Source organism: Mobula hypostoma, chromosome 5 (assembly GCF_963921235.1).
Source record: "Mobula hypostoma chromosome 5, sMobHyp1.1, whole genome shotgun sequence".
Lineage (NCBI taxonomy): Eukaryota > Metazoa > Chordata > Chondrichthyes > Myliobatiformes > Myliobatidae > Mobula > Mobula hypostoma.
This window is the reverse complement of record NC_086101.1, coordinates 130,583,455-130,655,543: the sequence shown is the minus strand read 5'-3', so window position 1 is coordinate 130,655,543 and position 72,089 is coordinate 130,583,455. Positions and strand designations below refer to the sequence as shown.

Sequence of the window (72,089 nt, the reverse complement as noted above, 5' to 3'; positions counted from 1 at the left end):
ACCCCAGACTACACTAAAGTGTACTCCTGCCTAATAGGGGTCAAAATAATGACAGTGTTGCTCGCTGCACTGTTTGCAACAGTGACTTTTCTATTGCCCATGGTGGATTAGGACAGTAAAAGACATGTTGAGGTGAGTTTAACAGGTGTCATTCGTTCATTAGCATAGCTAACATTATTTAAACTAGCTGGCTAGCTGCTAAGGAGCTACTTTGTTCTTGACATCCCACCTCTCCCGCAAGTTCCAGGAGTCTCCAGCATATTGATAGTGCTACCTCCCTGAAATGAGTTTTTGCAGGGTGGGATGTCTGGTGTAGCCTTGTGCTGTCTCACATAGTGTAGTTTTGTGTTGTTTCATGTTGTACCAGGGTCCTGGAGGAATGTTGTTTCATTTTTACTGTGTACTGCACCAGCAGCTTATGGTCGAAATGACAATAAACTTGACTTGACTTGACTTGACTTGATCTTGTGGTGCTGGTCTTACCAGTAATCCTTTTGTGCCCTAGTGTCAAGAGGCACATCTCTTCAGATGGTGCAGCTGGAGGAAACAGCATTGGGAATAGAATGCTGCCATGGCGAGCAGGCTGGGAGATGTCCTGGAGGAGGGAGGGAGGTGGAAGTAGTTGTGGAGGGATGGGATGGAAGAATTTAGTCACTGACCAGCAAGACTATTTCCTGCAGGAAATAAAGTGTTATAAAGGATGGCATATTCAGGAAATCTTAAAGGAAAACAGAGACTGCTAGAAAAGCAACACACATCAAAGTTGCTGGTGAACGCAACAGGCCAGGCAGCATCTCTAGGAAGAGGTACAATCGACGTTTCAGGCTGAGACCCTTCGTCAGGACTAACTGAAGGAAGAGTTAGTAAGAGAATTGTAAGTGGGAGGGGGAGGGGGGATCCAAAACGATAGGAGAAGACAGGAGGGGGAGGGATGGAGCCAAGAGCTGGACAGTTGATTGGCAAAGGGGATATGAGAGGATCATGGGACAGGAAGCCCAGGGAGAAAGACAAGGTGAGCGGGGGGGACCCAGAGGATGGGCAAGGGGTATAGTCAGAGGGACAGAGGGAGAAAAAGGAGACTGAGAGAAAGAATGTGTGTATAAAAATAAATAACGGATGGGGTACAAGGAGGAGGTGGGGCATTATCGGAAGTTAGAGAAGTCAATGTTCATGCCATCAGATTGGACGTTACCCAGACGGAATATAAGGTGTTGTTCCTCCAACCTGAGTGTGGCTTCATCTTTACAGTAGAGGAGGCCATGGATGGACATGTCAGAATGGGAATGGGATGTGGAATTAAACTGTGTGGCCACTGGGAGATCCTGCTTTCTCTGGCAGACAGAGCATAGGTGTTCAGCAGAGCGGTCTCCCAGTCTGCGTCGGGTCTCGCCAATATACAGAAGGCCACATCGGGAGCACCGGACGCAGTATATCACCCCAGCCGACTCACAGGTGAAGTGTCGCCTCACCTGGAAAGACCGTCTGGGGCCCTGAATGGTGGTAAGGGAGGAAGTGTAAGGGCATGTGTAGCATTTGTTCCACTTACAAGGATAAGTGCCAGGAGGGCGATCAGTGGGGAGGGATCGGGGTGACAAATGGACAAGGAAGTCGCGTAGGGAGCGATCCCTGCGGAAAGCAGAGAGAGTGGGGGAGGGAAAGATGTGCTTAGTGGTGGGATTATCCTTGTAAGCCGAACAAGTGCTACATATGCCCTTACACTTCCTCCCTTACCACCATTCAGGGCCTCAGACAGTCCTTCCAGGTGAGGCAACACTTCACCTGTGAGTCGTACGGCCCTGGCCTCATCCGATTCTTGTTCTCTCCCTCTCCTTGCCGCTTCCCGACGATGTTTGGCGTCATCTCGTGACCATAATGTCCCCCTTCCCTTTCCACATGGCATAATTAGGCTGACCATTTTTTTTATCCTAATGTTGGATAGAAGATACGAAGCAGTAACACCAAAGGATGCTGATTATTCTTGATGATGTGGTTGGCGCTCTCCTAAATGGACGTGATACAGTCACCGCTGTCCTTTGACTGCAGCAAAGGGTTTTATGGGTGTCTTGAAGTACGTCTTTACAATAAGATTTAATTATCTCTTATTGATTGCTGACCGTTAGATCTGTCCCAATCCTGCACATGCTGATGGTGATTAGCAGAATGTGACCCCTTGAAATAGAGCTGCCCTGCCCTTTTGCTCTGGTAGGTGTCGCTGCTGAGGCTGGCCGTGCGCATGTGTCGGGCTGTCACATCCCGATTTCCATTATGGCCGGTCGGCTCTCAGGTGAAAGCCAGCCTGTTGATTTTGGCGATATATATAACCCTGAATTTTGCCTGCATTCTGTAAGGTAGCGCATTTTAATTCGATTTAGGCCAAAAATCGAATTAGGCAAAAAAAGTGCCGCTGTAATGCACCGCTTGCGCAAATTGGAGGTCTCAAACAGACAAACAGACAGACAGAGCATGAGAGTTTTAGTAGTATGTAGATAATGGATTTATTATGTCCACGAGAAAATTAATCTCAGGGTTGTATATGGTGACATGTGTACATTGATAATAAATTTACTTTGAAAGCACACACTCAACAATACAGGTCTTGATGAAGTTGATGACAGTGTTAGGATATTCACTCAGATCCACATTTGAATCTCTGAATATGGTTTGGTCTACCAATTCAAAGAAGTCCTGTAAATACTCTTTCACCTCCCTTGACTATACCTTCATGGTCCTTGCCACTGGTGCTGCAAACCTCAGTACCTGCCTACATGCCAGAAGTACAGATACAGCCAGAGGTTTGGGACTTCCACTAAGCAAATACACAGTGGCAATACACTCTTGATGGTAGTGTTACAATGATTGAATGTGTTGGCTCCTCTGGTTCTGCAGGTTACATATTGGTAGTAGCTTGACATAGACCACTTCAAGCTAGACCCGTTGAAGTCCCCTCTGATGTTCAGAAAGGCATCAGAATATGCTGTCTCAGGACTGTTGACCACAGTGCTCAGCTCCTCTAGTGCTAGCTTGATGTTTGCCAAGGTCAAAAGTACAGCACTACCTGAATAATGATGAAGAAATCCATTAATAGATAGAATGGAGCACACTTGGCTGCCAGATATTCCAGGCTGGGATTAGCAGGACTGTAGCAGAACTGCCACGTTTGTGCATCACAATGAGTTAACCAAGAAGCATTGGCATTACTTGACCTGATGCCACCATCTTGTCCATGTGGTCATGGTGAAGCCCTGAGGCTGGAGCACTATGTCTGAAGTGCTGGGCATGAACTATGGCCCAGTGAAACAGAGTACATACACAGCAGTTCCTGATTTCTCTTTCCTATTGCAGGATTACTCCGAGGTCTTCAATTTTATTCAATTTCCAGAGTCAGCAGAGTTAGGAGGTTGGGGTGGGTTGTGGGGGGTGGGGGGTGGTGCTATAGAAGCTGGAGTCCATCCCAGCAGACATGATTCCTGGGACAATGGAAATCTACCCTGACCTTCGAACTGCTGCACTTGCTGTCTAGATAATCAGGAGTTCCCAGTCTGTCAGTTCCGAAGATCGCTGGTTCTTTTATAAAGCTTGATGTAATGTTACTTACTACCTGTCTGTGGCTGCAGATTTCAGCTGTAGTAGCTCCACACAGGAGCATTTGATTATTTCCCTGGGAGCTGCAGACAAGTCCCCTCTCTGGCACCATTTGTTATCCTCATTTAACCAGAGGTTTTCTTTTATTAACTTTACTCAGTCACCTTTATGCTTTCATAAACCTTAGAATTCAATCTGCTTGAGCGAATTGTTAAAAAAGACAATGCGTTGAACTAAGAACTAGTCCAATCTAGGAGGCTTCCTGCCTGCCCTTTTCAAAAGGTCAGTATCTCCAGTCATGTGAGGAGAGCAAATCAAATGCACTATTTCAATGAAGTCTGACCAATGTCTTGCATGAAGGCAAAGAGGTTGTAAATCTCATCAAGAGACAGGGTGACCTCAGGATACGAAGGAAGATTCATAAGTAAAAATGTACTTAAAAAGCTATGCACAGCAGAGCACAGAAAATAATTGCTTTAATGAGATCTGCTTAACAGACCCAAATCAATTATTGCTACATTCACATACTTGGGGAAAAGGTGCAGTGATAGGAATGACAGCATCGGAAGTACTAGACAACATCAGCAGTGAGTTAGCAAAAAATACCCTACTGCTGGACATTTGTTGTGAGTTTTATAAGTAAGATTCAATTCAAAGAGGAACATGATTAGATGCTCAAATGGTATGGGGGAAAACAAATTGGGGATAGCCATTTTCAGTATGTAAGGTACAGAAATCTTCCCCACTGGGAAATACTGAAGAAGTTTTAAATTACATTCATGAGCAGCTGCTACTGGGAAATTCAATGCAGTTGGACACTGACTGTGTTCGCTAGTGAACTTCTCTGCAGAGATACACATTTCCCATTTCAGATTTCAGATTCAGGTTTAATATCACCGGCATAAGTCGTGAAATCTGTTGCTCTGAGACAGCAGTATAGTGCAATACATAATAAAAAAAACTAAACATTACAATAAGAAAATACATAGATAAAATAAATTAAATAAGTAGTTCAAAAGGAGAGCAAAAATAGTGAGGTAGTATACGTTGGTTCATTAAAACTATCAAAGCAATTATAGACATCATTCATCCAGTTTCTGAGACAGAACAATATTTGGTATCATTCATGTACCGTGACAATACTTAGATTAGAGATGGCTAGATTTTCATTTTATTTATTTGCAAAATGTGAAAGCCACTGACAAAGACAGAATTTATCACTCATTAATTAGCCCTGAACTACGCAGGTAATTAAGAGGTAATCACATTATGGTCTAGAGCCACTTATGGGCTAAACCTGGTAAGGCTGGGTCACTGTCTTCCCTGACAGATACCTCTGAAACAGATTGAATTTTTTATCAATAATCTGGTAGTTTCATTGTTATCATGACACAGTGTGGTTATTTTTTAAATCAATATTTAGTTAACTACTTAGTTTATTATTTAACCATTTATCTGGGAGAAGACGGAACCTTGACCTTGTTTAGCAAACCAGTGAAACTATTTTTATTCTCTTATTTCACCCAAGCTCCAATCTGCTAATTCAATTTGCTGACAACACGACACTGATTGGCCTAATCTCAAATGATAATGAAGCAGCCTACAGAGAGGAAGTCATCACCCTGACACAGTGGTGTCAATAAAACAGCCTCTCCCTCAACGTTGCAAAAACAAAAGGAGCTGGTTGTGGACTACAGGAGGAATGGAGACAGGCTTACCCCAATCGACATCAATGGATCTGGGGTTGAGAGGGTGAACAGCTTTAAATTCCTGGGCATATACATCACCGAGGATCTCACGTGGTCTGTAAATACCGGCTGTGTGGTGAAAAAGGCACAACAGTGCCTCTTTCACCTCAGACAGTTGAAGAAGATTGGTATAGGCTTTCAAATTCTAAGAACTTTCTATAGGGGCACAATTGGGAACATGTTGACTAGCTGCATCACTACCTGGTATGGAAACTGTACTTCCCTCAATCGCAGGACTCTGCAGAGAGTGATGCCGGCAAGCTAGTGCATCTGTAGATGTGAACTTCCCACTATTAGGACATTTACAAAGACAGGTGTACAAAAAAGGCCCGAAGGATCACTGGGGACCCAACTCACCCCAACCACAATCTATTCCAGCTGCTACCATGTGGGAAACAATACCACAGCGTAAAAGCCAGGACCAACAGGCTCCGGGACAGCTTCTTCCACCAGGCCATCAGACTGCTTAATTCATGCAGACACAACTGTATCTTTATGTTATATTGACTATCCTGTTGTACACAATATTTATTATAAATTACTATAATTGCACATTGCACATTTAGATGGAGACATAACATAAAAGATTTTTACTCCCCATGTATATGAAGGATGTAAGTAATAATGTCAATTCAATTCAATTATTTTTTATTTTATTTTATTGAGATGTAGTGCAGAATCGTCCCTTTGAGCTGCGCTGACCAACAACCCCTGATTTAACCCTAGCCTAATTACGGGTGTAACACTCTGTAAGGTTTCACTCCTAATGCAATGGTTTCTCTGTAGCAGCAGTTGTTTGGGTTATGACTAGAGATAACGGGGGCTTTGGAATGTGCACCATCCAATGAGAGGTGTGTTGTTTCTTTCTTGTGTTTCTGAGAGAAGGTATTTGCAGGCTTTGGTTCAGCAGAAGATGGAGAGAAAAGATGCCAGAACGGAGAGATCATAGACTACAGGACTGAGTGGACGTGGAATGGGGTTGGGAGTCGAGGACGCTGGGGGAAAATCGATGGAGAACGAACGGAAAGGAAAGTCGTGAGCTCCAATGTGCACATTACACTGTTTCATTAAAATGGGCCCTTTATTTCTGTTTTCTTTACTTACCCTCTAGTCAAAGTAAGAATTATAAAGCTTAATTATTTAATTGCATATGGTGTACTGTTTGTTATTTCGTGGTACTGATTTGTAACAGGGGAAAACGTCACGCAGCATGCACACAAATGAGTTTTCACAAGTTTGGCGGGCCAGAGAGTGTCTTTCCCTAGACTAACACAGCCCACTGAACCTGGGGTTACGGGTAATTTTACCCTAGCCTAATTATGGGACAATTTACAGTGACCATTTGCTATACCAGCCAATATATCTTTGGAGCATGGGAGGAAACTGGAGTACCCGGAGGAAACCCACGCAGTCATGGGGAGAATGTACAAACTTCTTACAGGCAGCAGCAGGAATTGAACCTGGGTCAACTGGTTTTGTAAAGTGTTGTGCTCACCACTACACTACTGTGCTGCCTAACATGACATGATTCTGTAACATATCAGCAGGAAGGAGCTGCAGACTAAATATTCTCCACCCGCCCCCCCCCCAAATGTAACAACTCATAAATAAAGTCAAGATCAAAATCAAAGTTCATTATAACCAGCATTCACAAGACAAACATAAATTGAACATAAAATATCAAAGAAAAGGCAATTAGAACAAAAAAAGGTCTATTTTAGTGTAATATTATTAAAATGGTCATGGTGTGGCTATATTGAGGTAGTGATTAGGTTTGTGCAATTTTTAAAACACTGAATGGCTGAAATGAGGTAAATGACCTTGACGATAAAATCTGCAGATACTGAAAATCAAAGCAATTCACACAGACTGCTGGTGAAACTGGGAGAGGGGGAGGGGTGAAGTAAAGAGCTGGGCAGTTGATAGGTGAAAATTGATAAGACTGGAGAAGGGGGAATCTGATAGGAGAGGGTAGAAGACCATGGAAGAGAGGGAAGGGGGAGGAGAACCAGAGGAAGGTGATGGGCAGGTAAGGAAATAAAGTGAGAGAGGGAAATAGGAATGGGAATGGTGAAGATGGGGGGGGGGGCAATTAACAGAAGCTTGAGAAATTAATGTTCATGCCATCAAGTTGGAGCTACCCAGATGGGTAATAAGGGGTTGCTCCTCCATCCCGAGTGTGGCCTCGCCGCAGCAGTAGAGGAGGCCATGAACTGACATGTCGGGATGGAGGTCACACCGGGAGCACCTGATACAGTAGATGACACCACAAGACTTGCAGGTGAAGTGCCTCACCTGGAAGGACTGGTCAGGGCCCTGAACGGTAGTGAACGGATGGGCAGGTGTGGCACTTGAGTCCCCACAATGCCTGCCTTTTTGTCGGCTATGTGGAACAGTCTATGTTCCAAGCTTACACTGGTCTCACTCCCCAACTTTTCCTCACCTCATCGACGACTGCATTGGGGCCGAGTTCATCAACTTTATCAACTTTGCCCCCAACTTCCACTCTGTCCTCAAATTTACCTTGTCCATTTCTGACATCTTCCTCCCCTTTCTCGATCTCTCTGTGGACTGCTTAACTACTGATCTTTTATAAACCCACTGATTCTCACAGTTACCTGGACTATGCCTCTGTCACATGTAAAAATGCCATCTCCCTTCTCTCAGTTCCTCTGTCTCTGCCGCAACTACTCTCAGGGTGAGGCTTTTCATTCTGTGGGTTCTCTTAACAGCCACCCATTTCAATTCTACTTCTCACTCCCGTTCCGACATTATGTCTGACATGTCAGTCCATGCTCTCCTTTACTGCTGCGATGACGCCACACTCAGGTTGGAGGAGCAACAGCTTATTAACCACGTGGGTAGCCTCTAACCTGATAGCATGAACATCGCTTCCTTGAACTTTCAGTAATTGCCCTTTTCTCTTTCACCATTCCCATTGCCATTTCCCCCTCTCACCTACCTCCTTACCAGCCCATCACCTCCCTCTGGCGCTCCTCCCCCTTCCCTTTCTTCCGTGCTCTTCTGTCTTCTCCTGTTAGATTCCCCCTTCTCCAGCCTTTTATCTCTTTCACCTATCAACTTCCCAGTTCTTTACTTCACTCCCAATTTTCCCGGTTTCACCTGTCACCTACTACCTTGTACTTCCTCCTCCCTTCCCCCCATCTTCTCATCCAAGCGTCTCAGCTCAAATCACCAACTGTTTACCCCTTTCCATAGATGCTGCCTGGCCAGCTGAGTCCCTCCATCATTTTGTGTGCCCTAAGTGTCCTTGAACCTGGTGTTGTGGGACATCAGATTTCTGTACCTCCTGCCCAATGGTACTGCAAGAATATTGAATGTCTCAGATGGTGGGAATCTTTGAAGGAAGTTACCTTCTTGAGGCAGTACCTCCCGTAGATAGCATCAATGGTGAGGAGAGAGTTGCCATTCTAGGTCCACTGTCCTCTGTAGTTTTGGATGGTCGTATGAGAAGCTGCTGCATATCACAGGTTCTGGTTATGCAACCACTGACGCCAGCAGACAATCTCTAAGGAGAATTGAGAATGGCTGGGATCACCCATCTTATAAAGGCACTGCCCAGAAGAAGGCAATGATAAACAACTTCTTTTTAAAAAATCGCCAAGAAAGATCACGGTCATGGAAAGACCATAATCACCTGCGTCATACAACATGACACATGATGATGATGATGTTATAAGAAAGATGTGGTTAAATTGGAAAGATGTCAGAGAGGATTTATAAGGATATTGTTGGGAATTCAGGGATTGAGTTCAAGAGAGAAGCTGGTTCAGCTAAGTCTTTATCCTTTGAGAGGTAGGATAATGAGAGGCAACCTTATATAAGTGTTTAAAATTATGGGAGGCAGACTAAACGTGGATGTTCCCAAGTGCAGGGGAGACCAAAACTAAGGTTAGGCTCAGAGTTAGGGTGAGGGGACAATTGGTAAATGGACCAGAGGACAACTAATTCATGCAGAGGGTGTTGAGTATATGGAATAAGCTTCCAGAGAGAATTGAAGTAGGTTGAGGCAGGATTGTTCAAAAAGAACTTGGATAGGTACATGGAGGATTATGGGCTGAACACAAAAAAAATTGCAACTGGCTAGGTAGAAGATGTGGTCAGTAAGGGTATTTTGGGCTGAAAGGCCTGTATCCATGCAACACACATCAAAGTAGCTGGTGAACGCAGCAGGCCATGCAGCACCTCTAGGAAGAGCTACAGTCGACATTTCAGGCCGAGACCCTTCGTCAGGACCATCCATGTTGCATTCCTCTATGAATCTAAGTCAAAGGCTGTTCACGGCAAAGACTTGACTCTTAACTGTCAGCCAATTAAACAAAGCATATTTTCAAAAAGATATATACAATTTATTTAATTGTGCTTCAATTTTGTTTACAGGTGCATCTCTGAAAATAAATCTTTCGTTCTCAACACATCCAGAATAATCATCTACAACAAGCAGCTTTGAGATCACATGCAGCCTGATGGAGGATTTCATTCAGCATTTTTCCTTACTACAGTGGCTATTTAGTCCCTGGTGTAGGCTTCTGATTGGTAAGATTCTGCAGGACTTCCGAGTTTTAAAAAGCAAACTTCATGACCATAATTATACCAGAGTCCTGACTTACTACCTCTGAAGATGTCATGGTGCTTGGTGATGGTCTGGTGACAGTAAACCTGATTCTGATTCTGACAGCCAGAAGTTCTTGGTTCCTGACATTATAGTTACACTCTGCAGGAGTCAAGCGATGGGAAAGAAAAGCACAGGGGTGCAGCCGATTATTTATAGAAGAGCACTGAGAGAATACAGCTCCAACGCTGACACCTGATGCATCAACCTTGATAATGATTAGATGGGATTGGTTTGGATGTTGTAGCACTGGGGCAGTGGTGAAGTTTTGCTTTAGCTCTGAGAATACTTGAGCTGTTTCACTTGACCATGGGAATCCTGCAGAGGTTTTCTTGGTGAGAGCATTTATGGGTGCTGTAGTGGAATTGAATTTACTGATGAAGCGGTGATAAACATTTGCAAACCACATGAAGCCCCTCACCTGTTTGACCGTAGATCGTTTGGGGCACACTCTGAATGCCTGAACTTTACCTGGGTCCACTTGGACACTGGAAGGGGTGAGGATGTGCCCCAATAAAACACCTGCTCTTTGTGACCTCATGCTTCTCTGGCTTGGCTTAAAAGTTTGTTCTCATGGAGATAGCCAAGAACCTTCTGGACATGCTGGATGTGTTCCTGGTGAGAGCAGGAATAGATAAGAATGTACTCAAAAACAAACTGATTCAATATGGTCCAGAGCATATAGGTGATCAGGGTCTGATAAACAATAGGAGTGTAGGCCAGACCAAAAGGCATTACGAGGTACTCACAGTGGTGAGTGGAGGCGTTAAATGTTTTCTTCCGCTTGTCCCTTCTCAAATGAGAATCAGGATGTAAGCATTATGCAGATCTACCTTTGAGAATATGGCTTCTCCCTGGAGATGTTCAAACGCAGAAGCATGTAGGGGAAGAGGGCAGCTGTTCTTCACTGTGATGTTGTTGAGGGACCGATAATCGATGCAAGGACAGAGCTTGCCCTCCTTCTTGCTCTCAAAAAAGAAGCCTGGCCCTGCTGGCTATGTTGGTGGACAGATGAATCCTAAGGCCAATACTTCCTTGATGTATTCTTCCATGGACACCGTTTCAGAATGTGAAAGGGCAAAAGAGACAGCCCTGGGGAGGTCTAGGACTGGATGAGAGGTAAATGGTGCAGTCATATGGCCAGTGTGGAGGCAGGTAGGTGACCTTCTTACTGAAGACCTCAAGAAGGCCAGTATGTTCATATGGAACACCAGACAAGTCCACACTAGCAGTTGGCACAGGAGTGAATACACTGATAGGAGCTTGAGCTAGATCCAAACAGGTACACAAGACATGTCAGTCTCCACTCTTGAAGCATTTTTCAGGACCGATGGATACATGGATTGGGTCAAGATAGCCAGGGAAAGCCAAGCACAAGCCGCAATTTAGGCAAATCAACAAATTAAAAGGAGACATGTTCCCTATTGCTGCCTTTTATCACAATTTGAAAGGGTACTATGTGGAAAGGTGGTCCTCCCAGTGCCCAGAGCCTGCCAATCCAAAGTCTTGACATAAATATTCTCTCTCTCTCTCTCTCATGAGTTGGAAACAAGTGGTAGGCAATCCTGTCAGCCAGATGGAGAATGGGTGGTGCCAAATTCTAGAGCCAGAGAAATATCCATGTGGTTTCCAGAGGAAGATGCTTGCAGGGCGAAATGACCTGTCAGAGTTCCTCTTCTTGCTTTTGGGTATCTGCTTTTACTGGGACATGATGCCCAGAAGTGTCCTGGAGACCAGTAGAGGCAGAAACCTGTTTAACTCCGCCAATTTCATTCCTCCTGAGATAGGTGCATGCCCCACCCACATTAGCTCCTCCACGGGTAAAGATAGATGGTGATCCTAAGAGTAAGACACTTGGGGTATTCTCTTTCTCTGCCTGGCTGCCTATTCAAATAGCCAGATTTATCATGTCATCCAGGCTGTCCCATTTGTCACACACTACAATCTCACATACTGCATTCGGCCCACGCCAGAAAGCAGCGATGAAGGATCTCTCATTCCACCCTGACTCAACCACAAGTATGAAGAACTATATTGCATAATCACCCACTTTTCCTTGGCAGAAGTCCAGGAGTCGGTGGGCAGCCTTCTGACCCTGTAGTGGACCAGGTCCAGAAGCTGCCAAGGGAATCGGGGCATTAATGGCTGAGGCTGATGGGACTGTTGTAGAGGAGGATGTGGGAGGTGTTGATGCTTGGAGCTGGACCTTCTGAAGAGCAGCCCTGGCTGTCTGTGGTGAGTTGCTGAACTGTCTCTGAGGGTGCTGACACCCTGCTTGTGCTTCAGTCAAGAATTGACAAGACTGAAACAAGAGGAAGACAGTTAAATATAACCACAAAGAAAGACTAATTGGCTGAAACGTGGGACCACGTTCTCAGCAGTGTGACTACCAACCCCTTTCAGCTGCCCATGGGTGAGGGCGCCCAGACTCAGCTGTCAACCACTCTGTGGTTGTGACAAAGCATGGTAAAATCTTCACATGTCTTTATATGATTTCAGCTGTAGGAGCCATGTATCTATTTTCCATCTGCATCATATTTTAGGTGCATTTATTATGGTAATCTGTTGTGTAGTGTCAGGATGTGGAAGAAGTATTTTTTTTTCTCCAAAAATACTTTATTCAGAATTATTACAAAATAAAGTTATTTACATATAAGAAAAAACATTCATTGACTCTGAGTCCTTATTCAATAAAGTTATTTACAATAAAAATATGCGTTGACTCTCTGTTCATATACAAATGAAAGATGTTTACAATAAACCGTTCATTTACTCTCAACCCTTGGTCAAGAGTTAAGACTTATTAACAATAAAATTATCAACAATAAAGGCAGGCGTTGGCTCTAATTCATTTCCCAGATTAACAATTCCACCCACTCCTAGGGCACCATGTTGATTATCTGTCCACACCGCTGTTGAGGGTTAGTCTCCTCCCCACCCAACCCCTCACACTCCCACGGGTGATGAACCTTAAACTGTGGTCCTTCCCCACCGGGCCTTCGCGGTGGCCGCACCAAGCTTGAGTGCATCCCTCATCCCTCAGCACGTACTCCTGCAGGTGAGAGTGAGCCAGTCGGCAGCATTCAGTCACGGGCATCTCCATGTACTGGTAGACCACCAAGTTTCTGGCAGACCAAAGCGCGTCTTTCACCGAATTGATGATCTGCCAGTAGCACCGGATGTTTGTCTCCGTGTGCGTCCCTGGGAACAGCCTGTAGATCACGGAGTCCTCGGTAACGCAGCTGCTGGGCATGAATCTTAGCATTGTCCCTTCCATTCTCCTCCACACCTTCTTCGCAAACCCACAGTTTGCAAAGAGGTGAGCCACCGACTCCACCCCATTACAGTCCTCCCGTGGTCAGTGGGGTGAGGAGACGACGTTCCGGGCGTACAGGAGGGATCTGACTGGGAGGGCCCCTCTCACCGCCAGCCAGGTGAGATCTTTGTGCCTGTTGGTGAGGTTTGGCAATGAACCATTTTGCCAGATGAACTGGATGGTCTGCTCAGGAGACCACCCCACTGAGTCCATCACGTCCTTCTCCTGCAGTGCCTGCAGGACAGTACGTGCCAACCACTGTCTAATGGCCTTGTGGTCAAATGCGTTGGCCTTGAAGAATTTTTCTAGGAAGGACAGGTATGGAGGCAACGACCAGCTGACAGGGGTGTTGCGCGGGAAAGGGGCCAGACCCATCCTTCGTAGCCAGGGCGACAGGTAGAACCTGGGCACATAGTAGTACTTTGTGCCCACATATCTGGGATCCACGCACAACCTGATGCAGCCACACACGAAGCTGGCCATCAGGGTCAGGGCGACATTGGGGACGTTTTTGCCCCCATTGTCCAGGGACTTGTGCATGACGGTCCGTCTCACCCGCTCCATCTTGGATCCCCAGACGAATCTGAAGACAGCTCGGGTGATTTCCAAGCTGCAGGAGCTGGGGACGGTCCACACCTGCGCCAAATACAGCAGCCCTGAGACCACCTCACACCTGATGACCGGGTTCTTGCCCGTTATCGACAGGGAGCGCCCTCCCCACAGTCCCAGTTTCTGTTTCACCTTGGCAGTCCGCTCCTGCCAGTTCTTGTTGCATGCCTCGGCCCCTCTGAACCAGATCCCCAACACCTTCACGTGGTCAGACCTGATGGTGAAGGGGACGCTGGATAGGCCAGTTGCAGAAGAGCATGGCTTTGCTCTTCGTGCGGTTGACCCTGGCCCCCGACGCTAGCTCGGACTGTTCGCAGATGCCGATCAACCTGCGAATTGACCTCAGATCAGAGCAGAAGACGGTGACGTCATCATGTACAGAGAGGTTTTAACTTGGGTCCCTCCACTGCCTGGCAGTGTCACCCCTCTTATGCCCTCATCCCTCCTGATGGCTTCCGCAAAGGGTTCTATGCAGCAGACAAACAAGACAGGGGAGAGGGGGCAGCTCTGCCTGACTCCAGACCTGATGGGGAAGCTGTCTGTTTCCCACCTGTTGACCTGGACTGCACTACGGATGTCTGTGTAGAGCAGTCTGATCCAATTCCGGATTCCCTCCCCAAATCCCATTTTAGAGAGCACGTCCACCATGTACGTGTGCGATATCCGGTCGAAGGCTTTCTGCTGGTCCAAGCTGACCAGGCAGGTGTTCACCCCCCTATCCTGTACGTAGGCAATGGTGTCCCTCAGCAGCGCGAGGCTGTCTGAGATCTTCCTGCCCGGTACAGCACAGGTTTGGTCCGGGTGGATCACCTGTCCCAGAGCAGACTTAACCCTGTTGGCGACAGCCTTAGACAGGATCTTATAATCCACGTTCAGGAGTGATATGGGCCTCCAATTTCTAATGTCCTCCCTCTCCCCCTTCTGCTTGTAGATGAGGGTGATGATGCCCTTCCTCATGGACTCTGACATACTGCCGGTCAGAAACATAGCGTTGTACACTTCCAGCAGGTCAGGCCCATCCAGTTCCACAGAGCCGAATACAACTCAGCCGGTAAGCCGTCGTCTCCAGAAGTCTTACCCGACCCAAAGGAACGGATGGAGCCTGTCAACTCGTCCAGGGTCAGTGGATGATCTAGACTCTCCCGCTTGCCATCATCTGACCTGCGTGATGGATGACAGGAAGTTGCGGGAGGCTGTGGATTCTGTGGCCTTTTCGTCGTACAGACCGGCATAGAAAGACTTGTATGTCAGTATGTCGGTCTGCGAGGACACGACTGAGCCGTCCTCTTCCTTAAGGTTGTGGATCACAGAGCTCCCCCTGTGCACTTTTTGGAAGAAGAAGCGTGAGCACGTCTCATCCTGCTCCACAGTTTGGACCCTTGATCGGAAGATGATCTTGGAGGATTTGGCAGTGAGGTGCTGGGTTTGCCGGCCCTTTACCTCTCGCAATTCCTCCCTGACATCCACCCCCTTTGACTGCAGAAGGAGAAGTTACTGCAACTCTGTCTGCAGTTTACACAATTCCCTCTGCTCCTGCCTTGCTTTCTGGATACCCTTGCGAATGAAGAACCTCTTGATGTTCTCCTTGGTGGCTTCCCACCAGTGAACCGGGGAATCAAAGAAGGCTTTCAAAGTTCTCCAACTTGTGTACTCCCTCTCTAGTTCCTCGATGTTCTCTGGGGTCAGCAGCTTTACGTTCAGCTTCCACGTCCCCCTTCCTGCCTTCTGGTCCTCCCGTAAGAGACAGGTGGCTCTTAGAAGACAGTGGTCAGAGAAGAACACCGACGTGACGTCGGTGGACCTGACCGTGAGGGACTCTGACGGGAAGAGGAAGTCAATCCGGGAGCGGGCTGAGCCGTCCGATCGTGTCCAGGTGGCTAGTGGCTGTGCTCCACCTGTGGGGGTGCCAAAGGCGTCGCGCAGCTTGGCTGTCTTCACCGTTTCCCTCTGGAGTCTAGAGGTACTGTCCAGCCTACCGTCGGCACTGCCGGATCCTCCAGCCGCATCCATGGTGCAGTTGAAGTCTCCGGCCAGAACCACCGGCTGGGACGTCACCAGCAGCCGTGGGAGCTGCTCGAAAACGGCCAGCCGCTCGCTCCGCACGGGGGAGGCGTACACGTTGATCAGCCGGAGCGGAGTGCCCCGGTATTTGACGTCTGCTACCAGAAGGCGCCCCGCAACCACCTCTTTAACTTGGGTGATTGAGAAGTTGCCTCCCCGCAGCAGAATCCCCAGCCGGAAGCGCGGCAATCGTTGCCCCCCGACCACACCGACAAACCCTGGGATCACCACCGTGACCACCGTCGATAACTCCCGAGGTGCGGCAGGCCGCACTCCTGGAGGAAGGTCACGTCGGCGTTCACAGTGTTCAAGTAGCAGAGCGCGCTGACGCCACGCCCAGTACTCTTCACACTGCAGACGTTCAAGGACGCCAGTTTAAGGTCCATCACCCTTTATAAATCCTCGTCCTCTTCTTCGCCATCCGGAGTCCTCATGCCCACAGTCCTAGTGAAGTCTTCCACCTGCTGAGGGTTCAGGTACTGCCGGTACTCCTCGCCAGGGAGGGGCGTTACCGGTTCGGCACCAAAAGGAACCTCCGAGGCTGCCCCTCCATCTGGCTGCAGACCACCAGAAGTATTACTGCCCCCGGATTCCATATTCGCGCTTGTGGTTAGTTCACTGTTTAGCTTAGTCCACCGAGAATTTTTTTTGTTGTCCACTAAGTGGGACGTTATTGGAACGCTATCTAAATCGCTAACTTCGCTTAAGTACGAATAAAACGATCACTAATCAGAACGCTCTTCACAACAATTTGATCATTCGTCTTTGCTGATTTCATAATAAATGATTAAGCGTTCCTTTTCGAACTTCGTTCTTTGGAAGCGCGTCATCCATTGTCGATCTCCGGGATCAGCGGTTTGTTTTAAAGTAACCGCTACATTTTGTCAAAATCAAAACAGTTATAACAAACAACTGTCTATGGCAAACGTTTGCCCCATCCTGTTGGCGAAACTTGAACAGCTGGCCTGCTGAGTTCCTCCAGCATTTTGTGTCTTTAGCTTGCAAACGACTTTTTTTTGTTGATTCATGCTGTGTATCAGTGGTTTGAACACAATTTTAAATGATTAGCGCTGGTCGTCCGTTGTTCACCTTTGCTCCATCGTGTGGTGTTTGCCTAAGGGTTCGTAGTTTTGTTTTATTGAAGTGCTGAAATACACCGGTTGCCGACATTTGAACTGAAGGCTGTTCAGTTTGGTTTAAGCGCTGTGGATGCGCGAACAGCTTGTGTGTTGACTACGTTAGTTTAATCGATATCGCCCGTGCTGCGGGCGAACAAAGAGTAACAGGGGTATATGGAAGCATGGAATTGGTGCCCATGACCTTGCATTTGGGGCTTGCAAGAGAGAAATTAAAGCTAAAGATAGGCTAATCCAATCAAAAGTCTTCGATAGGAGTATTTAAATTAGATTCAACTTTATTGTCATTGTGCCGAGTACAGATACAAAGCCAATGAAATGCATTTAGCATTTTACCAGAAATGCAAAGAATAGTGTTATTTACAAAATAACTGCGAATAAAAAAATTGCTACAGCACACAAATATAAAAGTACTGAGACAGTACAACACGGATGCAATGCTGCTTAGCGCTGTGATGAGAGGTTCAGCAGTGTCACAGCCTCAGGGAAGAAGCTCTTCCTGTGCCTGCTGGTGTGGGAGCAGAGGCTCCTGTAGCGCCTACCGGATGGGAGGAGAGTAAAAAGTCCATGGTTAGGGTGAGATGCATCCCTGATAATGCTTTTCGCCCTGCCCAGGCAGCGTTTATGGTAGATGGTGGGCAATTGGGTGCCTATAATCTGCTGGGCAGTTTTCACTACATGCTGGAGTGCTTTGCGGTCCGATACGGGACAGTTGTCATACCCCACTGAGATGCAGTTGGTGAGTATGCTCTCGATGGTACAGCGGTAAAAGTCCGTCAGTATCCTGGGACAGGTGAGCTTTCTTCATGCTCCGCAGGAAATAAAGGCACTGTTGCGCCTTTTTGATCAGGATGGAGAAGTTCAGGGACCAGGTGAGATCCTCGGAAAGGTGGACACCAAGGAATTTGAAGCTTGATACATACTCCACTACAGTTCCATTGATGTAGATGGGGACGTGAGTGTGACTCCTGGCATGTCTGAAGTCCACAGTGATCTCCTTGATCTTCTGGGTGTTAAGGGCCAGGTTGTTGTTGGCACACCACGTGGCTAGTTGCTGGAGTATGAAACAAATGTGAACAAATTTGAAGGTTTAATCCAACAAACAATGATCTTATGAAAATTAAAGAAAACATCTTAAAAGTGCAACTCCATGTTAAGGTCTTGACTAATCTCTCTGAAGCTGTTGCTAAGCAACATCACATGATAATATTACTTCCCAAGGCCAAACAAGAAAAATAGAACCATTTTTTAAACATTGATCACTACTGTAATGCATTCACAGAGGATATCAAACAATGATTAACCAAAGCATGTTATATTGAAGGTCATGTTGCTGCAACAGGTGAATATGTGTCTCTCCTACCATCAAACAATGTTTCTCAAATTCCAAGGCATGTTTTGACTGTACATGGAGCAAGTGACCCATAGAATGATATGTGAAACTGAATGACAGTGTGCCCAATGCCTGCACTTGAAGCTCTGTTGCAGGATTGTCTTCCTCTGGTGCTCCCCACCCCCTTTTCTTTCTTCCATGGCCTTCTGTCCTCTCGTATTAGATTAGATTCCCCCCTTCTCCAGCCCTGTATCTCTTTCACCAATCAACTTCCCAACTCTTTACTTTACCCCTCCTCCTCCCAGTTTCACCTATCACCTTGTGCTTCTCCATCCCCTCCCCTCACCTTTTACATCTGCTCCTCATCTTTTTTTTTTCTCTAGTCCTGCTGAAAGGGTTCAGCCTGAAACATCAACTGTACTCTTCCATAGATGCAGCCTGCTGAGTTCATCCAGCATTTTGTGTGCGTGTCACTGAGCAAATCAAATAGACATAAATAAAACTTAAATATTAAAGGACAATCAGAATCTTTTCTTCCAGGGTAGTAATGTTATGTACTAGAGTGTATTGAACTAGAGTATGTACTACATGAATTGAAGGTAAGAGGCAGAAAGTTTCAGGGAGATATACAGAGCCTGGTAGGGGTTATGTGCCTAAACAGGCTGTCTGGGCTAATTGTGGAAGCTGACAAGATTCCGGTGTTTTAGGAGGCTTACTTACTTACTTACTCACTCAGTCATTCAGATACAATGCAGATAGGTCCTCCGAACCTTCGAGCTTCACTGCCCAGCAATCCCCCAACATAATCTGAGCCTAATCACGGGACAATTTACAATGACCAATTAACCTACCAACCAGTATGTCTTTGAACTGTGGGATGAAACCGGAGCACCCGGAGGAAACCCACACAGACATGGGGAGAACATACAAACTCCTTGCAGACAGCAGGAGGAATCATCATGGCTTGGCTTCACGAACAAAGATTTAGGAAGGGGGCTGCCCATGTCTCTGCAGGCTCGCTGGTGGCTGACGAGGCCAATAAGGGACAGGCAGGCCCGGCCACAGTGGCTGCAAGGGAAATTCTGTTCTGGGTTTAGTGCTGCTGTGTCATGGTTCCCGGTTCTTCCACCTTCTCCTTTTGTCCTCAATGCCATCCCTGCGTGCGTTCTTGAAGGAGGAGACAGACTGGTGAATGGTGTGTCACCAGGCCTCGCGATCGGAGGCTAGATTAGACCACTGGCGATGGTCAATATGACAGACATTGAAGAATTTCTTCAGAGAGAGCTTGTACTTCTTCAGTGCCCCTCTGTCACAGTGGCCAGTGGAGAGTTCACCATACAGCACAATCTTGGGCAGGCGATGATCCTCCATCCTGGAGTCGTGCCCTGCCCAGCGCAGCTGCGTCTTCAACAGCATGGCCTCGATGCTGGTGACCTCCGCCTGTTCGAGGACTTCAATGTTGGTGACAAAGTCATTCCAGTGGATGTTGAGGATGGTGCAGAGGCAACGCTGGTGGAAACGCTCAAGGAGTCGTAGGTGGTGACGGTAGGTGACCCACAACTCCGAGCCGTACAGGAGGGTGGTCAGTACAACAGCTCTGTACACGCTGATCTTTGTGCCTTTCTTCAAATGCTTGTTGTTCCAGACTCTTTTGTACAGCCTGCCAAATGCCTTTGCCAGTCTGCTGTCAAACTCTTTGTCAATCTTGGCATCTGACAAGATGGTGCACCCCAGGTAGCTGAACTGGTGGACTATTTTCAGCTCTACCTCACCGATGGTGATGCGGGGAGGGTGGTAATCTTCCTGAGGTGCGGGCTGATGAAGAACTTCTGTCTTCTTCAAGCTGACTTCCAGTCCAAAGAGCTCAGCAGCCTCTGAGAAGCAGGATGTTATACGCTGCAGGGCTGTCTCCGTGTGGGCAACAAGGGCAGCATCATCACTGAAGAGTAGCTCTCGGATGAGTTGCTCCAATGTCTTGGTGTGGGACTCTAATCGCCTCAGGTTGAACAGGCTGCCATCAGTGCGGTATTGGATGTAAACACCGTCCTCGTCATCAAGGTCTTCTGTAGCCCTTTCAAGCATCATGCTGAAAATGGTGAAGAGAGTCAGCACGAGGACGCAGCCTTGTTTTACTCTGTTGCCTATTGGGAAGGGTTGTGAGAGGTTGTTGTTGTGTCTGACTTGGCCACGCTGATCTTCATGTGGCTGGATGCCCATGATGAGGAACTTTGGGGGGGCCCTGCTCACAGTGTCAAATGCTTTGGTAAGGTCGACCAACTCCCTACATTTCTCTTGGAGCTGCCTGAGAACAAATACCATGTTGATGGTGCTCCTGTTGGCTCTGAAGCCACACTGACTCTCTGGGAGGGGTTCTTCTGCAATGACAGGGACCAATCTGTTCAAGAGTACTCTTGCGAGGATTTTCCTGCGATAGAAAGCAGAGTTATCCCACAGTAGTTGGAACAGTTGGACTTTTCTCCCTTGGCAATGGTGACTGCATCATGGAGGTCCTGTGATAGTTTGCCTTGTTCCCAGCAGCAGACAAAGAACTCATGGCATTTAGAGTGTAACGCTGGGCCCCCATGCTTCCAAATCCCAGGTGGGATTCCATCAACTCCCGCTGCCTTGCCACTTTTCAGCTGCTCTATGGCCTTGACTGTCTCTTCTAGGGTTGGAATCTTGTCCAGTTCTGTTTTCTCTGGCTGTTGTGGGATGCGATGAATTGCTGAGTCTTGGACCATGCGGTTGGCGCTGAAGAGAGTCTGGAAATGTTCCGACCACCAGTTCAGGATGGACGCCTTGTCTGTGAAGAGCGCCTGACTGTCTGCACTGCGCAAGGGACTCTGGACCTGGTGCGAGGGGCCGTACACTGCTTGCTTCTCTTTGAGAGGTTAGCCCACCACACATTCTGAATCTCTCGAAACTTGCACTGGAGGTTGCTGCATACAAGGCAGAAGGCTGCTTTCTTATCAGGACAAGACAGGAATATAGATATATGAATATACAGGAAATGGAGAAATATGGATCAAGGGCAGGCAGAAGAAATTTAGTTTAATTTGGCATTGTGTTTGGTACAGACTGTTGTTGCATGAATCAAATCACTGGAAAGAGATTTACTGGTAGATACAAAGCAGCTTCTTTATTCGACAAAACAAGATATAACAGGCATCATACGGTGATGCTTTCAGTGGAAAGGTCTGCTGGCCCGATGTGGGGCTCAATATTTATTTGCTAAACACAAAGGACAATTCCATATTTACAAAGTATAGACGATGTTTTCTTTTGAAGCTACATACAAACTTCATACCTTCTGATTCGCATCCATCCCACAGGCACCAGCAGCATCTGGACTGGGCTTTTAGGAATCCATTGTTCCAAACTAAATCCACAATACATTTATTTAGTATTTTATGTGCTAAACATAAAGGACAATTCCATATTTACAAAGTATAGATAACACTTTCTTTGAAACTACATGCAAACTTCACACTTTCTGGTTCACATCCATCCCACAGATGTTAGCATTGTCTCTGGACTGGGATTCACAGCTTTTAGGAAATGCATCGTTCCAAATTAAATCCACAATACACTGTCAAGGAACAGAAGACTGGTAGTCAAAGCCATTTGCTAAATGTAAGTGACCGAAACCTAAAAATAACTCTAACACAGATGCCGTGGGCCAACAACAGGAATTCTGCAGATGCTGGAAATTCAAGCAACATACATCAAAGTTGCTGGTGAACGCAGCAGGCCAAGCAGCATCTATAGAAAGAGGTGCAGTCGACGTTTCAGGCCGAGACCCTTCGCCAGGACTAACTGAAGGAAGAGTGAGTAAGGGATTTGAAAGTTGGAGGGGGAGGGGGAGATCCAAAATGACAGGAGAAGACAGGAGGGGGAGGGATAGAGCCGAGAGCTGGACAGGTGATAGGCAAAAGGGGATACGAGAGGATCATGGGACAGGAGGTCCGGGAAGAAAGACAAGGGGGGGGGACCCAGAGGATGGGCAAGAGGTATATTCAGAGGGACAGAGGGAGAAAAAGGAGAGTGAGAGAAAGAATGTGTGCATAAAAATGAGTAACAGATGGGGTACGAGGGGGAGGTGGGGCCTTAGCGGAAGTTAGAGAAGTGGGCCAAACTGACTTTTCCTCTGCTGTACTGTTCTATGTTCTGAGGGAATCAGAGGAAATGGTGTTTGTTAAGTTTATTGAATGGCAAAGCAGGCATGAGAAGCTGAATAGCTTACTATTTCCTAAGCTTCTCAAACAACACTAGGCAGCTGGAAGGTTCCATCTTTCTCATTTATTATATTTAACAATGTACAGTTGTCGTGGTCTGGTCCATGACGTCCACATTCTGGTTCACGGTCCGGTCCATGAACACAGGACTCCGGGTCTTCCAGCTGTCCCTTGTCTAAGTTAATCATAGGCACTTGATTCCCATCTTTGGGCTTGCAATGTAAGTAGCCTTGGGATTGAGTGTGGGCTGGTGGTTTGTCTTGTCAGTCCCCCCTGGAGCAACCTGCCGATGGAAGGCTAGTGAAACCATTTGTGATCTCTAGGCCTGGTTGGAGGACGACTGCTTCATGGAGCCTTGTTGCCACTCATTGGAGTGGTCTTTGCAGTATGGATTCGGCTGTTTTCCGGGCCAGCTGAGTGGCTGCCAGCCAATCCAAGCTAGGCAGGGATCTGGCTGTTTCCGTATCCAGCTGAGGTTGCTGGCCGAACTGAGACTCGGAGCTTCCCTGGAGCAGAGATGGAACTGTCTGTTGTTCTTTGGTGTTTGTCTCTTCTTGTCCTTGCCTCTGTGGGATAAGCCAGGCCGTTTTGCTGTTGCCCTGCGGGGGGACCTGTCTTGTCTTGTCCTTGCCTCTGTTGGGTAAGTCGGGCTGCCCTGCCTATACCTGATGGAGAGACCTGTCCCACCTTGGTGTGGAGATGAAGTTGAGTCCCGGCTTGTCCTAGGATAAGTCCTGGCTCTATGTCTATGTTCTGTCCTGTCTCATGTTTGTGTTGTGTTAAAGATGAGCCCTGGCTTGTCGAAGGATAAGTCCCGGCTCTATGTTGATGTTCAGTTCCCAGTATGTCTCTCAGCTCCAGTATTTGAGTCATCAGCCTCCGCATTTCAAGACGAAGATCCCAAGCCAAGCTCAAGCTCCAAGAACCCAAGCCTCGAGGATCCCGCAGCCAAGACCCAGGACCCCAAGCCTCGAGGATCCCGCAGCCTAGCTCCAAGAACCCAAGCCTCAAGGATCCCAAGCCAAGCTCAAGACCCAAGACCCCAAGCCTTGAGAATCCCAAGCCAAGCTCAAGTCCCAGGACCCCAAGCCTCGAGGATCCCAAGCCAAGCTCAAGACCCAAGACCCCAAGCCTCGAGGATCCCAAGCCAAGCTCAAGACCCAAGACCCTGGCCTCAAGTATGTCATGTCCCTGCCCGGTTCCAGGGTCTGAGCCTGAGGCAAGACCCAGGTTCTGGGTCCTTGTCCAGTCTCGAGCTCGGAGTCCAAGCCTTGTCTCCTAGTCCATGGTTCCTAGTCCTGGTCCTGCTTTCCCTAGCCCAACTATGCATTCTTGTTCCTGCTCCTTGCCTGAATCCTGTCACATCCCTATTCTAGTCAAGTCCTGTCCTTGTACTTCAGTGTCTGTGTCTTGCACTTGGGTCTGTTCCCCACACCTCATGTGACAGAACAAACCAGACAACCATGGACCCAGCGACATAGACACTGGAGATGAACTCTCGCCATCCAGGATTCCCTAGTGCCGAAACCTCCCACCCACCCACCCACCCGAGTTGTCCTTAGTTCTGGAGAGCCTCTTCAGTTGCCCGGAGGCTCCCGTAGAAGGGGGGGGGGGCTACTGTCATGGTCCGGTCCATGAAGTCCACATTCCAGTTCATGGTCCGGTCCATGGACTCAGGACTCTGAGTCTTCCAGCTGTCCCTTGATTGAGTTAATCATAGGCACCTGATTCCCATCTTTGGGCTTGCAGTATAAGTAGCCTTGGGATTGAGTGTGGGCTGATGGTTTGTCTTGTCAGTCACCCTTGGAGCAACCTGCTGATGGAAGGCTAGTGAAACCATTTGTGATCTCCAGGCCTGGTTGGAGGACCACTGCTTCATGGAGCCTTGTTGCCACTCATTGGATTGGTCTTTGTGGTATGGATTTGGCTGTTTCCTGGGCCAGCTGAGTGGCTGCCAGCCACTCCAAGCTAGGTAGGGATCTGGCTGTTTCCGTATCCAGCTGAGGTTGCTGGCCGAACTGAGACTCGGAGCTTCCCCGGAGCAGAGATGGAACTGTCTGTTGTTCTTCGGTGTTTGTCTCTTCTTGTCCTTGCCTCTGTGGGGTAAGCCAGGCCATTTTGCCATTGCCCAGCGGGGGGTTCTGTCTTGTCTTGACCTCGCCTCCGTGGTGTAAGCCAGGCCGTTTTGCTGTTGCCCTGCGGGGGGACCTATCTTGTCTTGTCCTTGCCACTGTTGGGTAAGTCCAGCCATTCTGCCTTTACCTGACGAAGAGACCTGTCCCACCTTGGTGTGGAGATGAAGTTGAGTCCCGGCTTGTCGTCGGATCAGTTCCGGCTCTATGTCTATGTTCTGTCCTGTCTCATGTTTGTGTTGTGTTAAAGATGAGTTCTGGCTTGTCGAAGGATAAGTCCCGGCTCTATGTTGATGTTCAGTTCCCAGTCTGTCTCTCAGCTCCAGTCTCTGAGTTATCAGCTTCCGCATTTCAAGACCAAGATTCCAAGCCAAGCTCAAGTTCCAAGAACCCAAGCCTTGAGGACCCCGCAGCCAAACTCCAAGAACCCAAGTCTCGAGGATCCCGCAGCCAAGCTCCAAGAACCCTAGCCTCGAGGATCCCACAGCCAAGCTCCAAGACCCCAAGCCTCGAGGATCCCAAGCCAAGCTCAAGATCCAAGACCCCAAGCCTTGAGGATCCCAAGCCAAGCTCAAGACCCAAGACCCCGAGCCTCGAAGATCCCAAGCCAAGCTCAAGACCCAAGACCCCAAGCCTCGAGGATCCAAGCCAACAAGATCCAAGACCCCAAGCCTCGAGGATCCCAAGCCAAGCTCAAGACCCAAGACCCCGAGCCTGGAAGATCCCAAGCCAAACTCAAGACCCGAGACCTCGAGCCTCGAAGATCCCAAGCCAAGCTCAAGACCCAAGACCCCAAGCCTCAAGGATCCCAAGCCAACAAGACCCAAGATCCCAAGCCAAGCTCAAGACCCAAGACCCCAGCCTCAAGTATGTCATGTCCCTGCTTGGTTCTGGGGTCCAAGCCCGAGGCAAGACCCAGGTTCTGGGTCCTTGTCCAGTCTCAGGCTTGGAGTTCGAGCCTTGTCTTGTCTCCAAGCTCAGGCCTCTAGACCCCAGCCACGTCCTGTCCTGAAGCCATGTCATGCCCTTGCCTGGTTCCAGGGTCCGAGCCCGAGGTAAGACCCAGGTTCTGGGTCCTTGTACAGTCTCGGGCTCGGAGTCCAAGCCTTGTCTCCTAGTCCATGATTCCTAGTCCTGGTCCTGCTTTCCCTAGCCCAACTCTGCGTTCTTGTCTGCTCCTTGCCTGAATTCTGTCACGTCCCTACTCTAGTCAAGTCCTGTTCCTTGTACTTCAGTGTTGGTGTCTTGCATTTGGATCCGTTCCCAGCACCTCATGTGACAACAGTGTTCCCAAAGGTTTGGGCACCCCGGTCAAAATTTCTGTTACTGTGAATAGCTAAGCGAGTAAAAGATAAACTGATTTCCAAAAGGCATAAAGTTAAAGATGATATATCTCTTTAATATTTTAAGCAAGAAAACTTCTTTATTTCCATCTTTTACAGCTTCAAAATAACAAAAAAGGAAAAAGGCACGAAGCAAAAGTTTGGGCACCCTGCATGGCTGTACTTAGTAACACCCCCTTTGGCAAGTATCACAACTTATAAACGCTTTCTGTAGCCAGCTAGTGTCTTTCAATTCTTGTTTGGGGGATTTTTGCGCATTCATCCTTGCAAAAGGCTTCTAGTTCTGTGAGATTCTTGGGCCATCTTGCATGCACTGCTCTTTTAAGATCTATCCACAGATGTTCGATGATGTTTAGGTCGGGAGACTGTGAGGCCCATGGCAAAACCTTCAGCTTGCACCTCTTGAGGTAGTCCATTGTGGATTTTGAGGTGTGTTTAGGATCATTATCCTGTTGTAGAAGCCATCCTCTTTTCATCTCAGCTTTTTTACAGGCGGTGTGATGTTTGCTCCCAGAATTTGCTGGTATTTAATTGAATTCATCTGTCTCTCTACCAGTAAATGTTCCCCATGCCACTGGCTGCAACACAAGCCCAAAGCACGATCCATCCACCAGCCTGCTTAACAGTTGGAGAGGGGTTCTTTTTATGAAATTCTGCACCCTTTTTTCTCATTGCAGCCACAAAGTTTTATTCAAAAGGTTTCAAGGAACATCTAAACAAGCCTAGTGCATTTTGGAAACAAGTCCTATGAACTGATGAAGTTAAAATAGAAATTTTTGGCCGCAAATACACACATAGCCCTCTATATGGTAATACTTCCATTGTTTTGCAATGAATGGCATCAAAAGCACACAAACCCATAGCGAAGAAAAAATACTAAAAGTAGAGAACGAGCGAGAGAGAGGAAACTAGTTCTGTCGGTCAAGGAACAAACACCTGTACTTACAAGTTCAAGTTCAAGTTTATTGTCATCTGACTGTACAGATATACAACCAGATGAAACGACGATCCTCCGGACCACAGTGCACCCACGCAACATATATCACACACAGCACATAAATCAAAATATTAACACAAATAAATTAATAAAATATAATTCAAAATGCATGTGAAGTGCGCGGCACAGTTGTAAACAATTCGCCGTCCGACTGACGAGACCTCGATGGTAGCGGGATTAGTCTCGCAGCCTGGGGAGAAAAGTTGTTACCCAGTCTGGAAGTCCTTGTCCTGGTGCTCCTGTACCTCCTTCTTGGTGGCAGTGGGTCAGAGAGATTGTGGGACGGGTAGTAACTGCAACACTCCCGGTAAATGTCACAAATATTGGGGAGGGAGACTAGGGTAATACCGATTTTTTTTCACGTCCCTCTGTAGTGTTTTGCGATAGGATGTTTTCCGCTTTTGTACCACACAATGATGCAGCTCGACATGGGGGCGGGGAGCATTCGATCGGACTTCTGAATTTAATATAATAGGTGCTCTTTCGTAGGGAGTGTGTCCGTAAAACTGAGCGCTTATTAGCCTCCCAGAACGACCAGTACAACTTCTGATTCAGAGTTTGAGGAAGGAGGAGGGTACAATATGCAGTACGTGCGTGTGAACGAGCACGGCTTCCGTTTCAGTGTCAGGTTATGGGAGGGAAGTGTTACGCTGCGCTCAGTGTATTGTCCTGCAGACTGGGAGGTGGGGGAGACAGACAGTAGGCAGCTTGTCTTGCCTGTGACAGGGGTTGAGCCCGCTGTTTCAGCGTTCCACGGTGTTGACACGACGTTCCAAAACACTGTCACAACATTCCATCGCCGGCTCTTCGCCTTCCATTTTCCAGGGTCATGTACAGCCTCGGCAGCAGGCTAGGCCAGCTCCGGACAGCCGCGGCATGCTCCCTCTTCCCCAGATTGCAGGTAAACATGCAACGATGACTATCAGGCCGAATGGGACGGTGACGTTTCATATTTTTATGGTTATCTGCCCTTGCAATCTTTGATGGACAAGTCAGCGCTTAAGAATTATTTTATTTTCTGGGCCAGGATAAGTTACTCCAAGTTGCATGCAGCGGAGCACGTCAGCAGCTCGGGTCGTGGAACAGTGGAGCCAAAGCCAGCTGCGCATAGCCTTCCTTGGGAATCCAACCGCTGGGTAAGGGAGTGTATCGAGGAAAAGCTTGCTCATTAAAGGCTTCATCCAGAACTAGGGAGTGATATCGGTTAACAGAAACTGGCTGTAGTTTTGCATCTTTTAAAAAATATGAAGTAAAACAGTAATCATTTCCCAATATTTCTTAAGAAGAGTTCCATAAGATACTTGCACGTGTATGGAGTAGCTTTCTGAAAGAAGTAAGGCACCTGTAGCAGTGTTGTGTCAGCCAGCGAATTTGTTACCAAGTTTCTATAATCACACAAGCTAATGTCTGAGGCAAAACTACTGTGCACTGGATCGCTCAGTTTAAAAGGTGGATCGTTTTCAATAACTGAGTAGTCTGGAAATTAACATTGATCCTAAGGTAGCAATGATCAATAACTTTGTACTGTTTAGTAGGAAGGCCCGATGCTAATACAGCACATTGCTAGAGTGGAGTTAAGAATGCCGATCTGTCCTCCAAAGAGGACGTTGTCCATCACGTTCTGGCTGAAGGCACTCGTTGTTCTCTCAGAGAGTAGGCTGCCTGCGAGATTTTCATAAGGCATTTAAACTACCAAACAAGAATTAACTTTTGTAACACGTTGAATGTAGTAAAATGTCCCAAGGTGTGTGATTGGATGTGTTAATTGAACACTGAAGCAGGTAATATGTGCATTAAAAGTGTGGCTAAAGTTTTTGAGCATCTTCCAGGTAGAGAGGCATGATATTTTGAGAAAGTTATTGAAGCTGTTATTTGTTTGGTTAAGTAGGAAAGTTACTTACTTACTGCCTGTTAAGACTGATTTATTCTTGTGCATACTAGCTTACGCCGTACCTACACAAGTGGGCTACGCTGTTGTGAGCATTTATACTTGTGCGTTGGTGTGTCTGCATTGCTCTGCAACTCACCGCCAAAACTCTAGTTGGCGGTGGGGTTTCTATGCCACTGTGTTGAGTTTCAAGAAACTCAACATGAAGAAACTCATAAACTTCAAACATTGGCGACTGAAACTGAAGGAGGGTGAATTTTCTGTGCTTGTCCGGCCACTGTGAGACATGGACAAGGAAATGTATTTCAAAATATTTTCGGATGTCAGCAGGTAGATTTGACGATTTGGTTCACCGTCTCCAACCATTTATTTTCCATCAGTGTACTCACAGTATACTCAGAGACTGGCAATTACCATTCAAGTTTTAGCTTCAGGTGGAAGTCAACAGGCTGTAGCAGCTAGCTACAAACGGGCGTCAAGCACAGGGTCCTCCATAATTTCGGAGGTCTGTAAAGCTTTATGGAAAGCATTGCAGCCAGAGTTCCTTCCCTGCCCTTCATTCGCCCAATGGGAAGCTATTGCAGCGTAGGAGGAAATGTGATGCTACCAAGCGGACCAATCACAGTTGTTGCGGCCTGCGTCGCCGCGACGCGTAGTTACATTTTGGGAGAGGTGTGCGTTAGGCTGCAGCGTAGGTTTCGGCGTAGAGTACAGTGTAGGGTATGCCGCTACGCCATACCTATGGCGTACATTCGACGCACAAGTATAAGTCAGCCTATAGGCTGCTAACATTAGGGCAGCACTGAAGGTTCTTCATCCCTGGTGGTGTTCAGGACTTCTTTTATTGTGTCATTAGCTTCCTCTAGGTTTTCACTACTGTCGGCCGTGCAAGTCCCTGGTGGAGACTCAGGAGTACCGTCACACACAGAAGCAGAAGGATTCTTCATTGCTGTTTCCCATAACAGTTTTGTTTTACCAGTCAGGGTTGTTAGCCGTGAGATAAACCCCCAAACCTGGAGGACCAGTGAACCACTCTTAGTCAGGGCTCTACCCTTTGACCTATTTGGCATGGCTGACCATACCAAGAGCCAAGGCATAAAGCCCTGCCTCCGGCCAACATAGTTCTCCGGGTCATAGTGGCACGCAAACCTCCAAACCGTGACAAGGTTGTGGTCCGCTTGGAGGATGCAGGAAATTAATGGGGCTTAAATTCCACATGTGTATCACTTGGAGAAGTGCACCAGTGGACTTCCAGAAATGATCATCTTCAGCATTGATTAAATTGACTGTAACTGTCTCTGTTGTCGTGTTGTTATCCAGCGAGCCAGTTACTAATCCTCTTGGTGTGATGCAAAAGGTTCCTGATTACTGGCAAAAGTCAATCAGGTCTACAACATGGGCCCCTTGAAGTCCACTCACCTCTGCTTAGCTGAGTGTGAACTTGCACTTGCTGAGTTCTTTCCAGGGCACTGGTGGGTGTTGATGTGTGAGGGTAAGCAGAAAAAAAAAAGCTCTATTAGAAAGAAAGGAGTGGATTGCTGGGAAGGAGAACTGGCGTTGTAGGCATGAGAAATGTGAGGAAGGAACTTTTCTTTGGAGTTCAGAAAAGACCTGTCCAGTGACATGTCTCCACTGTTGTTCACCAACTTATTGAAGCACCCATTAGGCAAAAGAAAGAAAGAGGATCCATATTCTAGAATCAGAATAATGGAAAAGTACAGCACAGAAACAGTCCTTCGTCCCATCTAGTCCATTCCGAACTATTTAAACAGCCTACTCCCATCGACCTGCACCAGAACCATAGCCCACAATACCCCTACCATCCATGTACCTAACCAAACTGCTCTTAAGCATTGAAATCGAGCTTGCACGCTCCACTTGTGTTAACAGCTCATTCCATACTCTCATCACCCTCTGAGTGAAGAAGTTTCCCCTCATGTTCCCCTTTAAACTTTTCATCTTTCACCCTTAACCCATGACCTCTAGTTGTAGTCCCAGCCAATCTCAGTGAACAAGCATGCTTACATTTAACCCTATCTATACCCTCATAATTTTGTATACCTCTATCAAATCTCCTCTCAATCTTCTATGTTTCAAAGAATAAAGTATTTAACCTATTTAATCTTTCTTTATAACTCTGGTCCTCCAGACTCAGCAACTCCTTGTAAATTTTCTCTGTACTCCTTCAACCTTATTTACATTTTTTCTGTAGGTAGGTGACCAAGACTGCACACACTACACCAAATTAGGCCTCCCTAGTGTTTTACACAACTTCAACACAACATTGCATCTCCTGTACTGAGTACTTTGATTTATGAAGACCAATGTGCCAAAAGCTTTCTTCATGACCCTAATTATCTGAGACATCACTTTCAATGAATTATGGACCTGTAGTCCCAGATCCCTTTGTTCTACCACATCCATCAGTGCTGTACCATTCACTGTGTAAGACCTACCCTGGCTGGTCCTGCCAAAGTGCAACACCTCGCACTTGGCTGCTTTAGATTCCATTTTCCTAGCTAATGCAAATCCCACCGCAAGCCAAGATAGTGTTCCTTGCTGTCCACTACACCCTCAGTCGTGGTGAAATCCACAGATCTGCTGAGCCAGTTGACCACATTTTCATCTAGATCATTGATATAGATGACAAAGAAAAAGACAAGATATAGGAGAAGTAGGCCATTTGACCCATCGAGTCTGCTCCGCCATTCAATCATGGACTGATCCAATTCTTCCAGTCATTCCCACTCCCTTGCCTTCACCCCATACCTTTTGATGCCCTGGCTAATCAAGAAACTATCTATATCTACCTTAAATACACCCAATGACTTGGCCTCCACAGCCACTCATGGCAACAAATTCCACAGACTTACCACCCTCTGACTAAAGTAATTTCTCCACATCTCAGTTCTAAATTTTTTGTCCTTCAATCCTGAACTCGTGCCCTCTTGTCCTAGAATCCCCTACCATGGGAAATAAACTTGCCATATCTAATCTGTTCAGGCCTTTTAACGTTCGTAATGTTTCTATGAAATCCCCCATCATTCTCCTGAACTCCAGGGAATACAGCCCAAGAGCTGCCAGACATTCCTCATACAGTAACCCTTTCATTCCTGGAATCATTCTTGTGAGTCTTCTCTGTACCCTCTTCAATGTCAGTACATCCTTTCTAAAATAAGGAGCCCAAAACTGCGCACAATACTGCCTTATAGAGCCTCAACATCACATCCCTGCTCTTATAGTCATTACCTCTAGAAATGAATGCCAACATTGCATTTGCCTTCTTCACAACCAACTTAACCTGGAGGTTAATCTTTAGGGTATCTTGCACAAGAACTCCCAAGTCCCTTTGCATCTCTGCATTTTGAATTCTCTCTCTATCTAAATAATAGTTGCCCGTTTGTTTCTTCCACCAAAGTGCATGACCATATACTTTCCAACATTGTATTTCATTTGCCACACGAGGAATTCTGCAGGTGCTGGAAATTCAAGCAACACACATCAAAGTTGCTGGTGAACGCAGCAGGCCAGGCAGCATCTCTAGGAAGAGGTACAGTCGACGTTTCAGGCCAAGACCCTTCATCAGGACTAACTGAAGGAAGAGCTAGTAAGAGATTTGAAAGTTGGGGGGGGAGGGGGAGATCCAAAATGATAGGAGGAGACAGGAGGGGGAAGGATGGAGCCAAGAGCTGGACAGTTGATTGGCCACTTCTTTGCCCATTTCCCTAAACTATCTTAAGTCTCTCTGCAGGCTCTCTGTTTCCTCAACACTACCCACTCCTCCACCTATCTCTGTATCATCAGCAAATTTAGCCACAAATTCATTAATACTATCGTCCAAATCATTGACATACATCATAAAAAGAAGTGGTCCCAACACTGACCCCAGTGAAACTCCACTGGTAACGGGCAGCCAGCCAGAATAGGATCCCTTTATTCCTGAACAGCCAATGCTCCACCCATGCTAGTAACTTCCCTGTAATTCCATGGATTCTTATCTTGCTAAGCAGCTTCATGTGCAGCACCTTGTCAAAGGCCTTCTGAAAATCCAAGAACACCACATTTACTGCATCTCCTTTGTCTACCCTGCTTTTAATTTCCTCAAAGGAATTGCAGTAGGCTTGTCAGGCAAGATTTTCATTTCAGGAAACCAGGCCAACTTTAGCCTATCTTGTAATGTGTCTCCAGGTACGCCGTAATCTCATCCCTAACAATTGATTCCAACAACTTCCCAATCACTGATGTCAAGGGAACAGGTCTATAGTTTCCTTTCTTCTGCCTCCCACCCTTCTTAAATAGCGGAGTCAGAGAAGCAATCATGGACTACCACTGTGGTTTCTCCCACAAAGCCAATGCCTAATCCAATTTACTGCCTCATCCTGGATGCTGAATGACTGAACCTTGAACAACCTCCTGTGTGGGACCTTGTCAAATGCCCTGCTAAAGTCCATGTAGAGAGCATTCACTGCCTTGCCTTCATCAACTTTCCTGGTAACTTCCTGAAAAAAATGTTATAAGATTGGTTAGGCATGACCTACCATGCACAAAGTCATGCTGATACTTATGTATCTGGTTCCTTAGAATACCTTCAATAAGTTTCCCACTACTGATGTTAGGCTCACTGGCCTATAATTTTCTGGTTCATTTTAAGATCACTGCATAAACAGTGGAACAACATTGGCTATCCTCCAATCCTCTACTACCTCACCTGTCACCAAGAACGTTTTAAATATCTCTACTAGGGACCAGCAATTTCTGCACTCACCTCCTGCAGGGTCCAAGGGTACACCTTGCCAGGACTTGGGGATTTGCCTCAGGACAGTAGATACCTCCTCCTCTGTAATCTATATAGGGTCCATGAAGTAGGTGCTGCTTCGTCTCACCTCTATAGGCTGTGTGTCCATCTCCTGAGTAAATACAGAAACAAAAAAATGTCATTTAAGAACTCCCCCATCTCTTTTGGCTCCATGCGTGGATTACCATTCTGATCTTCTAGAGGGCAAATTTTGTCCCTTGCAATCCTTTTGCTCTTAACATATCTGTAGAATCCCTTAGGATTCTCCTTCCCCTTATCTACTAAGGCAACCTCATGCCTTCTTTTAGCCCTCCTGATTTTTGTTTCTCCTGCATTTCTTATACTCCAGAAGCTCCTCATTTGTTCCTACCTGTCTATACCTGCTATGCACCTGTTATTTTCCTTCCATAACCAGGACCTCAAAATCTCTTGAAAACCAAGGTTCCCTGATATCTTTACTTTTTACTCTGTACAACACATACAAACTTTGTACTCTCAAAATTTCACTTTTGAAGGCCTCCCACTTATCAAGTGCACCATGGAAGTTCCTACAAATCCAGAAAATAGCCTGTCGCAATCCACACTTGCCAGATCCTTTCTCATACCATCTAGTACTAACTTTATTCTCGAGTACTTCCATGGTGGCATGTATGTCACAGATGTCACAGTTTTTCCCTTGTTACCACAGTAACCCTTTGTTTCCAGGCTGTCGCTCCACCCTTTATATATATATATATATATATATATACATACACACACACTTCCTGACATCATGAAATCATGAAATACACAGAACGGAGGGATTGCTCAGTGTAGATTGATCTTCCATTACCCATGATAATCCTTCCTTTTTTCAATAGACCATTCTATTACTTTAGTTTATCATATTCAAGCTTTTTTAATGTTTTTAGTTCTTGACACCATTCTTTATTCTAAGAAAAATACACTGCAGCCTTCATTATCTAAAGTAAATTTAGCATTGAGGAAATCTCCAACAATCTAAATTTTACATAAAATATCCACAATATCAGAAGGTCCATATACAAGTTCAACATGCCTCCATCTATGTTGCATGATATAGTGAATTATGACTGGTAGTGTAAATGTGTGTTAAAGCTGTGTTATCTTTGACGCATTACTTAAGTCTACCAGTCTCTGTCAATCTTCCTTAAAGGTACTGAAGGTTTTGAAATTTGTAATCTTGACTGCAATTCTGTTCAGAGGTTATTCTCACTTTAAATAGAGTCATATGCCATCATATGTTATGGTTGCGATTGGTGCCAATACTGTTAATTACATGGCACAAAAAGGAGGCAATTTGACCCACTGAGTCCATGCTGTATCCTTACGGTTATCCTCTTAATTTTCCATATTTTGCTACTACGTATTTGGATATGCCAATCAACCCAGGAAGTCAATGCTGACTTAGAGACACCCCTTCAATCATATTTCTCAATTCTTATGAATAAACTTGAATAAGTTCAATGTGCTTGTGCCACCCAGCATGTTAGGGGTAGTTTCTAATTAATTTGGAGCCATTTCCTCAGTATATTACTTTCTCTTACACCTATTCAATACCACTTTGAAAGCCCTGATTGACTCTACCTCTACTACACATTCTAATCAATAAAGCTTTCCCTACATCCCGCCACCTGTATGCTTATCATTTTGAATCTGTACACCGATCCTTGATCATTTGAAGAAGTGGAATAGCTTCTCACCACCCTATGTAAAACAGTTGTGATCTTGTCCAATTCTAACAAATCTCCTCCAAACACTTATTCAACACCACAAATCCTTCCAGGTTTGACAGGAAGTTCAGAGACCTCGGTCTTCACTCTGGCTTGTGCAGTTGGATCCTGGGCTTCCTGACAGATTGCTGGCAGGTGGTAAGAGTGGGCTCCCTCACCTCTGTCCCTTTGACCCTCAGCACAGGAGCCCCCCATGGCTGTGTCCTAAGCCTCCTACTTGTTTCTCTGTACAGCCATGTACACTGTCGCCACCTATAGCTCCAATCTGCTAATTAAATTTGCAGATGATACTATATTGGTTGGCTTTATCTCAAATAATAATGAGGCAGCTTACAAAGAAGTCATCACCCTGACACAGTGGTGTCAAGAAAACAACCTTTCCTTCAATGTCGCAAAAAAACAAAGGAGCTGGTTGTGGACTCCAGGAGGAACAGAGCTCACCCCTACTGACATCAATGGGGTTGAGTGGGTGAACAGCTTTAAGTTCCTCAGTATACACATCACCGAGGACCTCACTTGGTGTGTACGTACCGGCTGTGTGGTGAAAAAAGCACAACAGTGCCTCTTTCACCTCAGACGGTTGAAGAAGTTCGGCATGAGTCCTCAAATCTTAAGGGGTACAACTGAAAGAATCCTGAGTGGCTGCATCACTGCCTGGTATGGAAACTGTACTTTCCATAATTACAGGACTCTGCAGAGAGTGGTGCCGACAGACCAGCACATTTGTAAATGTGAACTTCCCAGTATTCAAGACATTTACAGTGACAGGTGTGTAAAAACGGCCCGAAGGATCATTGAAGACCTAAGTCACCCCAGCCACAAACTGTTCCAATTGCTACCATCTAGGAAATGTTATTGCAGCATTAAAGCCAGGACCAATAAGCTCCATGACAGCTTCTTCCACTGGGCCATCAGACTGATTAATTCACGCTGACACAATTGTATTTCTAAGCTATATTGACTGTTCTGCTGTATATCTTACTGTACATACTATTTATTACAAATTACTGTAATTTGCACATTGCGCATTCAGACGGAGATGCAACATAAAGATTTTTACTCCTCATGTATGTGAAGGATGTAAGAAATAAGGTCAATTCAATTCAATTCAATTTCTCCCAGGAAAATAACCCAGCTTCCGGAATACAACCTTTATAACTAAAATTACTCATCCCTGGAGCCATTTAGTAACTCTCATTTATTTATGGGTTCTAAAGTGTGCTGTCATCAACTATGTCATCTTTTATGAGATTTCACGTTACCTTTTAGCCTTCTGTTAACAAAGACAAGGAAATCATACTTGCAATCCTTCATTGTTCAGTCATTGCTTAATGGTTCTTGAAGAGCGCCTTTTGCCAGATCCTTACACCTCCTACCTAACAGCACGTAGGTTTTAACTATCCATAGTCATAGTCATAGTCATACTTCATTGATCCAGGGGGAAATTGGTTTTTGTTACAGTTTCACCATAAATAATAAATAGTAATAGAACCATAATAGTTAAATAGTAATATGTAAATTATGCCAGTAAATTATGAAATAAGTCCAGGACCAGCCTATCAGCTCAGGGTGTGTGACCCTCCAAGAGAGGAGTTGTAAAGTTTGATAGCCACAGGCAGGAATGGCTCCCTGTGACACTCTGTGCTGCATCTCGGAGGAATGAGTCTCTGGCTGAATGTACTCCCATGCCCACCCAGTACATTATGTAGTGGATGGGAGACATTGACCAAGATGGCATGCAACTTAGACAGCATCCTCTTTTCAGATACCACTGTGAGAGAGTCCAGTTCCATCCCCACAACATCACTGGCCTTACGAATGAGTTTGTTGATTCTGTTGGTGTCTGCTACCCTCAGCCTGCAGCCCCAGCACACAACAGCAAACATGATAGCACTGGCCACCACAGACTCGTAGAACATCCTCAGCAGAGTCCAGCAGATGTTAAAGGACCTCAGTCTCCTCAGGAAATAGAGACGGCTCTGACCCTTCTTGTAGACAGCCTCAGTGTTCTTAGACCAGTCCAGTTTATTGTCAATTCATATCCCCAGGTATTTGTAATCCTCCACCGTGTCCACACTGACCCCCTGGATGGAAACAGGGGTCACCGGTACCTTAGCTCTCCTCAGGTCTACCACCAGCTCCTTAGTCTTTTTCACATTAAGCTGCAGATAATTCTGCTCACACCATGTGACAAAGTGATCCAAGGTAGTCGCTCACCACTGCTGCCTCAAAAAGAAATATGGTGGCCAGTCCTGCCTGTATTGCACGCTTCCTACAAAAGAATTAAAATCTGGCTGAATAAGTGGGCATGAATGAACAGATCTGGTCAAATATTAAAAAGCTACACATTTTTCTTTATTTGTGACTCCTAGGTGAATAATCCATGTTGATTTAACCTGTGTTCAAACCACAGGCAAATACTTAAATCTTTTATTTTCTTCATACTGGTGATAGATCATTTGTGATCTTCATTATTTTGTGGCCCCTTCAATAAACCAGAATGATGTATTCATGATATTGACAACATATCATGAATACATCATTCATGAATACAACGAGCTTGAAGACTGGTACGGCCAGATTTGGGAACAGCTTCTTTCCAACTGTGATAAGACTGCTGAACGGATCCTGAACCGGATCTGGACCGTACCCTCCAAATATCCAGACCTGCCTCTCAGCTTTTTTTGCACTACCTTACTTTCCATTTTTCTATTTTCTATTTATGATTTATAATTTAAGTTTTTAAATATTTACTATCGATTTGTAATCCAAGGAGCGGGAAGCGCAGAATCAAATATCGCTGTGATGATTGTATGTTCTAGTATTAATTGTTTGGCGACAATAAAGTATAAAGTATTTTGATGCAAATTAATTGTGGAGAGATTTCAGCACACTCCCCTTCATTTACAGTTGATGCAGTGGGGATATGGAAGATGATTTAAATGTTAAATATCTGAGATGTTTTCATGTCATTATGTAACTGCCTTTTCTTAGGTCCACAGATTTGTAGGAACTTCCATGGGACCCCAGCAGCAAGGTGGCACTTTTTATGAGTTCCGCACCTATACCATACAACCGGGGAAGATGGCTGACTTTGCAAAGCTAACAAATGATAATATTCACCTGCGCACTGCCCATTCAGAGCTGGTTGGCTATTGGTCTGTGGAGTTGGGGGCTCTCAATGAAGTCTTTCATATATGGAAATATGGTAAGAAAAGGACTATTTCTTGCGAAATGTCTTTTGTCCATTTTACTCCACTGAGGAATAGGAAATGCATTACCGTAGGCCACAATAGCACAATGCATTTGTGGGACTTTCATACAGAGTTTAGAAAAGGCAAGATACACACTACAAAAGTTCATTCCTTCACCAGTCTTTCTCTTGACTTCCTAAAGGGGGTATCAGAAGTGTCACTTGTGTAGGTATTCAGGTATGCAATTAAATACTGAACTTGTTGCATTTTGAAAATTATGCCCTTAGCTGCAGACTCTGCCTCTGTAAAACTAGGGAGTCAGGGGATTACTAATGTGTTTTTTGTTAGTTCCATGAGAGAGTAGATTATTGAGAGGCAACAAACGGTGTACAGGAGGTATGCAGTGTCTGTGTTGGGGCGGGGGGAGGGAAGAAATTGCTGACATCTTGAGTTGAAACCTTGCATCAGGATTAGTTTGCATTTTAGGTCCAGTCCTGATGCAGGTTTTCGACTGGAAATGTTGACAATTCCTTTCTCTTGGCAGCTCGGTCCTCTACCAGAGGCCTGGGAGCTCAACGGTTCGGTGCAGTATCCTTGCTGTTCCTAGTAGTGTAATCTTCTGGACTGAGATCTCAGATGTTGCTCCTGGGATTTGTTGGAGACACTCTCTCAGTCCAGGTGTCACAACTCCAAGTGCTCCTATCACCACCAGTATTACTCTGGCTTTAACCTTGCACATCCTATCTATTTGCTTTTTCAAACCCTGGCAATTTTTCCATCTACTCATATTCTTTCTTCCTAATGTTACTTTCATTCGGGATTGCCACATCTGTTACTATTTCTTTCTTCTGTTCCTTGTGCAGTATTACTATGTCTGGTTGGTTGGCCAGTACCCGCTTGTCAGTCTGGATTTGGAAGTCCCACAGGACCTTAGCTCTGTCATTCTCCACTACCTTCTCAGGTGTTTTCCATTTGGACCCGGGAGTATTCAATCCATACTCAGCGCAGATATTCCTGCACACAATTCCTGCAACTTAGTAGTGCCATTCAGTGCACGCTGTCCCTGCCTGCATCCTTATGTGCGGATTCTTTGCACAGTCTGCATCTTGGGTCTTGTCTGGTGTGATAGACCCCGGCTTCTATTGCTTTTGTGCTCAGAGCTTGTTCTTGTGCAGCCATGAGCAGCACCTCTGTCCTGTCCCTTAGCCCTACCACTTCCAGCCATTGGTAGGACCTTCTTATGTCAGACACCTCTGATATCTGACGATGGTACATCTGGTGCAGTGGCATGTCCTACCATGGCCTTTGGTCCTCTGACTCTGCTTCACCCATTTCCATTTCCATAACCCCTGCCTGCTGTCTGAGGTGTTCCCCAGCAGATCATCCTTGGGGGCCATCTTCCTGACATACTCATGGATGTTTTGCTTTTCTTCCAGGATTATGGCCTTGCCACTTCAAAGTCCCCATCCTTCTTTATTCCAGTGACGTTGAATTTTAGGTGGAATCCTCCATGTATTGTTAGTAGTTTCCAGGTCTTGATGCCATCGGCTTCCAGTTCATTTCTTGGCCAGCACACTATTGTGGCTGGGTATCTGATAACTAATAGGGTGAATGTGTTGATGGCTCTGATCTTGTTCTTCCCACTCAGCTGTCCTTTTAGGACCTGTTTCACTTTTTGGAGGTACTTGGATGTTGCAGCCTTCCTCGTGCCCTCATCGTGGCTTCCATGTGCCTGCAGGATCCCCAGTAATTAGCAGCTGTCCTGTACATCGGGTGTGGCCTTCAGGTATCTCAATTCCTTCAGTCTTGATGCGTCTGCCACTTTTCATGACCATCCAGCTACACTTTTCCAGTCCAAGTGGCATCCTGATATATCTGCTGTACACCCTTGTGAGGTGGATTAGTGAGTCAATATCTCTTTTCATTTCTAGCATACAACTTGATTACATCCGTGTACAGGAGGTGGCTGATGGTCACTGCACGCTTGAACCTGTACCCATGTCCACTCTTTGAGATGATCTGGCTGAGGGGGCTCAAGCCTATGCAGAACAGTGGTGGAAGACAGTGCATCTCACTGGTTTATTCAAGACCAGGTGGTCATCTGTGCTATTGACTTTGAGTTAACTTGTAGCATTCTCCTCCAATGGTCCAATGAGTTCTCGATGAAGGTCCTTGGTGTCTTGTTGACTTTGTACACAGACAGGCATTCTAGGATCCATGTGTAGGGCTTTGAGTCATATGCTTTCGTGTCGTTAATCCAGGCTGTGCTTAGGTTGGTTTGCCTGGTCTTGGAGTCTCGAATGACTGCTTTGTCTACCAGTAGTTGGTGCTTGGAACCTCTGGTTCAATCATCAATCCCCCTCTGAGCAGGGCTCAGGCATTTACACATATGTTCCTTCAGCTTGGTGGTTATGATGCCAGATTGGAGCTTGTAGGTTGTTGACAGGCAGGTTACAGGCCAGTAGTTTGATGGTGTTACTCCTTCATGAGGATCCTTCATTATGAGAACTGTCCTTCCTTAAGTTAGCCAGTCAGGGAGGGACAAGTGGTATGAATTGATCCATGTTTAATGGCAACCTTCTGAAGGAATATCAGAGAAGAAAAGGCCATAGAATTGAGACAGAAACCATCCATGGCCCAATTAAATGGAAGAACTGCCTCATAATCTGAATGATGGAATCACTTCTTGTATTCCTAACAATGAAGAGTTTAGTGATACGTTCTTGCAACCTTTCTAATGGCCAAAGGATGTCTCTATGGGCCGCATCTTCATTCATGGAGCTGGGAGAGTTGGTAATTTCATTTGTCAGCCTTTAATGTAATTTTTACATTAATATTTACAGAAGTTATGAAGATGCACAAAATGTAATGCAAGGGTTTGAGTAACAGTGTATAGAACATAGAACATAGAAAACCTACAGCACAATACAGGCCCTTCGGCCCACAAAGTTGTGCCGAACATGACCCTACCTTAGAAATTACTAGGGTTACCCACAGCCCTCTATTTTTCTAAGTTCCATGTACCTATCCAAAAATCTCTTAAAATACCCTATCGTATCCGCCTCCACCACCATTGCCAGCAGCCCATTCCATGCACTCACCACTCTCTGTGTAAAAAACTTGCCCCTGACATCTCCTCTGTACCTACTCCCAGCCACCTTAAACCTGTGCCCTCTTGTGGCAGCAATTTCAGCCCTGGGAAAAAGCCTCTGACTATCCACACGATCAGTGCCTCTCATCATCTCATACACCTCTGTCAGGTCACCTCTCATCCTCGGTTGCTCCAAGGAGAAAAGACCGAGTTCACTCAACCTGTCTTCATAAGGCATGCTCCCCAATCCAGGCAACATCCTTGTAATTCTCCTCTGCACCCTTTCTATGGTTTCCACATCCTTCCTGTAGTGAGGTGACCAGAAATGAGCACAGTACTCCAAGTGGGGTCTGACCAGGGTCCTATATAGCTTCAACATTACCTCTCGGCTCCTAAATTCAATTCCACGATTGATGAAGGCCAATATACCATATACCTTCTTAAATATATCAAATCACTTTCTCCTTAGGTAGTTATAAGGAGCGAACTGCTGTGCGAAAAGCTCTGGAAGATGAGAAAGATTGGCAACAGCATTATATTTCAAAAATGGTCTCATTGGTCACCAAGCAAACAAGTGAAGTCACCTACCTGGTGCCTTGGGCACAGATGTATACACCATCAAAACCAGGCAAGCATCTTGATGTGACTCTTCTCCTCCTCTACTTTTATTAAATACCTTTCCATTTTTTTTTTCTTTAGGGCAGGGAAGGTGTTGCACTCATGATCTGACGTTAACTATTGGACTGACATCCAAAAGCCTGGACAATTGAGTTGAAATTCCATTGTGGCAGTGGGATGCTTTATGCTAAACTGGAATGAAAACATAAGCATCCAAACTACAGAAATTATTATACTGCTTTATAAACTTCCTGTTCACTAAATTACTCAAAGAATGCAAATCTCAAATGGTCCATTTGGGACTGCAGTTCCAAATTCCTGGGCATTTAGGAATAGTAATAATCTTACAGCTATATGCAGATCCAACAACGGATGCTTTTATCAAGAAAGTAATGTGAAATTTCAATTTAATGTGAAACACAAAGACTGGACCAGATGAATTGAATGGACTTCAGATGAATTGACCTGATACAGCTGTGGTATTGTTTGTATTTTCTCTCTGAGCTTTCCCCTGGGTACTCCTGTTTCCCCTTACACACCAAGGATTGTTTGGTTAATTGAATACTGTGAAATACATAGTATAGTTGGGTGGCAGGAGCATGAGGTCATTTACTGGACATTCAAGAGATAATAGGTTACAGAAAATTAGTGGGGAAGTAGCTCTGATGGGAATGCATTAGGAACAAACATATCCCGATTGACCAAAAGAACACTTCCTTTGTTGGGTGAGCAGATCACGGGGAGGGGGGTGGGGACGGATGTAATGTAATGAAGGCTTAATGAATGTTCGCAGGACGTTGTTGCTTTTAACCTGCCATCTTGGATCCCAAGTTGTGACATGAATTCATTGATTAAATCTGATTTTTGCAAATTAGTTTACAAGACTCGTGGAGTAGCAACTTCTGTAAAAGCATCACTGGCCCTTGCTTGTAAACTGTTCCCTTGGCAACAGTCAATCCTTTAAATGTACATGGTGGAACGAAATGAAGTTTCATGTTGTTGTGGCTACTGAAAATTCTGGTATAACTCAGGACTCCTCATCTGAATTCCATCAACTTCCAACAGCTGATTCTGAAATGTCTTCTAGTTTAATGAAGTACCAGTTATTTAAATTTTATGTTCCTGTTCCTCCCACCCTGGGCTGCAAAGCTGTACATGCATGTAATGCTGTGATTAATTAGTGGACAGCTTTTATTGATAAGGTGAGCCGTTGAATGCACATTGGACTTTTAGTTTGCCCACATTACTTTTCTCCATGTCTAGAGAGAGAATATTTGAAGGATCAGCAGTCATAAAGCAGCATGACTAAAGTACGTTTGAAACTCCTGAAGAGACCTACTGAAGGTCCTGTGAACATTCAATATCAGTGACATGGTTTGTTATGCTAATATAAAGTCATGCACTATATTCGTGTGTAGTTAGTTACTGTGACAAGTTAGACCCACATGATTTTATTCATTGGTCTCTTTCTGTGCAGTAATGTTCTGTGTTGTTTATTGGGTCGAATATTGCATTCCCTAATTTTTGATCTGTCTTCCTTCCTGAAATAGGTGTATATGAATTAATAAGCTATCAAATGGTACCAGGTGGACCAGCTGTGTGGGGAAAAGCCTTCCAGAAGGCAGTGAGTGCACACGAGCACGTTGGATACTGCAAATTAGTTGGGGTATTCCACAGCGAATTTGGCCAACTCAACAAAGGTAAAACTGCTTTTGTTTTGAGAAGCCCCAGGATTAGTTAATGGATTTGCTTCACTCAGTTTTTCATTGAGATAGCACACAGTGTGATGGAGCCAACTCTTTGAAGCGAGCACGATTCTGAAGGGGATCGACAGGGTGGCTGTGTCCCCAAAATGGATGGTCTCGCAGAAGGAACCGTCTTGGGGCAAGTGGGTCAGCTGTTTAGGGCAGATGAGATGAGTCTTCAATCTAGTGGTTGTGAATCTTTGGAGCCGGTTACTTTGGAGAGCTGTGGGTGCTGAGGTTTTTGGCACATTTAAGATTGAGACCAATACATTTCCAGACACTAAGAGAATGAAAAAAATATGACGATCCAGTAAAATCGCCTGCAGTCTTGCTCTGGAGCTAGCATTAATATTGTGTCATTTTTGTCTTTAAGTAAAATAAGGGCATTTATTTAGTAGGTCCATTTGCAGTTGTTCTCACACCTGTCTTCTCTCAGATCCCTTGGTTCTGCTAGTCCTGTTTTAGTGTCACCTGGAATGACAAACTTTTCCATCTTGGTTTTCTGCAGAGATGGGCCTGGGTGTTTGAGCGTAGCTCTTGAACATTCGAGGCTCACATATCTAATGTCTGGGCATTGAAGTCTCCACAGCTCATTATGTGCAGTCAAATTGGCCATCTTTCTGAAAAATAAACTACCTTAAGGTGGCTGTGTTTGTGCCCTTGAGCAAGGCACTTAATCACACATTGCTCTAGTCTGTGCGAGGAGTGGCGCCCCACACAGACTTCCAATCTGCGCCTTGTAAGGCATGAAAATGCCCGACGCAGGCCTCTCATTATCTGAGTCAATGTTCCCTCCCCTAAGGAGGCTGATTTTTCTATGACTGAGCTAAATGTGTGCCACTTTTGGAAGCCAGGGACCCAATGAAGTTTGTGTTACGTTGTGAATTAAATTATACCACACTGCCTAAAAACAAATCATTTGTGAAATATTTCTACCAGGTTTGTATGTCACCCCTCAAACTAGTGTCAAGTGATTAACTGAAGAGAGCAAGAAACAGAAGCATTACTTGGCCATTCAGCTCCTTCTGCTAGTTTGATCAAGACTGATCTTTTTCCCATGATTCCCTGCATTGACAAAATAAAATATTGATCTACCTTGAATATACTTGGTGGCTGATCTTCCCCAGTCCCAGTCTTTGGATAAAGAATTACAATGGTGGGCAACTAAACTCCTTTGTCCTGAATTGTTGACCTTACCTTTTAAGATGCTGATGACTTGGTGATCTCTCAGCCATGGAAAGCATCTACCATCCTGAGCTTCTTAAGAATTATCCCTTATTAACTCTCAACTAATGTTTGTTCTAACTTGCGGTGATCTAATTTTATAGTCCATGCCCTCTGGTGGTATGAGGACTGTGATGCACGAGCAGCTGGAAGGCGCAGGGCTCACGAGGACGTCAGGGTGGTGGCTGCAGGTAAAGACTGATTTATTTTCTCTTTGTATTACATCAGAGACCCATGGTTATATCTGTTGATGCTTCTGCTCCTGGCCAGAATGATAGTGACTAGAAGTGCGACTGAATTTTCAGCAATTGATCTATTCCACAGCAAAAGCTGAGACAATTCATACAAAGTACAAACACCTGCAAGATGCTGGAAACTGCCTGGCCTGCTGAGCTCCTTCAGCATTTTGTGTGTGTTGCTATTCATACAAAGTCTCATTGAATTACAGTAGTAGAACACGTGACAGAAACTAGAGCAAAGATTAAAATGAGGATTACATCAAAGATTCAAGATTCAAATACATTTATTGTGGAAGTATGTATGTAGTATACAACCCTGAGATTCGTCTTCCCACAGACAGCCACGAAACAAAGAAACACCATGGAACCCTTTCAAAGGAAACATCAAGCACCCAATATGCAAAAAAAAAGAACAAAAGGCGCAAAAAAAACACAAGTGACAACTCAGTATAAAACACCAAGCCACAGAGTCACTGAACAGTCTAGGAATGTTTAGTTCAGTTCAATTCAATTTAGAGCTGTGTCATTCATTGACTGCTGTCCGCAGAGACACTCCACCCCAATCAAAATCACGCAAAGTAGCAATAAAAAAAGGAGTAACCAGAAACACATCATAACATGAATTTCAGAGTCTATTCCACAAACTGCGTCAATACTACCCCACCCGAGACCCAAGACTCTGGCAGCATTAAGGGAGAGGGAGAGATAGACCAGTCAAACTTTTCTGTGGGAGCAACGAGTAAGAGGGAGAGACGGAGACTAGTGAAACTCAGGCAGATGGTGGTGAGCACCCGCTCGCCTTTCACTCCTGTCCTCGTTGATGTCAGTCTTGCTCACCCCTTTAATCAGTGAGAAATGGAGTCGATCATGGGCCTTCAGCCCATCTCCAGACCGCACACTCCACTTGAAACTTCACTGAACTCCCTTAGTGACGGTAGAGTGCCAGATTGCTCAATCGGCCTGAAAACACACCATCAAAATATAGATCACAGGTCCCAATAGTAACAGAATCATATTTGAAAGAAGAGGTGAAAGAAGTAGTCTTGTAAACTGTCTGAAGGACGTCGCCTTTGGTCGCATTGTTCGCAGGTGCCATCTCCTATCATCGCCGTCATCCTGCTTCCCCAGCAAGATGCAGCACTGACTGCAGACATAATTGATGCGTTGAGGTATTCTCCCAGTTACCTACAATCTTGCTGAGTCATGTTACTTTTTGCCATCATTTTTCTTTTACTTCAGATATTTGTTTTTTTTTGTTCCTGAGTTATTTGGAGGTGATTTTTCTTGTACACGAGTATCCCGTCTTTTTAAAGTAACTGTTAGATCATAATATTTTAGTTATTTTGCTTATCACTCTTGATTTTATTAGTGATCTTTCTAACAGATCTGACTAAATCACAAATATTAATTTTGCTCTCAACTTTAGAAATGTAATATTCCCTCAAATAATTTTTAAAGTTGTGTGTTTAAAGATTGAGTAACGATACTGCTATAATCTGGGATAAATAATGGAGTCAGAAGTAGAGAAGTCAGTTTCATTTATTAATCCCATGTCAGTACTTTGCTGGGTCACCGAGTTGCTCTTATTCCTTAGCTCAAGCCTTATCAATTTGTTCTTTCTCAGGTGTCTGCTTACTTCCCATTTCAAAGAGCTGTTTGAATCTAGGATCTCAAATGCTCCCTGCTATACATGGTGCTTCTCTGCACCAGAGTTGGAAAATTCTCGTTCTTGGAGCTGATGGAACGGCTGCCTGGGATGGATTGATTAAACTTTGGGATATTTGAGGATCTTTATTTGAAGCGGTGGCAAAATCTTAACAGGTTGATTGGTTGGAGGAGCTCCAGGAAGGTTGAGACTGTGAAAAGGTTTGAAGCAATGTGAAGGATTCTGTAATTAATATATTAAAGGAACCAAGGAGCAGTTGAGAAAAGAATTAGATGTGAACAGAATGATAGGCAGGGCAGCAGTATGTTGCACGAGTGAAACCCAGAGGTTATAGATTCTGGGAGGGTTCAGCAGTAGATGGGACAGAAGGCAGGTATGCAGAAGGTACAAAGGAGGTTCACAAAAATGACTCCAGGATTGAAAAGCTTATCATATGAGGAGTGTTTGATGGCTCTGGGCCTGTATTCACTGGAATTTAGAAGAATGAGAGCAGATCTCATTGAAACTTAATGTTGAAAGACCTCGATAGAGTGGATGTGGAGCGGATGTTTCTTATGGTGGGGGAGTCTTAAGATCAGAGGACGCAGCCTCGGAATAGAGGGTCATCCATGTAGAACGGAGATGAGGAGGAAATTCTTTAGCAAGAGAACGGTGAATCTGTGGAATTCGTTTCCACAGGTGGCTGTGGAGGCCAGGTCATTCGGTATATTTATGGTGGAGGATGATCGATTCTTGATTAGCCTGGGCATAAAGGGATACAGGGAGAAGGCAGGAGATTGGAGCTGAGAGGGAAATGGATCTGCCATGATGAAATGGTAGAGCAGACTTGATGTGCCAAATGACCTAATTCTGCTCCTATATCTTATGGTCTAAGTCATTTGATGTCACAGCAGTCTAACCAGATGGCAAACTGAATTATTGATATCTGTGCTTTAACATGCAACTTCCATCGTAGTGTAACAACAGGAGGGAGAAGATTGTGTAGAGCATAAACTCTATGTTCAGCTGAATTACCCGACATGTGCACGCTCAAACAAAACTTCATTATATGCATTGAGAGCTCTCAGTATTGCGATTCAAGAGAATTTAAATTGGTGATTCTCAGCCCAATCATTTTTACCTCGAGTATTATCTCTGCATCTACTTTTTTCAGAAATGAATGTATTTATTGTATATGCATTAAAGTATAATTTTAATACAGAGGGTTCTGGTTAATTGGGCCATTGGTTAATTAGGGCAGCTGCTTATATGTCAGAACAGAAGAACTCTTAAAGAACAGAAACTAATCAAGGAAATTGCTGTGATTCTTTTGTTTATTTGGAACACTAACTTGCTTAATTGGAACAGGAGATTTTGCAAACAGTTTCTAACTAGTGTCAGACACATGCACCTCTGTGGCCTGTAGATACTGCATTCTGCTTACAGCGACCAGTTTTTAAATAGCATCAGTTACGTGTTTTTGTATTTTTTTTAAAAAACAGTGATTTTTGTTACTGATAGATGGTGAGAAATAAGCAGTAGGACAATTCAGAACTGTTTTGCTCAGTGCAGTTTCAAGATTTCAGGCTTGGAGGTGCCAGAAGCAGACAGGAGTGAAAATGAAACGATCTCACTACTTCAACAAATTAGGACCTATGAGGAATTTGAAGGTATCAGCAAACAACTTGAAGGTTACAATCAAAATGAAGATTTGGAGGATGCAGTTGCCAATAGTATTGTATGCAGGCAGTCCATTATCTGCACCAGGTGTCTGTGCTGATTTTGTTCATTTACAGTCAATCAAAGGGATGCACCACCATACTCTGGATGAATTCCTCCGTCAATGACCGTTAGGAACTAATGCAGTTTTGTAGTACTGTCATGATACTGATAGTGTTCTAATTTGTTCTGTAATTCATTTAAGTGCATAACTTGTTACTCTGTTAAACAGTAGTTTAGCTTTTTTTAAATCCCTCTTTGACTATTTCCATGAAACTTCAGCTAATTAGGGCAGCTGCATATTTGGGCCAAAATGTACTCGTCCTGATGTGATCCAGTTAACCAGAATCCACTGTATATATTAATTATATGACTGGCACAATAGCTTAACACTATTAGAGTACCACCCTGCTGCTGTCTGTAAGGAGTTTTTACATTCTCCCCGTGATTGCGTTGGCTTCCTCCTGATGCTCTGGTTTCCTCCCACATTCTAGAGAAATACTGGTTAATTAGTCACATGGGTTTATTTGGGCAGCGTGGGCTCATTAGGCCAGAAGGAGTCGTTGCCATGATGTATCTCTAAGTACATAATATATGTTAATGTATACATGAATGTGGAGCAGATATGATGGGCCAAATGGCCTAATTCTGCTCCTATATCTTTGCCTTATTTAAGTACAACAATAACAGTATACATATTGTAAGAATTTCTATGGAAATAAATGACTGAGTTTTGTTAAAACTGGAAAGTATACTTGTTAATACAGTGATTAGTGTGATTGTTTCAGTATATGCCTTTTAATGCTTCCATGTTTGAAATTAGTAACATTTGGGCCTATCTTATGATTTGCAATAATAACTTTTAAAGCTTAATAGATATTAAAATGTAATTCCTTCTGTTACAGTGAGGGATAGTGCGACATACCTGATGACCCAGAATAACAGACTTCTAATTCCTACACCGTTCTCGCCTCTGAAATGATTCCACATACTGAAAATATATTCTTGTTTTCTTCTGAGAGAGAGAAGTTAACCTACAGAATTCTAGAGTCTTTCCTTGAAGCTTGTGATGAACACTTTGCTTAGGCATTGATTTTTAATTTATATTCATAATAGTGTGTACTGATTAGATTAAACATTAATTATAATTCGTAGTTCTGTGAAATCTTTTGCATTTTCCATTAAAATTCCTTGAAATACTTTCATTTCATATCTATTTATATGCTCTGATAAATATGAATGTCCAAAGAGTTGGGAAGAGTCCATAAACATAGTTTCTTACAACAAACTCTGGATAATTCGGGATTGAATGGCTTGTCATAAGAGAAGCTTTTAATGGCTCTGGGCCTCCACTCACTTGATTTCAGAAGAATGAGGGGTGACCTAAATGAAATCTATTGAATGTTGAAAGGCCTCAATAGAATGAATGTGCAGAGGATGTTTCCTCCAATGTGGGAGTCTAAGACCAGAGGACACAGTCTAAGAATAGAGGGGTGTCCATCTAGAACGGAGATGAGGAGGAATTTCCTTAGCCAGAAAGTGGTAGGTGTATGGAATTCATTGCTGCAGGTGGCTGTGGAGGCCAAGTCACTGGGTATATTTAAGGCAGAGGTTGATAGATTCTTGATTAGTCAGGGCATAAAGGGATTTGGGGAGAAGGCAGGAGATTAGTGCTGAGAGGGAAAATGGATCAGCCACAATGAAATGGTGGAGCAGACTCAATAGCCTAATTCTGCTCCTATATCTTATGGTCTTATAATTTTATTATGGCAGGATCATTTTTCAACCAAAATACAGTGAGTGGAGTGAAGTTGTTCTTACAAGTTTTATTCAAAACAATGAAGAACTGAACAACCCCAATCACTTCCAACAGTCTAGTCACAAATTATCCAAGCTTCATTCTGAGCAGCAAATGTGTTTAACTATAACAGGACACTTAAGTGACTCATTTTTTAAAAAACAAAATGTGCCACACTTTGAGAATTCAGTATGTAGAGATTTGCAGAACGTTGTCAAGTTTGCATAGATATATTAAAATAATTCTAGATTATTAATGTTGCTACAGATAAGTTGTAAACTACAAAAAGAGAGACTCAGGAAGCTCCACAGTTGGCTCAATCTGTGCTATAAAGTTATGAATTTGAATAAATAGTGTATGGGATGTCCATGGAAGGGAGCACCTCTGATGAAGGGGCTTGTCATGTCCATTCCGGGGCAGCTCACGTTTGGTCTCCACCGGACCCTCAGCTCTCACCTGTGGCTACAAGTAGCTCTTTGCAGGTGACAGTGGCCACAGTCTGCTACACCGCTTTGACGGGTGACAGCTGGCATGCCTCATACCCTGGGCTTGTTCTTGCATGCAAAGTCAGCTCTGGCAGACTGAGCAGATGAGACTGACAGTAAGATCCAATGACTAGCAATGCAGTACTGCAACGCCCCATGGAGAGCAAAGGGCATGACAAGGCCACCCACTGTAAACAAGGAGGACCTTGTGATGCTTGTTTGTACCACTGGACCCGGACTTCTGAGGTTGAGAGAGTGAACTGCCCCAGTGCAACAGTTTTCCACTTTAAAAACTCTCCTGCACAGGTTTCCTGTTACGAACAACCACTATTTGAACAGACATATTAACAATAGGCAAATAAGGGTATATGAAGTTAGATTATAGGTCAGCCATAACTTGCTGAAAGTCAAACAGGAGCTAAATCCTAATTGACCTGCCCTTCTTCCTATATACCCTTTAGAACAGAGATGAGGAGGTGTTTCTTTAGCCAGAGGGTTGTGAATCTGGAATTCATTGCCACAGATGGCTGCGGAGGCCAAGTCGATGGGTATATTTAAAGGGGAGGTTGATGGCTCTTCATCAGGAGGGGCATCAATGGGTATGGGGAGAGGGCAGGATGAAAGGGCTGAAAGGAAAAACTAAATCAGTCACGGTAAAATTGTAGCAGGGACCCGATGGGCTGAATGGCCCAACCTGCTCCTATGTCTTATGGTAAGATTTGGTTTGAAGAGCTACAATCTATGGGGGCTGAAGTGCCATGGAGTATTTGCCAGATGGTGACACCCATTGGGGTTCAAAGGTCATGATAACAGTTTAGCTGATCAAATGAACAGCTATACTGTACAGGGCAGAAAGAGGCGGTGGGTCCGTCAGCATCTGGCTGGTCAAAGTCTTCATTGCTTTTGGCCTCGATCCATTTAGAATGGGCATCGATGATCACGTGACTGTCAAATGGCCCCGCATAGTCTCCAGGGTTTGTTAGGACAATACCATGGAACCATAGGTACGGTAACATTTAAAGATCGAGGCTGCTGGCATAGGTCTCACGCACGAATAATGTGTTCAATATCTTCATCAATTTTCAGCTAGCAAACATAATGTCGAGCTAGTGCCTTCATACGTGATATTTCTGGATGCTGGCCACGCAGCTCATTCAGGATAGGGGGCCGTAATCGTGCAGAACTTCCCTACAGTAGACAGTCATCACAGAATGCTAAACTTGTTTCGCCGTCTGAACAGTTTCAGGCACACTAGTTGGCCATCCCTCCTCTACGTACTTTTTTACTTGTGCCAGTGATACCAAAAAAGCAACTGCCAATTCTTCCTTGTCCAACTGTGCAGAGATTCGTTCGCGCGGGTTAAGGGTGCGTGACGCGAAAGCGTTAGGCTTTTCATGAACGTACACAATTACTGGCGCCCCGAGTCTGGGTCTGACGTGCACTAATACTTGGGATTGAGTCAGTATTGCTTTGGCTCTCTGAAAAGCAGATTCCTGCACCTGTTCCCTAAGCCACCTCTTTCTTCAATAGATTGTTAAGCGAAGCAAGTCGCATGGCTATGTGGGGCAAAAATCTGGCATAATGATTGAACATATCCAAAAAGGAAAGAAGTTCATGTATATGCCTTGTCACTGGGGCTCCAAGAATAGGACGGAACGTTTCTTTGATAGGTTGTATACCTCTGGAATCCAAGTGGAAACTCAAGCATTCTATATGATTTGCCAGGAGGATGCATTTCTCGTATTTCAGTCGTAGACCAAGTTGTATTAGTCAGGAGAAGGTTTTATCAAGATTATTCACGTGCTCTTTTCGGGTGCTCCCAGTATCAGAATATCATCTAAGTAAGCTATTGTATTGGGTAAGTCTTTAATGCAGGATTCAGTGGTACATTGGCACATTGCTGGAGATGAATTTATGCCGAAAGGGAGCCTCGTATACTGGAACTGTCACAATGGGTGCGCTGGGAACGGACCCAAATGCAAGACACAAACACATCTTGTGAGGTTAACTTGTGAGAGCAAAGCAGAAGCAGGAATAGCGTAATGGACAAAGATTCAGGCCCTGGACTAGGGTGGGACGAAGGGTCTGGGCTAGGCCTCATAACACTGACCTCGGAGACAGGACTTGATACTTGAAGCCTCCAGGGCCAGGACTCTTCTTATTCACGGGACAGACTCAGCCACAGGACATAAAACATTGAGCTGCACATCCTCCTTAGACACAGGACGGAGTCGGGACTCTTCTTGACACAGGGTCAGGACCCTTCCAGGATACAGGGCCGGGACCCCTTTTAGACGCAGGACATGGATACGGAGACCACACAACGCTGGACAGAACTATAACTGGGCACAAGTACGCTCCAAGCCGCGGCGAGCTCTTGACTCACCCGGCGGGTTAACTTTGACTGACCCGCTCTGACAAGGGAAGGCGGCTTGCTGGCACTTGCTTCGGGAGGAGACTAGGCTTGCTCTGGCCAGATAACATTGGCTCGCAGTACCTTCGGTGACTTTGTCAACGCTCTCGCGCCGAATGGCTGAAAGTCGGAGACTTATAAACTGCCGGTTCAACCGAGAGTAAATTGCCCCCAGGGCCAAGACTGAGGGACACGGGAAAACAGGGAACCAAAGGGAAACAGGGAGTCAACGGTCCGGAACGTAACACAAAGTAAATTTAAAGGGAACCCGATTTGGACCATGACAGGAACCAGCCTTCCTGGGCTGCAATATAGTAAGGCTGTTCTAGCTGGAGCTGTTGGTATGCATATGCGCAGACATGTTTAGTGAAGAACTTCCCATCTTCTAGTGTAATGTAGTTGTTTTCTGTCTTAGGAATCGGGTATATCTAGGTGGGTAGGTGTGAATTCACTGTAACCTTGTGATCTCCACGTATTCTTATGCGCCCATCGCTCTTGACTATTAGCACAATAGGGGTTGCCCAATACGAAAATCTCACAGGTTCAATGATCCCGTTTTCTTGTGTAACCCTCGGGCTCGCCCAGCTCGCGTTCCTCTAGGGAAATCAGCTTTCGGCCCCGCCAAACTGGGTAATCACGTTTGTGTGGATGCTGTGTAACGTACCGCCAGTTACAAACCCACAGCGCAAAATATCACAGTACATCATATGCAATTAAATGATAGACTCTATGAATTTTAATCTGAATATAGGGTTAGTAATGAAAATAAACAAAACGAAAAAAGGGCCCAAGTCAAAGTCAAAATTACGTTCTTCCACCATCAGTCCCATCTGAAAGTCGCCGACCTTCGGACCCTCAGATCCCACCCAGTCCACTCCGTCCGGTGGTCTACCAGCTCTCTCCACACGCGTCTTCCCTCTTCCGCTCTCTTCGACAAAAGACCGCGAAAATCCCCGCTCCCAGACACACAAGAAAGAACAACATTTCTCCCATTGGATAGCCACTGAAGTCCAAAGTCCCGTTATCTCTAGTCATAACCCAAACATTGCTGCTACAAAGAAACTATTACCTTAACTTTGGAACATTCCATAGAAGCCATTACATTAGCCTTAGCAGGGAAACCTTACAGCGTGTTACACTTGTAATGGCGTACTCAACACTGGGGCGAAGCATATATGGCAGAGCATGTGCCTTGAAGAACTTTCGTTTGGCTGTGCCTGATTCTGGAAGACGTACTTTGGTACCCTTGAGCGTACCTTCATCACGATTGCCAAAAGGAAGTTTACTACTGCTTGAGTAAGTTGCCGACCGACCTGTTGGTTTTCATCTGATACACATCTTGGCAGACATCCCACCCTGCAAAAACTCATTTCAGGGAGGTAGCACCATCGATTTGCGGGAGACTTCCGGGAGAGGTGGGATGTCTGCAATAGAGTAGCTCCTTAGCAGCTGGCCAACTAGTTTAAATAACGTTAGCTAGGCTAATGAACGAATGACAGCTGTAAAACTCACCTCAACATGTCTTTTACAGTCTTAACCCACCATGGGCAATAGAAAAGTCATTGTTGCAAACAGTGCAGCGAACAACACTTCCATTATTTCGACCCCTATTAGGCAGGGCTACACTTTAGTGTAGTCTGGGGTGACGTACGTTTTATTTTTTTTGGAACACTGCAATGGCGCTCTCTCGCTCGCGCGCTCTCTCTCTCGTGGTCGCTCTCATTCACTCTCCCTCGCTTGCTTTCGCTCTCGCTCGCGCGCTCTCACTCGCTTTCTCGCTCTCACTCACTCTCTCTCCCCCGCTTGCTTTCGCTCTCGCTCGCGCGCTTTTGCTCGCCTTTCCGCTCGCTCGCTCTCTCTCGCTTTCCCGCTCGCGCGCTCGCTTCCCTTCGCTCTCGCTTGCTTTCTCTCTCGCTCTCTCTTAAAAAAATTGATTTCCGTGATATTGTATATAATTTGCGGGCATCAGGGAGCCACTATTAATATGCGGGACCGGAAGTTCCGGGAGAGGTGGGATGTCTGCCTTGGATAGGCACTTGCCATAGCCAATCATGCCCGCGTAAGTTCATTACATATCCCTTAGTGATATGGACTGGTGCAGTTGATTTTCATGCTCGAAAAACCCTGTCACAGCCAAACAGCTGTAACTGCTCCCCCGCGTATGTCTTCAATTTGTAATGCGGTGGCGCAAGTGTCTTCAAGGAGTCAGGGCCAAACATATGAATCTGCCCTTGTCTTTTCACTGCAAAGACTAATAGCCCACCCAGTGTCAAGTTTAAAGGGAATAGATCGGTCGTTAATCTATAAAACCATCTGTATAGTGAGAGCTGGCCCTAGACCATCTGAGTGCATTATGAATGCCTCCTGCTCCGTGACCACGTACTATGCTGCTGTGGGATGTTCTGGTTTGGATGGAGGCCAAGATCTGCAAAGTCTTGCCAAGGTGCTCTTTCTTTTGGCAAATATGGTAGACGGAGTCTTGGTGTCGATGGTCAGTAGGCTTCTGGTGAAATTCACCATAACAGTAACATCAGAAACCTGGTGTTCAATTCCTTTTTTTTCCTTAGCTAGGGACACTTTGTTAACTCCTGTATAATCTGCTACAGTTGTAGGCAATGGGGATGTCACCTCTCCTTGTACTTTGCACTGTTGCAACAAAACTGCATTCTTATCTGCAGCTTCCATGCTATTTACAATATCAAAGGCTGTCTTAAGTGTGAGCTCTGATTCTGCCAATAGGCGACGTTAAGTGCGAACATCACGCACACTGACGACCAAGTGATCACATATCATATCTCCTCGAACTACGCCAAAATAATAAAATTCTGTTTTCTTAATGCAGCAACAACTTGCTACTGATTTACTTTCTTACTGAATACAAGTATTGGGTCTAAAGCATTGCACAATAACTGATGGTTTAGGATTGTAATGAGAACCAATTAATCTCAAAAGTTCCCCATAATATTTTGAAGAGGGAAAATCAGGAGTTATCAAACTTCAGATGACATTTAAACGCAAACAACAGGAATTCTGCAGATGCTGGAAATTCAAGCAACACACATCAAAGTTGCTGGTGAGCGCAGCAGGCCAGGCAGCATCTCTAGGAATAGGTACAGTCGACGTTTCAGGCCGAGACCCTTCGTCAGGACTAACTGAAGGAAGAGTGAGTAAGGGATTTGAAAGTTGGAGGGGGAGGGGGAGATCCAAAATGATAGGAGAAGACAGGAGGGGGAGGGATAGAGCAGAGAGCTGGACAGGTGATAGGCAAAAGGGGATACGAGAGGATCATGGGACAGGAGGTCTGGGAAGAAAGACAAGGAGTGGGAGGGGGACCCAGAGGATGGGCAAGAGGTATATTCAGAGGGACAGAGGGAGAAAAAGGAGAGTGAGAGAAAGAATATGTGCATAAAAATAAGTAACAGATGGGGTACGAGGGGGAGGTGGGGCCTTAGCAGAAGTTAGAGAAGTCGATGTTCATGCCATCAGGTTGGAGGCTACCCAGACGGAATATAAGATATTGTTCCTCCAACCCGAGTGTGGCTTCATCTTTACAGTAGAGGAGGCCGTGGATAGACATGTCAGAATGGGAATGGGATGTGGAATTAAAATGTGTGGCCACTGGGAGATCCTGCTTTCTCTGGCGGACAGAGCGTAGATGTTCAGCAAAGCGGTCTCCCAGTCTGCGTCAGGTCTCGCCAATATATAAAAGGCCACATCGGGAGAACCGGACGCAGTATATCACTCCAGTCGACTCACAGGTGAAGTGATGCCTCACCTGGAAGGACTGTTTGGGACCCTGATTGGTGGTAAGGGAGGAAGTGTAAGGGCATGTGTAGCACTTGTTCCGCTTACATGGATAAGTGCCAGGAGGGAGATCAGTGGGGAGGGATGGGGGGTACGAATGGACAGGGGAGTTGTGTAGGGAGCGATCCCTGCGGAATGCAGAGAGAGGTGGGGAGGGAAAGATGTGCTTAGTGTTGGGATCCCGTTGGAGGTGGCGGAAGTTACGGAGAATAATATGTTGGACCCGGAGGCTGGTGGGGTGGTAGGTGAGGACCAGGGGAACCCTATTCCTAGTGGGGTGGCGGGAGGATGGAGTGAGAGCAGATGTACGTGAAATGGGGGAGATGCATTTAAGAGCAGAGTTGATAGTGGAGGAAGGGAAGCCCCTTTCTTTAAAAAAGGAGGACATCTCCCTCGTCCTAGAATGAAAAGCCTCATCCTGAGAGCAGATGCGGCGGAGACGGAGGAATTGCGAGAAGGGGATGGCGTTTTTGCAAGAGACAGGGTGAGAAGAGGAATAGTCCAGATAGCTGTGAGAGTCAGTAGGCTTATAGCAGACATCAGTGGATAAGCTGTCTCCAGAGACAGAGACAGAAAGATCTAGGAAGGGGAGGGAGGTGTTGGAAATGGACCAGGTAAACTTGAGGGCAGGGTGAAAGTTGGAGGCAAAGTTAATAAAGTCAACGAGTTCTGCATGCGTGCAGGAAGCAGCGCCAATGCAGTCGTCGATGTAGCGAAGGAAAAGTGGGGGACAGATACCAGAATAGGCACGGAACATAGATTGTTCCACAAAGCCAACAAAAAGGCAGGCATAGCTAGGACCCATACAGGTGCCCATAGCTACACCTTTAGTTTGGAGGAAGTGGGAGGAGCCAAAGGAGAAATTATTAAAAGTAAGGACTAATTCCGCTAGACGGAGCAGCGTAGTGGTAGAGGGGAACTGATTAGGTCTGGAATCCAAAAAGAAGCGGAGAGCTTTGAGACCTTCCTGATGGGGGTTGGAAGTATATAAGGACTGGACATCCATGGTGAAAATAAAGCGGTGGGGGCCAGGGAACTTAAAATCATCGAAAAGTTTAAGAGCGTTTCAGGTGACATTATATGTTTTGGACCGTATACACTGAGCAAGATGCTGGCATTTTTTTAAATTGGGATCAGCGATGATGTTTGCCCCGAAAAAAACATTACAAACATTCGACATAACCATTCCAGGGGTGTTGTGAATCACAGTATTCCTCAACTTCTCCAACTGTGCTTATTGTTCCAAAAGAGTGAGTGTCACAGATCCCAGCCTCGTCACAGCTGTTCAACTTAGGAAAAACCCAAAGATTTGAACAGAACATTTATCGTATACGGTGCAGCCGAATAGGTCTACTTGGCTCGCAGGTCACCCGGAAACAAAGAACACATTCGCCTGTACAGGATTAGTATGTCAACGTTAATTGATAAATGGACAGGCCTGCTAAATCGGTCAATCATGTGATGTCATGTGACAGACCGATAAACAGTTACACGTGAATAGGACAAAAGGCAGCTTACCAAGTTTCCTAAATTAATATTGTATCAAAAGCAAAGCTACGGACAAGAGTGGATACATTTATTTGGTGCGAAGAGGTCTGTAATCTGAATGCTTGGTAGCAGACCAATTATGGATGGAAATTTCTGTAGAATAATTAAGTTTCTGAAGGTTATTGCAGTTCATTTATCTATTCTTGGAGTTCTGTAAAATTTTAATTTTCTGTGGAATATAAAACATACTTTGTCAGTTTGGTTATTGAAATACTGTTTTAATGATTTAAAAAAAAAAGATATTGAGCCAAGAACAAAGTTGCTGATGCTGGAAAAGTGAAATACTAGAAATATGCTGAAGGTAAGCTTGCATCTGTGGAGAGAGGTTCAGTGGTAACCTCTCAGCTCAATGACTGTTCATCAGAACTAATTTGCATCTACAAATTCTACCTGGACTGCTGAGTTTTTCTGGCTTTAATGGAGAATGTTCAAATTCAGGACCAATTTCACTGTAATGAATGACTTGACTTCATCCACCAAGCTGAAGTGAAACCACCAGTGCCCACTATTACTATCACTATTTCACTCAGTGGCTGATACCCCACAGAGCATCATTGATCCACTTTTCTTTCAGAATTTCATAGACCCTCCTGCATGCACACAATACGAAGATGTTCTACTGAAGGAAACCACAAATGTTACCCTGTTCTTCAATGAAGGATGTAGTGAACTATAGACCTGATAGACGTACAATAGTTTGGAGGGAAAATACGGTAGTTTAGGGATGTGATTGGACAGACTGTACAGACTTGTGAAAGGAAATTTTGACACATTTCTTGAAAGTGTCTTGACATGTGGCCACCATAATCTCCGGAGGTTTGTCCAAGAACTAAGGGTGAAGGATGTGAGGAGAACACTTATCCTATAAAGTGGTTATGACCTGCAGAAGTCCCTAAAACAGGGCTTGCAAAATGAAACAGAATAACTGACAGCGGGAATTGCTTACAAGGTTGCATGAATAGGATTAACTGTGTTTCTCTGGAGTGATCTTGATGGACTGAACAGACTCTTGCTTTGCAAGGTTATTCACAAAGTTAATTCTCATTAGGGTAGTATAATTGCAAGAACAGAGCATTAGCTAATGGGCAGAGGATCAGTTATTTTCAAGCTGGAAAGCAGTAACTACTGCAAAGATTAGTACTTGGGCCTTAGTTGCTTACGTTTATATTCATGACCTATGTGAAAACAGTGAATGTAATATGATTGAGACTATCCAAAAATAAAATTGAAAGGGCCATCTGTAGTACACAGATTTTAAAAAACCGTGTTGCAAATATAGATGCTGCTACGTTCCAAAGATAGCTCACTAAAACACAATCATGCACATTGTCAAAGACTACCTAGCAAAGCTGCCCCTACGTCTCCTCCCTCACCAACATTCAGGGCCCTAAAGCATCCTTACAGGATAGGCAGCACTTCATATGTGAATTTATTGTTGTTATTTATTGGGTCTGTCTGTGGTCCCAGTGCAGCCTCCTCTACATCAGTGAGACGTGACGCAGATTGGGAATCGCTCCATCTATCATACCAGCCAGGATCTCCCAGTGGCCAGTTATTTTAGTTCCACTTCCTTCTCCCACATTGACAAATCTGTCCATGGCCTCCTCCCCTGCCAACCTGAGGTCAGATGCAGATTAGAGGAGTAACAGTTCATATTTCATTTTGGTAGTCTCCAATCTGACAGCATGAACGTCAGTTTCTCTAACTTCCAGAAACCACTCCCCTGTTCACTTTTATCTTTCCGTATCCCAAGAACCCCCAACACCTGATCTCTTTGCCCTCTTTCACTCTCTCCATCTGCACATCACCCACAAATTCCTCCCATCGGTTCCCCTTGCCACCTCTTTCCCACAGTCCAATGCCTTTTCCTGTCTGATTACATGTTCTTCAGCTCTTTGTCACTTCCATCTATCACTTCCCAGCTTTTTACACCATTCCCTCTTTACCCCCTCCCTCTCCTGCCTATCACCCACTAACTCTTGCTGTTGCCATTCTCTCCTTACACTGGCTATTTTCCCTCTTTCTTTCCAGTCCTGATGAAGGGTCTCGACCCAAAATGTGGACAGTCTGTTTTCCTCCATGGATGTTGCCTGACCTGTTGAGTTCCTACAGCCCTTCATGTGTTTTGAGCATTTCTTTATTAGTATTAAAGCTGAATATCAAAAAATATTTTGAAGACAAAACAGAAATCTAGTAATAGTTACTAGTAATGTCTATGTTACTAGTAACTATGCTGTTTGGTTGTTAAATTTGACATTTTCAATTGACCTTAATGTGAAAGGTGGTCGACAATTCAGGGTGTGTGTGAGAAACAAGAGGTCAGAGGGAATCAGGGTTTTAGGTTATAGGGGAATAGATTGGCCAGTATAGACTTGAATAGCCACCTTTGACATCACAAGGAAATATAGTAAAAGATAGGAGAAATATGTGATAAGAACATGGTATTGCTGTACTGTATATACATTAAACAGAAAGTGCTATGGATACGCTGTAGGTCAAGCAGCATCATCTGTGAAGAGAGAAATGTGGAAAATGTCTTAGGGCTAGCTAGTTAACCTCAAACGTTAACTCTGTTTCTCTCTTCATCGGTACTACCTGACCTACTAATTATGAAGAGCATTTTATGTTTTACATCAGATTTTCAACATTTTCACTTATTTATTTTATATACTGTACCTATATTATGGTATTTTCAATATTTAGTTATTTTGACTACAAGGGGACTGAATTTCAGAAGCAGAGTCCGTTTCATCTGCAATCCTATGGTGCCCAGCAACTGAGTGAAAACACTTTGTGTTGAATGTTGTTAGTACGCCACAAGTTCAAACAACAGCTGATGAACTATTTTAGTTACACCAATTAACCTGAGCTACACCGGTGTAATTATACGCTAGTTTCTATTTTTGGCACAATGAAACTTAAAGCTGGTTGCCAGAATTTTTCTGTGCAAATTTGGTCAAGCAAAGGAAGTAAGCAAATTTCTATAGTTATTCAGTCCATAGAATTTGGAAAGTTGCTGATCGATTGTCAATTATAGTTTTTGAAATTATGTGTTATTCTAGGAGATGCACTATTCAAGACAGATGTCTTTGGTTTCATTTAGAGACACAAGGGAACTCAGGTGCTGGAAACTCAATCAGCATCAGAGAAAGGAAAGGAACTGTTGTGAAACTCAGCATCACGGCTGAGAAGAGAGAAGGAAGCTAGTTGGCATAAACCAGAGAAAAGGCGAGGTGAAGCAGGACAACTGCCACCTGGGCCCCAACTGGCTCCATCTGCCTTTCATCCTTCACTCCCTCTTAGTTCATCAATCATCTACTGGTCCCATCTCACCACTTTCCCCCTTCTCATTTTTTTCCAGCTGTCGCTGTCTCTATTCTCAACCCTGATACAAGGTCTCGACTCAAAACATCAACAGTTCCTCTCACCTTACAGATGCTGCTTAACCCACTGAATTCTGATTAATTGTTGCTTGGGTTCAATCTGGTGAAGATAGCATGGGGTGTGGTAGGTAATGATAATGTCTTAAAGATCCAAGGACCTGGACTCAGACTGATCCTCCGTTCCTGTCTACCTGAAGCTTGCATGTTCTCCCTGCAAACCCAAACATGGGTTTTCTCCTAGGTGCCTTCTTTCTAACATTCCCTCCCATATATCAAGGGCATGCTGATATTATCTGTAGTGCAGGTAAGCAGCAAAAGAATCAAAGTTGTGTTGATGGGCATGTAAGAGAAAACACTCAAGAGCCACAGGTAAACAAGGAGAATGTGGAATGGGACTGATAGAAACATAGAAAATAGGTGCAGGAGTAGGCCATTCGGCCCTTCAAGCCTGCACCGCCATTCAGTATGATCATGGCTGATCTTCCAACTCAGAACCCTGTACCAGCCTTCCCTCCATACCCCCGATCCCTTTAGCCACAAGGGCCATATCTAATTCCCTCTTAAATATAGCCAATGAAATGGCCTCATCTGTTTCCTGTGGCAGAGAATTCCACAGATTCACCACTCTCTGTGTGAAGAAGTTTTTCCTAATCTCGGTCCTAAAAGGTTTCCCCTTTATCCTCAAACTGTGACCCCTTGTTCTGGACTTCCCTAACATCGGGAACAATCTTCCTGCATCTAGCCTGTCCAATCCCTTTAGAATTTTATACGTTTCAATAAGATCTCCCCTCAATCTTCTAAATTCCAATGAATATAAGCCAAGTCGATCCAGTCTTTCATCATATGAAAGTCCTGCCATTCCAGGAATCAATCTGGTCAACATTCTTTGTAGTCCCTCTATGGCAAGGATGTCTTTCCTCAGATTAGGGGACCAAAACTGCACACAATACTCCAGTGTGGTCTCAGCAAGGCCTTGTACAACTGCAGTAGTACCTCCCTGCTCCTGTACTCGAATCCTCTTGCTATGAATGCCAGCATACCATTCACCTTTTTCACCGCCTGCTGTACCTGCATGCCCACTTTCGATGACTGGTGTATAATGACACCCAGGTCTCGTTGCACCTCCCTTTTTCCTAATTGGCCACCATTCAGATAATAATCTGTTTTCCTGTTTTTGCCACCAAAGTGGATAACCTCACATTTATCCACATTAAATTGCATCTGCCATGAATTTGCCTTCTCACCTAATCTATCCAAGTCACCCTGCATCCTCTTAGCATCCTCCTCACAGCTAACACTGCCGCCCAGCTTTGTGTCATCCGCAAATTTGGAGATGCTGCATTTAATTCCCTCATCTAAGTCATTAATATATTTTGTAAACAACTGGGGTCCCAGCACTGAGCCTTGCAGTACCCCACTAGTCACTGCCTGCCATTCTGAAAAAGTCCCGTTTATTCCCACTCTTTGCTTCCTGTTTGCCAACCAATTCTCTATCCACATCAATACCTTACCCCCAATACCGTGTACTTTAAGTTTGCACACTAATCTCCTGTGTGGGACCTTGTCAAAAGCCTTTTGAAAATCCAAATATACCACATCCACTGGTTCTCCCCTATCCACTCTACTAGTTACATCCTCAAAAACTTCTGTGAGATTCGTCAGACATGATTTTCCTTTCACAAATCCATGCTGACTTTGTCCGATGATTTCACCGCTTTCCAAATGTGCTGTTATCACATCTTTGATAACTGACTCTAGCATTTTCCCCATCACCGATGTTAGGCTAACTGGTCTATAATTCCCCGGTTTCTCTCTCCCTCCAGCCCTTGGGAGCTGTCATGGACTAAAGGATCGAATAGTCCTGTGTTGTAATAAATAGATGAAATTTGAGCTGGAATATCAAAAATAAAATTAATATTCACCATAGCTTTCCTACATTGGGCATAAAATAACAAGATGTCAGTTGTTGCTGATACGTAATAGGAAAGGCAACTTTGTTGAGGTGCTAGAAAAATATCTGATGTCTGAGAAACAGGAACCCCATAATATCAACTGTACCGTGGCATTAAGAAGAAAAATAAAACTCCTGCTCGATAATAGAAGACACACCCACAGCTCCATCTCTACTTCACAACCTATGGACGAAGGCTCCAAATCAGAGTTGAATTCTTCAAGTAGCTGTCAAATCTAAGAGCCTGTAGTATGACAGCACCTTTAGTTACCAAGTAAGTGATACTGTCACTTGTTAGTACAATGCACTTGCTGCTTCACATCCTGCATTATATATAGCAGAAGAATGTGAATTCAGCTCCATATGCCATGATACGTATATGCACAGAATTGTTGTTTTACCAGCGACAAACGCGCACACTGTTTGTTGAATTGCCATTTTATGGATGCCTACAAAGTGCTACTGGCATCAAATTTGTCTGTAAGTACAGGAGATTCAGGCTTATATTCTGCAATTTCTGAGATAATGGAGTGACCCACATTGAACTGAACGCAATGACAATGGTGTAGCAATTGGTTGACTTAGGTAGTAGATGATTCAACACAGATCAGTGATCCCAGAATTGCCAACCACAAAGGACATTTAACAACACAAAAAAGTTGGCAGAGGAATGCTGATCTCCATAGAAAGGTCAGTATTCCATGATAAATCTGATGTCTGAGAAGGTTGGTATTTCAGCTTTAATCCATGCCAATTCTGTGTGGTGGCCTTCCAAGCACAAAAACCAGTTCGCACCCTGAATGGCTTTAGTATATTTACCCACGCAGTACTTCAAAGTTCGAAGTAAATTTATTATCAAAGTACATAAATGTCACCATATAAAATGCTGACATTTTTTCTTGCAGACATACTCAATAAATCCATAATAGAATAATAACCATAATAGAATCAATGAAAAACCAATATGGACATTCAACCAGTGTGTAAAAGATAACAAACTGAGCCCATGTAAAAAGAACTAATACAATAAATAAATAAGCAAGAGATATCGAGAATATAAGATGAGGAGTCATCTAAAGTGAGTTCACAGATTGTGGAAACATTTCATTGTTGGGGCAGTATTTTGCTGAAAATGTACTTGGATTATAATTATCAAAAAGAAAATAGTGGGTACTGTAAGCTTTAATGAATTGCGTCATTTATACAGGAATTAAAACATTTAGACTATATAACAGCATGTGACAGGAACAGGTCATTTGGCCCCCAGTGTTGTGTCAAGCTAATTAAACAAGTAATTAAATATTGAAGATTGACAGGCCAAGTTGAATCATTGTGTTGGAATAAACATTCCATTTGGCACATGGGTCCACTGTGACCAGTAGTAATCATTCACACTGATCCTATATTGATCCTATTTTTTACAACACTGGTCGCAGGCCTCCTATCTGAGAAACAAGCTTCGACTTGCTCTCTGTTTGAACCAATTATGAATCCAATTAGCTATCTCTCACATGCATTCTAACCTTCCAGACCAGCCTGCCATTAAGGCTGTTGTTAAAGGCCTTGCTAAAGTTCTTATAGACAATGCCTACTGCCCGCTTCTCATCTTTCCTCTCAGTTACCCCTTCAAAAAGAGATATTTCAGACATGATTCCCCATGCACAAAACTGTACTTTCCCTAATTAGACCTTGCCTATCCAAACGTTGATGGATCCTGTCTCTCCCGTAATTCCCTGGATTATCTTTATTATGTTCCTCTTAAACAATGGCACAACTGCACTCCCTTGTTCATTGAAACTCCCCTCAGATTCTACCACTCATCTGCACAATAGGGGCTTTCAAGGACAAAAGCAACAAGAAAACCCGGAAATTTCAGAATTGATATTTCTAAAACCGATGGAGGTTCCTATGCCACTGTTTGTACAAATAGAACATTGAACGTAGAATAGTACAGCACAGTACATAATGTTGTGCTGACCCTCAAACCCTGCCTCCCATATAAGCCCCCCACCTTAAATTCCTCCATATACCTGTCTAGTAGTCTCTTAAACTTCACTAGTGAATCTGCCTCCACCACTGACTCAAGCAATGCATTCCACACACCAACCACTGAGTGAAAAACCTTCGTCTAATATCCCCCTTGAACTACCCAGCCCTTACCTTAAAGCCATGTCCTCTTGTATCGAGCAGTGGTGCCCTGGGGAAGAGGCACTGCCTATCCACTCTATCTATTCCTCTTATTATCTTGTACACCTCTATCATGTCTCCTCTCATCCTCCTTTCCAAAGAGTAAAGCCCTAGCTCCCTTAATCTCTGATCATAATGCATACTCTCTAAACCAGGCAGCATCCTGGTAAATCTCCTCTGTACCCTTTCCAATGCTTCCACATCCTTCCTATAGTGAGGCGACCAGAACTGGACACAGTACTCCAAGCGTGTCCTAACCAGAGTTTTATAGAGCTTCATCATTACTTCGCGACTCTTAAACTCTATCCCTCGACTTATGAAAGCTAACACCCCATAAGCTTTCTTAACTACCCTATCTACCTGTGAGGCAACTTTCAGGAATCTGTGGACATGTACCCCCAGATCCCTCTGCTCCTCCACACTGCCAAGTATCCTGCCATTTACTTTGTACTCTGCCTTGGAGTTTGTCCTTCCAAAGTGTACCACCTCACACCTCTCCAGGTTGAACTCCATCTACCACTTCTCAGCCTACTTCTGCATCTTATCGATGTCTCTCTGCAATCCTTGACAATCCTCTACACTATCTACAACACCACCAACCTTTGTGTCATCTGCAAACTTGCCAACCCACCCTTCTACCACAACACCCAGGTTGTTAATAAAAATCACAAAAAGTAGAGGTCCCAGAACAGATCCTTGTGGGACACCACTAGTCAAAATCCTCCAATCTGAATGTGCTCCCTCCACCACGAGTCTCTGCCTTCTGCAGGCAAGCCAATTTTGAATCCACCTGGCCAAACTTCCCTGGATCCCATGCCTTCTGACTTTCTGAATAAGCCTACCATGTGGAACCTTGTCAAATGCCTTACTAAAATCCATGTAGATCACATCCACTGCACTACCCTCATCTATATGCCTGGTCACCTCCTCAACGAACTCTGTCAGGCTTGTTAGACACGATCTGCCCTTCACAAAGGCATGCTGACTGTCTCTGATCAGACCATGATTCTCTAAATGCCCAGAGATCCTATCTCTAAGAATCTTTTCCAACAGCTTTCCCACCACAGACATAAGGCTCACTGGTCTATAATTATCCAGACTATCCCTACTACCTTTTTTGAACAAGGGGACAACATTTGCCTCCCTTCAGTCCTCCGGTACCATTTCCGTGGACAACGAGGACATAAAGATCCTAGCTAGAGGCTCAGCAATCTCTTCCCTCACCTCATGGAGCAGCCTGGGGAATATTCCGTCAGGCCCCGGGGACTTATCCGTCCTAATGTATTTTAACAACTCCAACACCTCCTCTCCCTTAATATCAACATGCTCCAGAACATCAACCTCACTCATATTGTCCTCACCATCATCAAGTTCGCTCTCATTGATGAATACCGAAGAGAAGTATTCATTGACGACCTCACTCACTTCTGCAGCCTCCAGCTCATCTTCCCACCTTTATCTCTAATCGGTCCCACCTTCACACCTGTCATCAATTTGTTCTTCACATAATTGAAGAATGCCTTGGGGTTTTCATTTACCCTACTCGCCAAGGCCTTCTCATGCCCCCTTCTTGCTCTTCTTAGCCCCTTCTTAAGCTCCTTTCTTGCTTCCCTATATTCCTCAATAGACCCATCTGATCCTTGTTTCCTAAACCTTATGTATGCTGCCTTCTTCCACCTGACTAGACTTTCCACCTCACTTGTCACCCATGGTTCATTCACCCTACCATTCTTTATCTTCCTCACTGGGGCAAATTTATCCCTAACATCCTGCAAGAGATCTCTAAACAACGACCACATGTCTATAGTACATCTCCCTGCAAAAACATCATCCCAATTCACACCCGCAAGTTCTAGCCTTAAAGCCTCATAATTTGCCCTTCCCCAATTAAAAATTTTCCTGTCCTCTCTGATTCTATCCTCTTCCATGATAATGCTAAAGGCCAGGGAGTGGTGGTCACTGTCCCCCAGATGCTTACCCACCGAGAGATCTGTGACCTGACCTGGTTCATTACCTAGTACTAGATCTAGTATGGCATTCCCTCTAGTCAGCCTGTCCATATACTTTGACAGGAATCTGTTCTGGACACACTTAACAAACTCTGCCCCATCTTATACCACTCTCTTATTTTGTATTACTGGGCTGGATCACAGCTCTGAAGTAGTCAGCCCAAGCAATGACTCAAAAAAAAAAGAGGTGGGGGCGTGGCACTATTGATCAGAGATAGTTTCATGGCTGAAGAAAAGGAGGAAGTCATGGTGGGATTGTCTACTGAGTCTCTGTGGGTGGAAGTTAGAAACAGGAAGGGGTCAATAACTTTACTGGGTGTTTTTTATAGACCACCCAATAGTAACAGGGACATCAAGGAGCAGATAGGGAGACAGATTCTGGAAAGGTGTAATAATAACAGGGTTGTTGTGGTGGGAGATTTTAATTTCCCAAATATTGATTGGCATCTCCTGAGAGCGAGGTGTTTAGATGGGGTGGAGTTGGTTAGGTGTGTTCAGGAAGGTTTCTTGACATAATGTGTAGATAAGCCTACAAGAGGTGATGCTGTACTTGATCTGGTATTTCTGGTATTGGGAAATGAAGGTGTCAGATCTCTCAGTTAGTTAAAGTTAAAGTCTGTCCTGAGCCTTATAGGCTCATCAGGCCGGTGCTTATGCTGGTTTCCGTGGCGTGAAGCGACTGAGAGTATGAGACTCCACCCATCTCCCCCCTGCCCCCCCGCCCCCCCCGGATAGGACACCTGTCTATCGCGAGGTTAACCCCTAGCATTTTGCCAGTACCCATTTTCAGCTGGGTGGACTGGAGCAGTGTGTGGTTAAGTGCCTTGCTCAAGGACACAATATGCTGCCTTGGCTGGGGCTCGAATTCACGACTTTCAGATTGCTAGTCTAACAGCTTAACCACTTGACCATGCACCACACAGATCTCTCAGTAGGAGAGCATTTTGGAGACAGTGACCACAATTCTATCTCCTTTACCATAGCATTGGAGAGGGATAGGAACAGACAAGTTAGGAAAGCATTTAATTTGAAGCTATCAGGGAGGATCTTGGAAGCATAAATTAGGAACAGATGTTCTCAGGGAAATGTACGGAAAAAATGAAGGGATATTTGCATGGAGTTCTGCATAGGTATGTTTCAATAAGACAGGGAAAGGATGGTAGGGTACAGGAACCGTGGTGTACAAAGGCTGCTGTAAATCGAGTCAAGAAGAAAAGCTTATGAAAGGTTCAAAAAAACTAGGTAATGATAGAGATCTAGAAAGTTATAAGGCAAGCAGGAAGGAGATTAAGAAAGAATTTAGGAGAGGCAGAAGGGGCCATGAGAAGGCCTTGGCAGACAGGATTAAGGAAAACCCCAAGGCATTCTAAAAGTATGTGAAGAACAAGAGAATAAGGCAAGAGAGAATAGGACCAATCAAGTGTGACAGTGGAAAAGTGTGTATGGAGCCAAAGGAGAGAGCAGAGGTACTGATTGAGTACTTTGCTTCAGTATTCACTACGGAAAAGAATCTTGGTGATTGTAGGGATGACTTTACTTTACTTTATTGTCACAAAACAATTGATACTAGAACGTACAATCATCACAGCGATATTTGATTCTGCGCTTCCTGCTCCCTGGATTACAAATATTAAATATTGAAAATAGTAAAAATTAGTAAATATTAAAAATTTAAATTATAAATCATAAATAGAAAATAGAAAAATGGAAAGTAAGGTAATGCAAAAAAACCGAGAGGCAGGTCCGAATATTTGGAGGGTATGGCCCAGATCCGGGTCAGGATCCATTCAGCAGTCTTATCACAGTTGGAAAGAAGCTGTTCCCAAATCTGGCCGTATGAGTCTTCAAGCTCCTGAGCCTTCTCCTGGAAGGAAGAGGGACGAAAAGTGTGTTGGCTGGGTGGGTCGTGCCATTGATTATCGTGGCAGCACTGCTCCGACAGCGTGCGGTGTAAAGTGAGTCCAAGGATGGAAGATTGGTTTGTGTAATGTGCTGCGCCATGTTCACGATCTTCTGCAGCTTCTTTGAGTCTTGGACAGGACAACTTCCATACCAGGTTGAGATGCACCCTAGAACAGGGGTCCCCAATCTTTTTTGCTCTGCGGACTGGCCGACCCGGGGCAGGGGGGGAGGTGGCGGTGGTAAGTTTGCCAACGGGCAAGAGTAGTCAAATACGTTGCGTTTACCCAAATAAAGACTACAATGACCATGAAACCTTGCGCGGGCACCAGTGCGCATGTGTGTCGTGACCTGCCGATTTTTTTTTCCCCACGAGACCATGCAAATCTTTTTTGGCAATTCTGTACGGGGGGTGTGGTGTTAATCACAACCGGAATATAGGTGATAAGTGGCTAATACACTCAATTTTGTTTCTAAAAGGGTTTATCTAACGAATTTAATATTTAACACAGCGCATATTTTCCTTGCATGAATATAGTCATAGTCATACTTTATTGATCCCGGGGGAAATTGGTTTTCGTTACAGTTGCACCATAAATAATTAAATAGTAATATGTAAATTATGCCAGGAAATAAGTCCAGGACCAGCCTATTGGCTCAGGGTGTCTGACCCTCCCAGGGAGAAGTTGTAAAGTTTGATGGCCACAGGCAGGAATGACTTCCTATGACGCTCAGTGTTGCATCTCGGTGGAATGAGTCTCTGGCTGAATGTTCTCCTGTGCCCAACCCAGTACATTATGTAGTGGATGGGAGACACTGTCCAAGATGGCATGCAACTTGGAAAGCATCCTCTTTTCAGACACCACCGTCAGAGAGTCCAGTTCCATCCTGACAACATCACTGGCCTTACGAATGAGTTTGTTGATTCTGTTGGTGTCTGCTACCCTCAGCCTGCTGCCCCAGCACACAACAGCAAACATGGTCGCGCTGGCCACAATATAGTGATAAATCAATTATCGGGGGAGCTTGAAGTAAGTGTTGAATGAACTTCCAGTATAAGTGGCAGAAGCAGGTTCGATATTATCATTTAAAGTTAAATTGGACAGCTATATGGACAGGAAAGGAATGAAGGGTTATGGGCTGAGTGCAGGTCGGTGGGACCAGGTGAGAGTAAGAGTTCGGCACGGACTAGAAGGGCCGAGATGGCCTGTTTCCGTGCTGTAATTGTTATATGGTTATATAAGTAAGTCAATAGCATCATAAGTAACGTTTGGATATTAAACACACAGCACATATTTTCCCCGTATGAACATATAAAATCATTGCAACACACCAATATCGCTGAATCAGTGGGAGCCCTGGGCTTGTTTCCCTGCAACAAGACGGTCCTATCGAGGGGTGATGGGAGACAGCGATACTCGAAGGGGGTTCCTTATGTCCAGTCTATTCCGCAATTTAGTTTTCGTTGCATTCATTGCAGAGATATGTTGGAAATGGAAGCAACGTTTTCAGTGCTTTCCTGACTGTCTCAGGATCTTTAGCCTTGACTTTGATCCAAAATGCCGGCAGAGATGTTAT

The 72,089-nt window shown here is 44.9% G+C and overlaps 1 protein-coding gene and 1 long non-coding RNA gene across 2 annotated transcripts; one reads left to right on the top strand and one right to left on the bottom strand.

Moving 5' to 3' along the window:
- Positions 1-17,427: 17,427 nt before the first annotated feature.
- On the bottom strand, positions 17,428-55,499 carry LOC134346996 (uncharacterized). The gene is made up of 3 exons (XR_010018061.1): positions 55,243-55,499; positions 33,779-33,920; positions 17,428-18,139 (listed from the first exon to the last, which is right to left on the bottom strand). It is a non-coding gene; the product is annotated as an uncharacterized LOC134346996 (long non-coding RNA).
- nipsnap3a (nipsnap homolog 3A (C. elegans)) lies at positions 27,739-50,252 on the top strand. The gene is given in 8 exon segments (XM_063048936.1): positions 27,739-28,026; positions 28,153-28,218; positions 28,220-28,261; positions 38,554-38,767; positions 42,314-42,472; positions 44,013-44,162; positions 45,536-45,622; positions 49,940-50,252. Coding segments are annotated over 8 exon segments (867 nt in total). The 5' UTR covers positions 27,739-27,954; the 3' UTR covers positions 50,017-50,252.
- Positions 55,500-72,089: the final 16,590 nt, after the last annotated feature.